The sequence below is a fragment of the Eucalyptus grandis genome, chromosome 7 (genome assembly GCF_016545825.1).
Source record: "Eucalyptus grandis isolate ANBG69807.140 chromosome 7, ASM1654582v1, whole genome shotgun sequence".
In the NCBI taxonomy this organism is placed as follows: domain Eukaryota; kingdom Viridiplantae; phylum Streptophyta; class Magnoliopsida; order Myrtales; family Myrtaceae; genus Eucalyptus; species Eucalyptus grandis.
The window spans coordinates 41691434-41763338 of NC_052618.1; the positions used below are offsets into that span (position 1 = coordinate 41691434).

General features: G+C 38.5%; 4 protein-coding genes and 1 non-coding gene across 8 annotated transcripts in view; 3 read left to right on the top strand and 2 right to left on the bottom strand.

Moving 5' to 3' along the window:
• Positions 1-13300: 13300 nt before the first annotated feature.
• LOC104455574 (protein TIFY 9) lies at positions 13301-16473 on the top strand. 2 transcript variants are annotated; one of them, XM_018876813.2, is made up of 6 exons: positions 13301-13566; positions 13659-13821; positions 14024-14114; positions 14242-14353; positions 14581-14638; positions 15857-16473. In XM_018876813.2, exons 1-6 carry the CDS (start codon positions 13452-13454, stop codon positions 15891-15893), a joined length of 576 nt encoding a protein of 191 aa, XP_018732358.2. In that variant the 5' UTR covers positions 13301-13451; the 3' UTR covers positions 15894-16473. The 2 variants fall into 2 exon arrangements, with proteins under 2 accessions (XP_018732358.2, XP_018732359.2); XM_018876814.2 differs by lacking the exon at positions 15857-16473 and having other exon boundaries at positions 14581-14642.
• A 7192-nt stretch (positions 16474-23665) lies between these two features.
• Positions 23666-23755, bottom strand: LOC120296522. Its single transcript, XR_005553471.1, has one exon. It is a non-coding gene; the product is annotated as a small nucleolar RNA SNORD36 (small nucleolar RNA).
• An 8050-nt stretch (positions 23756-31805) lies between these two features.
• Positions 31806-36442, top strand: LOC104453542 (putative pentatricopeptide repeat-containing protein At5g13230, mitochondrial). Of its 2 annotated transcripts, XM_010068127.3 has the most exons (3): positions 31806-34952; positions 35032-35098; positions 36073-36442. In XM_010068127.3, the coding sequence occupies exon 1, from the start codon at positions 31899-31901 to the stop codon at positions 34410-34412; it is 2514 nt and encodes an 837-aa protein (XP_010066429.2). In that variant the 5' UTR covers positions 31806-31898; the 3' UTR covers positions 34413-34952; positions 35032-35098; positions 36073-36442. The 2 variants fall into 2 exon arrangements, with proteins under 2 accessions (XP_010066429.2, XP_010066427.2); XM_010068125.3 differs by having other exon boundaries at positions 31806-35098.
• Positions 36443-57708: 21266 nt separating this feature from the next.
• Positions 57709-65012, top strand: LOC104453543 (protein LAX PANICLE 2). Of its 2 annotated transcripts, none has more exons than XM_010068129.3 (4): positions 57709-58962; positions 59083-59133; positions 59272-59344; positions 64438-65012. In XM_010068129.3, the coding sequence occupies exons 1-4, from the start codon at positions 58094-58096 to the stop codon at positions 64612-64614; spliced, it is 1170 nt and encodes a 389-aa protein (XP_010066431.1). In that variant the 5' UTR covers positions 57709-58093; the 3' UTR covers positions 64615-65012. The 2 variants fall into 2 exon arrangements, with proteins under 2 accessions (XP_010066431.1, XP_010066432.1); XM_010068130.3 differs by having other exon boundaries at positions 64441-65012.
• Positions 65013-69784: 4772 nt separating this feature from the next.
• LOC104453544 (ankyrin repeat and SAM domain-containing protein 6) overlaps positions 69785-71905 on the bottom strand; it is a 6307-nt gene continuing 4186 nt past the window's right edge. The window contains exon 3 of the mRNA XM_018859596.2: positions 69785-71623. The gene's annotated coding sequence lies outside the window, so the exon portion shown is untranslated. The remainder of the gene's footprint in view (positions 71624-71905) is intronic.

The window sequence follows — 71905 nt, forward strand, 5'->3', positions numbered from 1 at the left end:
TTATCACTCATCCGGGAAGAAAAGCTTGGGTAAGAATCAAGAGGCTTGATAATGGTAAAGGTAGAGACACATCAATACTTCAATATTAGCTACAATTGGGTAGGGAAGTATAATAGTTCTCCGCGCTTGGGATGAAGTAAGATGATTTCAAAACTACTATAGGGTAAGTTGAGCTCCGCTCAAGCTTATCAACCGGCTGAAGAAGGTTTTTGAATAATCATCAAGTCAATTTCGAAGAAGAATATTCTTCTAATGTTCTCTGCCAACATATAATTAAAAAAATATTACGTCGTCTTCCGGGATGAACCAAAAGCGGAACTTCCGTGCCAATTTCATAGGCGGCCACGTCGCCCAAAAAGGGTTGACCTAACTCCAATATATTAAAGGTTAAAGAAAAGAACGGTTCTAACTAACTCTTTGTATTGACTTTGTTTTAAAAAATGCAGAATTAAAAAAGAAAGCAAAATGAAATTTAGGGTCCGCTTATTTCACAAAAGATTTACATTTTGGAAAGTATATTTTCCTAAAAATGATTACTTATATCACTTGCAAAAATATATAAATAAAAAATATTTTTTCATCAATAGAAATTTTTTTATTAGCTAATTATTCCAAGCAATATAACCAATTATTATTAAGAAAAAAAGTCTGCAAAACAAACAGCCCCTCACTCGCAAAATTCAAAGTTGGCCACCTCACCAAGAACTACAAACAACCGTAATATGTCATTTCACCTTTTTTCTTCTTCCTTTTCCGTTTGTATAACGTAATGATCGGTGAAGAATCAAAGTCGGCTTTATCACAAGTGGAAAGGAAGAGATCAAGACGGGTTTGAGTCTATGTATAGGGGAAAAGTACCCAAAAAAAAAAGAGACCTAAACTTATCGCATTTATACTAATTCAATTCTAAACCTTTCAATTAAACCAATTTAGTCAAAAATATTTTTATATTTTGTCAATTTAGTAAATCTGGCCAATTTAGGCCAAAATAAACTATGTAAATTTCAATCATCTTACATAACACAATTAGTGCTAACGTAGGCAATTTTTTAAATACTTTTTTAGAATTTTTTATTAATTTATTTTCTTTTTCTTTTTTTTTTTTTCCTTCTCCGATGGGAAAAAGAAAAGGAAAGGAAAAAGAATAGAAAAAATAGATAGAAAGTTTAAATTTAAAGGAAAGTTATTAAAAATTATTTAAAAATATATATGTTAACGCCAACCATGTTGAATAAGATAATTGGCTTTCATGTCAGTAATTTTCGACCTCAATTAGTTTAATGGACTTAATTGTCAGAATTTGAAAAATTTATAACTTGATTAATCCAATTAAAAGTTTTAAGATTGAACCGGTACCAATATAATAAATTTATACATTTTTTTGTACTTCTTCCCGTGTGTATAGGAGGGTGTCTTCCCATAAAATCTATATTTCTTATTCATGATTTCAAGGGATGATTCATGGCCTGTGGGATAACATATCTTCAGCTGCTGTTTCACCATCGGACTCTTGTCATTGTTAGAACTGGTGTCTTCGCTTGAGCTCTTTCCCTCGATGTCTGTTTGATCTCGGCTTCACTGGTCTTTTTCCGTGTCTTGAACCGCGGGGCTCATTTCCTCCGGCTTCTTTTGGGTTTCTCTCGCGCGGGATTGCATTCGTTGCCCCAAGGCCCTCGTCCGGTCATCTTCTTTCGAGACTTCACCGCTTGAGCGAGGCTCTGACACCATTTTGTAAGGGCTACTCAGAGCATCGGAGTTAGACGAGAATTGAAGGGGGAATGAGAGGAGGTGCGAGGGAAGTGCATCGAGATGAGAATGAGAAAGTTTTCGCATTGATCTGCACGATTTACCATGATGGCCATTACATTTTCGCAACCCCAAGACAGAAATATCAAAGAGAATATGCTAATGGATTACAAATAAATGAGTATGGACGGGCCACTGTGATGGACGACCTCAGTTGAGTTCATCTTATATTAAGGTCTCGGCCCACGATGGACCATCTTGATCTAAGGTCATCCATGGCTTGAATGAGGCAGGCAACCTTAGATCGAGGTCGGGGACGCCTATAGCACAATCTAAACAAAGGTAGACGAGGGGGGAGAGAGAGATATATGCAAGCAGCAAGGCAATCAACGGCATACAACAAGCTAAGGGGAGATCAGCGAGGAGGAGGTAGCGGCTTGCGGTATTCAACGTCATTTTTTGAAAGAGGATGATTTATTTTGCAAAGGGATAATAACACAAATAAAACATGAATTTTGGTTCAATGTGCAATGTGGTCTCTGAATCTTTTATTTGTTCAATATAATTCATGGATTTTTTTGTACATGTTCAATTTAGTTATTAAACTATATAAAAATGTTCAATATTATCATTTCATTAATTCAAATTTAGGGATAACTTTAAATATTTTCATATAATGCATGGATTACATAATATATGTACCAAAAGTTTAGGAACCAAATTTAAAAAAATTGAAAATTCAAGAGCCATTTTGCACAATAGACTACAGTTCATTGACCATAGTCTGGAGATCACATTATACGTTAGGCTAAAGTATAAGGAGCAATTGTGTCATTTTCCATAAAGCCACAAAAGCAATGGATGTTAGGTGCAAAGTGGGGTCTAAACACAAATGAACAAAGTGAAAATACAAGTATGTATTTAGTATTTTTTTTCCTTGAAACAATTGTTGAGTTTCATTCATTGAACTAATAGGCATAAAGCAATTTGGGCTAAAAAAGAGAACGGCTTATTTTGGCTCAATGATGATGAGAATCATTTCCTTACCATCACATGTGATTCGCAAACTTTTCACAACATTAAGACGCTTAAATAGGTAATATCTTAAATAAGGATAGATTTTTATTCAACTTACTAGTCTCCATTACCTAATGATTACCATCATAAGGAAGAGGAGGGGAGCGTTGTACGACTGCCCTGTTGAACTCTATCCTAATAATTTTCCATCCATTACATAACATTCGTTTCGAGCTATAATTATTTGACCTAGACACATGAGCCCGTCAACATAGCCAAATGGACATTCTAGAAGTCAATAAGTCTTTACACGAGTAATAAATGCCCAAGACATGACATGGTGTTCATCACGGTCTTTTCAAGGTAAAATCATGAAAATTGAGATGACACTTCACGCGCACAACTTGAAAGAGTCATTCTATTTAAATGTGCTTCTTGGGTCTAGGAGAGAGAGGGGCAGATTATTTCAAAGCAATCAGGTCATGTGAATTACATCACCAATTTACCGAAAACGAAAACAAACATTTTAAAATTGGCCTGTAGTTCCCCGTGAACTAAGGGAGGAGTGCTCAATTAAACAAAAAGATTAGGCATCCGATTCCATTATCACTTGACTCACGCCTCACTTCCCTGAGTCGTAAAAGTCAGTCCTTGCTAAACACGTTTCTCTAGAACTAGGGGGAACTTCCTTCTCTTCTCTTCTCTTCTTCTCTGTCCCATCGCTCGTCGCCATCTTTTCACCTAAAACCTGCGAAATAAACGTGTCGAGAGCCGGGTCGTCTCGTTGGCTGCAGGAAGACGCGTCCTGCGTACTTGCTCCTTCCAGGAAAGACCGCAACGAGGGAAGGTCCTACGCGTCACGATTTTAGGTGCAGCTGCAAGCACAGCATCACCTAACTCGACGATGATGGCTGAAAGAAGACAAAGGGAAACGAGGAAGGCAAGAGAGCTCGTGACTGAAGGCGATAGAATTTGGCAAGATTTTTCTGTGTTCTTTCTTCAATAACTTCTAATGTACAGTGTTCTATAGATATAGTACCAGATGTACATAATAAATGTAAATAAAGTATTCTGTGAATCAATCTAAATCTCAATCTAATCCTTAATTGATTTGGTGTACAACCGTTATCCAATCGAATTCCGTGTCAAATATCACGAGCTATCACGAGCATATCTTCCAACCACGATTTTTCTCGGGATCCCGTGTCTGCGCTCCGTCGGAGACACGAGCCTCTCCTCCTTTGGTTTTGTCGTTCTTCTTTTTGAATGACTCAGGATGGTATCTTTATTTTGATTAGGGACAACTGAAACGAGATAACTCCGACCGGTGCTCTCCCCCCAGCTTTTGCTGATGCGGATGTATGCTTAATGTGAAAGTGTTGTTTGTCTCGCTGTAACTTTTTCAGAACCATCTGCTTTATCGTATCACACTTACTGAACCAACAACCGACAATTCTTTCTGTACATAGCAACCTGATTGGACACATTCTTTCTATGGAGACGATTACTCAAGGATATCAATTGATTTTTTAATCATGTGAAATTGGCTGATTTAGTCTTTTTCTATCCATCTTGACGGTTGCCGACCTGCAAGTCCATTGTTCATTGTGATAAGGTGTTGACGTGAATAATTTTTTGATTTTTATATTGATAAATTGTTAAAAAATTTATTATTTAATTGATCAAAATTAAAAGATTTAGAACTGAGTTAGTATTATGCAGTGGAGAGATTAGCATCCAAAGTGCGCACCGCACACCCTCTCTCTTTCCCTTATTAAGAAGGCTAACTTTTGTGACTCGGGCAGGTATTTGTCGAGATTCTTATAAAATTTTATTTCTTTATTTGTAATTTCAAATGACATCTTGGGCATTTTAGAATAGAGTTAATATCTGAAAAACCCGGTATACCTGTGACAAATTTACCAAAAATTATTTTTTTGATAATGAAAAATCTCAAACCGGTACATTTATGACAAATTTATCCCAACTGACCATAAAAACCCTAAACTTGTACATTTATGACACATTTACCCCAAACTAATTTATTCGACCGCAAAAAACCTAAAAATGGTAAATTTGTGACAAATAGACCCTCTACTAAATTGGATTAATACTACAAAAAAATCACAAAAGTTGTAAATTGTGATAAATATAGCATAAAATTCCAAATTGGTATACGATTAACATTACGTGTCATTTAACTTAATAATTTGACAGTAAAATTTAACGAAAACTGACGGAGGGTAAATTTATCACAAGTGTACCGGTTTTAAGTAAATTTGTCAAAAGTATATCAGTTTAAGGATTTTTGGTGGTAAAAAAAAATAGTTTTAGGTAAATTTATTACAAATGTATTAATTTAGGGTTTTTAAGGGTATTAACCCTTTAGAATAACATGTTGGATGATTTATTTCCACTTTTATAGTTTTCTTTGAAATAACTTCATTTGGAGTTTTTAGGGTTTAAAGTTCCAACATTGATTCTATTAACATTATAAAGCCAACTTTTTTACGTTGAATTCTGATGGTAATACTAAAGCTTATCTTTGTGTGCCTCGAGCATGTTGCAATTTCCTGTATGTTTGCAAATTGCGGTTCGCGTTATTTTCATTTCCACCGCATCAAGTGATAACGGTGTGGGTCAGTCCTGGCAACCCAAGGCTCGACACCAGCTAATCTGGGGACAACCGTCTCGTCAACGAGATTGGAAGGGATAGGCTATTTAATGGTAGTCTTGGGAGTATCTTGACAAGCTATAAAACGACGACGGAGTGCAATGATTATTATTCGATTGGAAGGCCGAACGTATTAACTACTCGATCGGAAGTTCTTGGCTTGAAGAGAACATTAGGTCAGGGTAACAAAGCGGATGCCGTGGGGAATAACGACAATGGCCAACCGTCCAGCTTACCTGCTCGGAGGTATACATAATTTATCGTCGTCCAACCTAATCCCCAGAAATTCAACTCGTACAAGGATAGGCTCAAAGCAAGAGAAATTTTCACGGTGACGGTGACGGTGACATGACGCGGAGATCGTCAGGACTATCGTATTTATGACGGCTTCGGGGCTTGAGAAAGCTATGGAGGTCAGGATTATAATGGAAGACGCGATGATCAGATGTGACAGAGATCACTGTGGAGATCGAAATTACATGCGACATGGACGATTCGCTGAATTCGGCTTTGAGGTGCAAGTTCCTCGTTTCGACGGATAATCGGCTAGGGATAAAATTAGATTTGCGGAGATAGATCGTGTTGTCTATCATGCAGACATCCCGGAACTCAAAATGGTAGAGTTTATAAAGTAAAGTACAAACTAAAGAGCGAAGCGGTTGTTATGGTGGTAAGAATTGAAGGAACAATGTTTTTAGAGAAGGCAAATGACGATGTTCTTGATGATAATAGAAAAAGAAGATTATTTTTTTCTTTTTGATATTCAGGATCCATCCTGACATACCTTACGGGTGCTTATGGTTGCCACCGGCCCAATCGGCACAACGAAGACTACCAAAAAGTTAGCACAAGTCCTCATCATTATGGCCTCCCACTTAAAATGCTTTAACAACACGGAGGTTTGAACCTACAACCTTGGCAATGAGGAGCAAAGCATTGCAATCTCGGTGACGAGGAGTAAGGCACTTACCAACGCAGTTGCTTGTTAGTGGGTAAATCGAAAAAAAAAAAAAGATTTTTGTTCTTGAATTCTCATTAAAAGTTTCGGAGGATTCTGAATTAGAATTTTTTATATCAAGATGATGTAAAATATTATTTCTGATAAACAATCATCGACCATGTGAAGATACAAGGTTGAATATTTTCAGGCTGGGGCGCATTCACTAAAATTAAGATGTATTTTATTTAGTTTATGATTTGACGTCTTTCAGAGTTATTTAGGGTCTGTACTTTGAATATAGGTTCATTTTTCATTGTCAAAACGGCTTTTTGACATTTTTGACATTGACTTTTGAGACAAATTTTGAAAGTTTACCTGTGCACTCCAAGCGTGCTGCGATTCACATTATCCTCGCTTTCACTATGTCATTTTGGCATGCCACATTCGGTGACAGGGCCATCTTATGGCGTGCCACATTCGGCAATGGTCATGTACGTAACAGTAATTATTGACTTCATTCTTAACAAGAATTAAGTCATTATTGTGAACTGACCATTGTGAAATAACGCGCAAGTTAACAGATCTTACTTCAAGTCTAACAGGAGAGGAAAAATTCATCAAAGAAATCATTGAGAAACAATAAAAAAACAATAAAGATTTGCATAGATCAATTTGTCTGCTGGATGCCTACTAAAACAATAAGAGCCAGTCACAAAGAGATCCACCATGGATCTAGATAATTGCAGAGTACAATTGTTCAATAGATTAAGTGTTTTCCAACCCTAGATCATATTCGAAACTTACTAGTGTTTTCTCATAATAGGTCGGTGTGACGCTTGAGCGCCGACGTTATAGTAGCTGCAAGCCACCGGCACTCTAGACTAAGTGCTTATTTGGTAACTATCCCAACAGTGCTTGATTCTGATTTTTCATTCTCGAAAGTAGTTTGGGAACAGAATTGCGTCTAGTAAAATTTTTGTTTCCGAGAACAAATTTCTATTTTTCTTCCTTAGAATTAGATTTAGAACAAAATCAAGAATAAAAAAAAAAGTTGATTTTTGTTCCAGGAACAAATCTAAGAATCAAAACCAACTATTTTTATTATTCTATTTTCTCTTCTTCTTCATCCCGCTGCCGCCGGTTGTCGGAACCAGTTCGACAAGCTCGCTGGAGGTAAGCCTAGCCATTGACGAGGCTGGGTGAGCTTTGCCCAACTGTCAGCGAGGCTCGGCCAACGAGGATCAGCCTCACCAAGGGTCGGCGATGCTTTAATGAGGTCGCTGGCCTCACCGAGGGCCGGTGACGCTCCGGTGAGGTTGTTAACCCTCGTTTGGTAGGTGGTTAGTCGCCGATCGGCGACCGGCCAAAAGAAGAAGAAGAAGAAGAGAATAAAGAATAAAAAAGAAAAAAAGAAAAAAAGAAAGAAAAAAAGAAAAGAAAAGAAAAAATTTAAAAATTAAAAAAATTTGATTTGGAACATAATCAATGAGACAATACCAAACGTAATTCTATTCCAGAATCAGAAATTTTGGACAGTTATCAAACGGCTTAAAATTTTTAGAAATTGTTCCCGGGAACAAAGTAAAAAAAATTATTTCAGATCAGAATCTGTTCTCAGAAACAAAATTATTATCAAAGATACTCTAAAAGCCCTGTTAGGCCAATCTCTTAGCTCCTCGCGCCATTGGCACGTCCTATCACATCTCCGACCCATCTCGATCACCCACCCATGCTTGATCTGAAAAATCACCTAAACTTCAACAAATTCAACACAAAACAACTTTTTAACATTGCATATTTCCAAAAAAAACGTAATAACTAACCCACTAACTCAATCACATAACGCGGTATACGGAAGCCAATCCCCCGTCCCCAAATCCAAATGCGCGGCGCCGTCGGTAACGGCGCGAATTCCTCGTACGTTGTGCCCTGCCGTCACGCATGAGAGCACGAGAAAGAGAGAGAGAGAGAGAGAGAGAGTACAGAAAAAAGAAACCCGGTCGGTCCGACTGACGGGGGGCCACTTTCTCGAATTCAAGCACGTGCTGAATAGCGTTTTGCTTCGATTCAACCACGTGCTGCGTTCATTCGAGGTTTCAACGTGCGCGTCACGCTACGGTACGCTACAGACCCCCTGGCTCGACACGACACGACAGCTGCGCCACTCCCCGCCCTTGCTTTGCTTTCTGACTTTCTGGCGGTCTTTTGAAGGCGGCCCGAACGGCAGCGTGAGAGGAATCGACACGATTTCCATGTTCCAGCAGAACAGACCTCGCGGGTCGCGCACAATGATGGCCTCCCCCGGATTGCCAACAACCCACGCGACGGAACAAACGCGGTTCTTTTCTTTATACGCGAATCGTCTTGGGGATTTGCTTTCGGTCCTCGTGTTGACAAATTCCTGATTTCGTTTTTGATGGTTTTCCTTTGTTCATGAGTGGATTCTTTTCGATAACCGGGGGCACGGGCAATTTTTGACTTGCCGGATGGCCAATGAGGACATCGTGGGAGTCCGACGGAAAGGTCTAGTTGGAGGCATAGCTTTTGGCGTTGAGAAAGTGTAGACACGATTGATGTGTGAAAATCGTGTTCCGTCATTCATGATCGTACCCTCGTTTCTGCAACTGTAAAATCCAACCAAGGTATGAAAGGACATATTAAAATGTCTAAATATCAAGTCACGTTTTGTTTAAATTTTTAAAACAATTAACAGTAATTTTGTAAAATCTCATGATACAACTCACGCATCTTCATTTTCCATTCTTTTGACTTAAATTGCCTAAATTCATTTATTTTTTTGTCTAGTCCTATCCTACATAAGTCGCGAAATTTTATTCCCTTACTCATGTGTCCTCAACCCAAGCTCCCGAAAGTGAAGAATCGAACTCCTTACTTCCCCTTCCCAACTTTGGAAGAATGGCCATTGGGCCAACCCACAAGGTTTAGTTAAATCATATGAAAGGGACAAAAATTGACTTGAAATTTTCATATATTTTTAAGCTTTGAGTGTTTAAATAAATATATAGGGATCTTGTTAATGAAAATGCTTGAAACACTCATTAATCATACATAATAAGAAAATATTCTAATACATTGATTACACATAATACGAGAAAGACAATGGATTGAAAATTGACAAGCATTCTTTAAATCGGACACTAGTTAACAAAAATAATATATTTATTTTAATAGTATAAAATTTTGAAAGGCAAATCCTAATGGGTGTGCTTGAGATATAAAGGTCAATTTGTAAATTAATGCAACAAGACTCTTGTTACACGGTATGAGTAAGAGTCACTCAATATGCTTGTATACAACCAGAGACATCACTAGTACAGTTTCGTTTAAGTAACGTTACTCAAGGCAATAATCATCACATCTCTGAAGAATAACCAATTTGGCAATTGTTCGAGCTGAGGTTTTTTTTTTGCTATGCACCATCTGATTTTTCTAATTAGATATCTGTATGATGCTAAAACCCCAATATATTAACACAACCTTAGTATAACACATACTACTTCTCCGACCAACCATCAATAAAATTCATTTTTGGAGATATGATGCTCGTGGGTGGACATATTGAAATGGGTTAGAGACCCATTTTTCAACCTATATTGGATAGGTTGAATTATTACATGATGAATTGTTTTCAATAAATGGGTTTAAATAATAAAACTCAAAATAAATGGGTCATAAATTAGCTATTCAGACTCTTTTTTCTTTTCTTTTGCCCTTACTTAATTTTGGTCTCGCCTTTATGCTCACATCTTAATTTGGATATGACTTTTTTTAAATTGAGTTAATATAGAAATGTTTTAGTGATATAAGTCGGATATAAATCACTCAATTTATATTGTATGAAAATTGATCAAAACGTGTTATGGACCTTTGTTGACTTGATATAAATCTGACTCAACTCTCTCGTACGACGGGTCTTATCCACAGGGCATCACCTAACTTGTTTTTTTCGAGCTTGAGTAAAACCCAAGAGAAGGATCGCCCTTCTCAAAAATCACGTGTCCTCATTCAAATCTGGTTTAACTGGCTCTACAATGCCCGCCAACAGATCCTCTACTCGCTAGGGTTTCTGTGGACCGAAAGCTGATGAAATTTCCGCGCGAGATATCATGGCATTGGCTTGATTTTATAAAAGAGCCAACCGATTAATCGCTTCTAGAGCGTACTGTCCCATTTTGGTACGTCACGTCTTTAGAACAACGTTTTAAACATTGTTTCCTCATCCAAGACAAGCAAGCGACTATTTCAAAAGAGAAATAATATAGAAAGAAAAGAGAGAAAAGATCTGGCCAGCGCCACGACCACACCCCACTTAAAAAGATTGGATGAGGACGTACTCAATTGTCAGGCCAACCTAGAAGAATGGTGGACGAGTCTTCTGTACTTAGATTTGAATTTTCAGGGCATTTGCAAATTTTATAAATTCACATATCATTTGAATTTAGTTTCGAATTGTGAAATTTCATCTATGTTTAGGTTCGTGTAAAGGAGTTCACAACGAGTTGATTTCTATTGGAGATCGATAGCTAGACATGGTTGAAGCATCAAGAGTTCATCTTTATATATCTTTTGAGTAATCCAATCGATTAGAGATCGATGGCTAGACATGGTTGAAGCGTCAAGAGTTCATCTTTATATATCTTTTGAGTAATCCTAAGTATGCTTGAAATTGGCCAAATTTGATCTTTTAGCTATCCAATAATCACTGGTTTCAAGATCGGACTCTCGAGGATTTGTAGAAATGTGGCATCGACCTCTTCGTACCTCGTTTCGATGTAGTTCATTTTGGAAGAATCCACTCAAAGCCCTTCTAAAGTATATCTGGCAAGGTAGAGATAAATTAAGGATGGTTCATGCTATAACCAATTTGAAAATACATAGAGCTTAGAGTATTTTTGTCCGCAGTTAAAAATGTTCCTTTTCCTAATAGTTAAAAAAATCAAATGCAAATTTTCACGTCAACGTTTATAATATTGAAAATTTTCTAGTGTTTCTTTCTGAATAAAAGTCAAATTTTGAGTGCACGAAATTTGGAAAGAAATGTTCAAAGAACGTAGACATTCTAGATAGATCCTCGGTCGGCAAAATTTGTAACGCCACGTTTAGTGGACCGAATGTGAGTTCATACACGACAGGTGGTCCTGTTTGGTGCTTGAGGATGTCTCTAGCCACGTACAAACATCGAGATATAATATCACATGTGGAGGTGACAAAAAAGTTTAAATAAATATTTCTGTTATTTCTAAAAAAAGAAAATTAAATGGACACCGCTAAGCATCGAAGGAAGAGAAAGAGAGAGAGAGAGAGAGAGACAGATTCATTCGAGAGCGTGAATGTCATTTTTGATATGAGTGGCGGTCGTAATCGCCATTAAATGGCGGTGGTCGGCTCTTCGGGACCGTCTCCACCCACCTCCACCTCCACCTCCGTGCGAATTCCCTTTTTATGTATCAGACACGTCCTCATATTCCGTCGACGGGCAAACCAGTCACGTGGCGGCCGGAATCTAAATAGCATCCCATTTCCGTCGTACTTAATCTGGCCATGCCATTTCGACCCACATGCGCGCCAAACCCACAGAGTCATCCAGATTCCAGACAATATTTATTATTTCCTATTCCAAACGTTATATCAAGAGCAATGCTAGACCTGCTGATGGCAAGTTGAGAAATCGTTTTATTAAGTGACCTATCTTGTCACGAGTCGCCCTTTTTACATAAGCAAGCCACAGTAAAGAACCGATGATGGCCTAACATGTAAATCTATAAATTAAAGGGCAAAAATCACAAAAAAATTCTTAATTTATGCATATTTAAACATTTTTTCGTGACGTCAAAATCCTAAACTTATACCCGTGTAACACATTTAACCTCTATCAAAGTTCTATCAATGAAATTATAAAAAAGATATGCCTATATGGACACCAAATAGTAAATAATGTTGACCTGACGCTTTACATAAGTTTTGAGCGAAAAATAATTTAATGGAACTCTGATGGAAAATAAATATATCATATAAGTATAAATTTATGGTGTTTTATGCCATAAGAAGAAAATTATATTAAATGTGTTACGGTATGCATGTTTTAGGATTTTTCGTGTTATAAAAAAAGCTTGTGGGTATAATTTTGGATCCTAAGTCAAATGAATATATTGTTTCCCTCGAACCAAAAATAAAAGAGAAAATGAAAGGGGAAGGAAGGAGAGCGAGGCGACGAGTCATGAGGCTGGATTGAAGACCTAACCTCTGTCAAAGTACACCACAAAACAAAAAATGTTGACCCGACACTTACAACATAGTTTTGATTAAAAAATAATCTAGCAGAATTTTGATAGATGATAAATGTCATATAAGTATAAATTTATGGTGTTTTATTGTACAAAAAAATATTTATATTGAATGTGTTGCGGTATGCATATTTAAAATTTTTGATATCACAAAAAAAAAAAAAAAAAGTTGCGACACTTGCCCAATCGGCGCAATGCTGGTTCGGGGTCTCTTCCCCTATAAATGGGAGGTTTGCTCGCCGGCTATCGGCTTACGAAGTTTCTTATGTTACCAAAAAAAAAAAGAGCTTACAGGCATAATTTAGGTTTTTTTTTTATTTATTAAATAACTTCTCCCCTTAATATTTTGCAAACAAGCCGAAGTCAAATGAATAGAATATTTCCGAACCAAAAAAAAAAAGGGAAAGGAAGGAAGGAGAGGGAAGCGACGAGTCACGAGGTTGGACTGAAGACCTAACCTCCACTGGCCTTCGGCCAATGCCCTATTCTTTTCCAGCTTTTGCGTAGTTACGTTGGACCTGCCTCCTCTTAAAGACACCCTCGTGGAAGACGTGCGCCCGTGTATTTACGATCTTGCCATCACCTCCCCTCCCTCTGCAGTATTCCTCATATGTAACTCGTGCCCTCCATTCCTTCTCCACCACCTCCTCTCTCTCTCTAGCTCTTTCTCTATAATTCTCGCTCAAGCTCGCGCCTTTTCACCGGCACTCCACCCCTCGCATCCTCACCTCGCGACCCATCTGAAAAAAAAAAAGAAAGGAGGAGAAAGATGGCAAGGAGCGCCGTCGAGCTCGACTTCCTCGGCGTGGCGGAGAAGGGGGTCGCCTCCCCCTCCGGCCCCCGCCCCCAGCGGCGAACTCTCGACCGTTTCTCCAGCTTCCGAGGTCGGTCTCCTCCGCCGCCGGCCGTCCTCTGGCTTCTCGCTTTTTCGACCGCGGTTGCCTTTCTCATCGTGCGGTCCGCGTTTCTCGTGCAGGCATCCAGAGCGCCATCTCGCGGATCAACCCGGAGCTCCTCAAGTCGGTGATCGCCGCCCCCGGCGCCGCCCACTCGAGGTCGCCGCCCTTCTCGGCGCCCGCGACGCCGAAGCCGGACCAGAATGCCGCTCCCGCCTTGCCTGTTTACGCCCCTCTTGTCAGGTCAGTGTCTCGAGATTTCACGGATAATTTTTTGCAGCTTTAAATTTGACATAAATTTGAAATATCGTTCGAATTTCGAAATTTCAAAGCAAGATATCATGTCTGTCCAACGCGATCTTGGCAAATTTAGGCTTTGTTTTCTTTTTGGGGATTCGGTGGTGGTTCCAGAACTTGAAATCTCGTGAAAAAAATTCGCTTGCAGGCCGAGCTCGGAGACCCACGGCGGAGAAGTTGCTCCACTGACGATCTTCTACGGCGGGACCGTCGTCGTCTTCGACCTCCCTCCCAACAAGGTTTGCTCGGCCCGTCCCCCGCGAGCTTTTCAACTTGAATTAAAATGCCGTTCCGTTTCGCCGCCCGCCGGCGACTCGGCTTTTTCTTCGTGGTTCTGATGGGTGGGGGCTCTTGTGTTTCGTTTAGGCGGAGAACATTCTGAAGCTTGCGGTCCAAGGAATGTCCAAAGCCACCGGACCCGAGAGCCCGGAGGCCGCGGCGGCTACCGGCGGCCAGGAACAGCTGCTCGGCATGGGAGGTAAGAATCAACCGGTCGGTCGATCGATCCGGGATGTATTCGCCTATTCGGTCCGCCCTTGTAAATGCATTACGTTGTTCATCAGTCCTATGCATAGTGTCAGTATCACTTGAACTATCAAATATTTTCCAATGAACAAACGAAAATTCTAGATCTATTTATTTGCGATATAATGGTGTTTCGTTTGTTTTAGATTAAATTAAATCTATTTTATTTTATTTTTGCAGATCTGCCGCTCACGAGGAGGAAATCGCTGGAGAGATTCTTTGAGAAACGGAAGGAGAGGTAACGCCCCCTACTCAACCTTCATTTTTTTTTTTGCTTTCTTAATTTATGATGCTTTTCTTTCACTTTTTGCTAGTTAATTTTCACGTGTTATAAAGAAAATATAAATATCATTTACATTGATTCGTTCAAAAAAGAAAAAATTAAGAAAACCTGGCAAATTTTGAAATTGTTTGTTTTTTCTATCCTTTCCATTTTGTCTTGTCCGGTGGAATCGGATGAACGGTCGAGATCGTCAACGTCCGGCATTTCGTCCTATTTTCCGACTCTGCTCTGCAGTTATATTATAAGGAAATTTTACAAATTTAAAAAAATTGAAAACAACTGGATCCACAAAAGTAATTTACCAGATGAGTTTTCAATTTCAATTTTCATCACGCGGGCGACGTTTGACAAACAACCTCTAAACATATAATAGAAGTATCTCGACTTTAATTCCCGGAGAGAAAAAAAATTAAGAGGATTCGGGCTATAAGTATCTCAGCTATAATTAAACCCGCCAATACTTTTTGGTCACTAATGCATCGAACTAGCAACGGAGGGATCAGGTGGTGAAACTATTAGGTACTTATAGATACGGGAAAGAAGATTTTAGAAGTCTTATGCGCCAAATAGCTTATGTGGGTCGAGATGGGTATTCTGGAAATATCTACGTGAGTTTTAGGACAGCAGCAAAGCGTAAATTTCCGCTTGCTAGCCAAAAAGTAATCGAGAAGCTTGAATTGGGTTTGGCTTAATCTTGCGATTCCATCGACAGTAACCGAGTACGTTTTTTGTCACGAGTCGATTTTCGTGGTGGGTCTCACTTACGGCAACGGGGAAAGTGAAAATCATGTGAACGGTCCTAAAAACAGGGGAAAGGGGGACACAAAGAAGAAGATAAAAAAGTACAGAGATTCCTGAAGGCAAAAAAGTAGAGGACGATGGTCGGTCCTCCCGAATTCGAACATCGAAACCCCGCCCATGAAAAACACGAGCCGATATTCGTACGGGACCGTCGTCGTCCGGCTTCTTTCTGAAGAAGAATTTTAAAAGGGTGCGCCTCGGTCCCCCATCCGTCCGCCTCCCGCGACTCGGTCGCAGAGCCAGTTGGGCTATTCCTTTCGTGTGCGCGCGACGTCGTTTTCTTTTGAAGAACCGCGGGCGGTCGTTGGGGTCATTAAAGAAATAATCAGCGGTCGACTAATCGAAAGACGCGCGTGTTTAATGTGGTGGCAGGTTGACTTTCGCATCGCCGTATTCCCGCGGCAAGTGAGGCGCGCCCGCTCGTCGCCTTCGCGGAAGGAGCGGGAGAAGGAGGCGACTCGGTCATCTCTCCGCCGCGCACGTGGAAAATGTGAAGGAAGGAAGGAAGGAAGGAAGGAAAGGAGGACAGGTCAAGGACGTATACGGCGTCGTAGCCTATTGGAGGAGGACGCTCTTATTTTATTTTTTAAGTTTCCTCCTTTGTTTTTGCTCTTCCCTTAGGGGAGGAGTTAGAACTGTTTAGTGTTGTGATGTCTAAGTGGAGGCCACTGATATAATTGCACGCCGGCCCTTTTTTTTAAAATTTTTTTCCTCTCATCTCTTTGTGGGATGGGGGGCGGTTGGGCTACGGCGTATGATTGTAGTTTGGCGGGTCTCTAGACTTGGGGGGCCGACGGCAACCCACTTGTTGATCGGAGGATGTCGGAAGTAGTTATAGTCCTCGTGCTTTGACTTCGATCTCATCTGTATGTGCCGCATGTGTATCATCTGTCTCTCTCTTTGATATTTTGTGAAGAATACTACCATTTGTTTGATTTGAGGGTCGAATGTATGAATATATGCTACCCAACTACCATGTATCATCTTCACGAATTTATCTGTTGAATCTCTCTCACATAAATTTCGTTCTGAAAATGATCATATTTGTTGAGATTTTGTTAATGATAGTAGGTCTTAATCATTTTTGAGACATTTTGATAATAGCATTGAAACCTTTCCCTTTTTATAGGAAATACTTATTTTTCGGATTGTATTGGATGATGATAAAGTATGATGATTGATGTGTACATTGGTTTTTATTTAGACAAAAGATGAATGACTATAGACAAAATTAAATAAAAAGGCGTGCTCACATGAAAAAGAGTCTTTTATGAGTATAAAATATTATGATAAACTAATTTTGTCGAGAGAGTGATTTCTTTGTCAGACTTTCTTTCTACCTTAGTTTGCTAAAGTGAACCAATTTATTACAATAAAAAATGATTTATAACGAAAAACCAATTAAGAGCCTAATTGACAAAATAATATATATTATATAAATGCGTGAATGGTATGAGTAGTGGGGGGCTATGACAAACAAAACATATGGAGATCCTCTTCTAGATACACCATACTAGTGGAATGCAGATTAAATTACATAAAGGTTATTTGGTATTAATGTTACCATTTGACAATAGTATCTTAGAATTCCAATTTCTCACCCTAAATTTGATACTAATATGACGATGACATTTAGAAAATATGGAATGAATCGCTTAAATTTGTAGTTAATCACGTACTACTTTCCAAGGCTGATTAGGTTAATCACGTTATGTGTATATTCGTATCCCTTTACACGAGGGCGCTCTTTTTTTTTCTTTTCCCTTTTTGTTTTTGCTCTTCCCTTCGAGAGAGGAGTTAATTTAGGGTCGTGATGTTTAAGCGGGGGCCACTAGCATGATTGCAAGCCATTCTTCTTCTTTTTTTGGGCATCCTATTTTTGGATATGGGGGGGTCGGGGCTATGGCGTATGATTATAGTTTGGTAGGTCTGAAGACGAGGGGCCGATGGCGACCAACATGTTAACCGGAGGATGTTGGAAGTAGTTGTAGTATTTAGTCTCGTCCTTTTGCTTTTATTATATCTGATTGTGTCGCGTGTACACCATCTCTCTGTTTCTCTCTTCGATGTTTTGCGAAGATGCTATCCATTTGTTTGATTTGAGGGTCGAATGTATAATATATGCTATACGATTACTATATATCATCTTCATGAATTTATCTGTTTAATTTGTATCTCTCTCTAACTTAAATTTTCATTCAAGAACTCTAAGCTGGTGGTATTTTTAAGATCGCTCTATATAATAATCATATTTGTTGAGATTAGATGATTATAGCTTTTAACCATTTCTGAGGCATTTTGATAATAGCATTGAAACGTTTCCCATTTATAGGAAATACTTATATTTTGTATTGTGTCAGATGATGACAAAATGTGACGATTCACGTGTACATCAACTTTTATTACGATAGAAAGATGAATGCCTATAGACAAAATTAAATAAAAAAGACACATAAAAAAAATCTTTTGAGTTGATAAAAAATTACAATAAACTAAGTTTTGTCAATAGAATAATTTCTTTGTCAGACTTTGCTTTTACCTTAAATTGCTAAAGTGAATTAATTTATTTTAAGAAAAAACAAGATATAATGCATGCGTGAGTAGTATTATTAGTGGCGCAATGACAAACAAAACATAAGTGGAGAAATATCAAAAAAATCTTAAACCTATTGTAATTGTGTCAATTTAATTATAAAATTTTGATATTTGTATCATTTCAGTCAATTCGGCCAATTTTGACTGGTCCGACATTAACGTTGTATTTTCTAAATAATATTTAAAAATTTTGTATAATGTTCTTTATTTTTATTTTTTTCTTTAATTTTTCCCTCTTCCCTTAACGCCGATAAGGGTCATCGACCACAAGGAAGCTTGGGACACCCTCGTTCGCCTTAGGTGAGGGTGGTGATTGCCTCACTTGCCTGGTTTGGGCAAGGGGCCGTGTGCGTACACTCCAACTAGTAAGGGCATTGCCGCCCTTGCCTAGAGTTGGCGAAGGTTAGCGGCGACCATCGCTAGTCTTGAGGAAGAGAGAAAAAATTAAGGAAAAGAAAAAAGAAAAAAATTATAAAAAATCAAAAAAATTAAAATATTATTTTAAAATGTCTCATCGGCACCGGTAGTATCACGTCAGGGTTGTTCGATCAAAATTAACCAAATGAACTAAATTTGCATAAATGCAAAAATTTTAAGAATGAATTAGTAAAAAAAAAAAGTTTAGATTTGAATTGACACAATAGCACTAGATTTAAGACTTTTTTGATAAATTTTCCCAACTATATAGGGAATCTCTTCTACATACATCACACTAATGGAATGCAGAATACCATCCGACAATAGTATCATGAATTCGAATTTCTCACCCTAAATTTGATATTCACATGGCGACTAGATATAGAAAAAGTGGAGTGAATCACTTAAATTTGCAGTTAATCACGTACTACTTTCCAAGGCTAATCAAATGAAGTTTAAAACTAAAGAAAAGAGTAAGATCACAAAAGATGCATTAATGAATTGATTTAGAAGTATAACGTAATCAAAGTATCAATTCCATGCTTAAAAGATAAGTTGATGACCAAGATGGTCCAAGTACCTAGCCCTAGCGAAATGATTTTTTTTAATTCCCTCACTTTTGTCCCGTGCCATCCGCGAGACCCGCTTTCCACGAAGGTTCTTTCGATGTCGTCGACGTTGACGCCACCGGGGATGGAAGCGTGATCTCGAGACTAGGCACTAGGCAGGGCCAGAGCCTACGAATAGGTCCAAAGCTTTGGTCGGGCTTGCCTCCAAAACGTCTAATTTTTGCCGGCTAACGTTGCAATTGGCAAGCCACGTGATTTTTGATCCGATCGAAGTAGCGTGAGGAAAGGACGTGCGCTTCGCAAAGAATCTTGGAAACGGCTAAAAAGTAGGAAACCCACTCCTCAAGCAAGGCAAACGATTCCCTCCTCTCCCACGAGTTCCCGTTTCCCAGTTCACGCGCTTCGCCAATGGCATAATTCCACGTGCGCGTCGAGCGTGATGTTTGAACTCGTCTCCGACTGAGTATTTCGGTCCGAGCTCAATTGGACTTGAACTCACTCGGTGGGGCGATCGACATCATCGACTTTACTCAACTTGATTGTAGATAATCGCGCAATGACTATATATTTAGGTGGATAGGATTAAGTGCTTGAATTTTGGCGTGGTACATCAGCTTGCAAACCCAAAGAAAGACCTTGAGGGGGCACTTCCCAAACATTTAGTCTCGGTGACATTTCTTGTCCTAGCTTTGCCAAATATTAGATGCATGAGATAGCTCTCTTGGTAAGCAGGTGATGGTTTACTTAAGTAATGAATTTACAACTGGCCCATTACTCTAGAGAGTCCAATAAAACTACGGATTGAGTTGCGAAGTCCAAATGAACAAAAACCTACAAAAAATCGAACTACTTATATCTACCTCAAAATCTTTGGGCTTAAGTCCTATTTGGTTCAGCATTTGGAAGGGATTTTGGGGCTCTAAAACACTTTGGTCAAATGTAAATGGCATTCAGTTCATTTTTCGAAGGATGTTGGAGTGATGTAATTAGCATCTTCAAAGTACTCTAAAAGCCTTTTAAGAGAATGGAGGGTTGAAAGTTCCTTGAAAATAGTACTTCCTTGATTTAATAAAAATATGTCACATGTACCCTCTTTCCCTATGCTAAACTTTCATTTAACAACTCTTCATCTAGTAGTATTTTTAATATCACTATAAACAATGATTTTATTTGTTGAGATTTTGTCATATATCAACCATTGCAAATCTTAACCATTTCCAAGACATTTTGATAATAGGATCGAATCTTTCCCATTGATGGGAAATACTTATTTTCCATACGGTATCAGACGATGACAAAGTATGATGAGTCATGTGTACATTATTTTTTATTACGAAGAAAGATGAATGACTATAGACGATATTTAATAAAAAGACACTCACATGAAAAATAATCTTTTATGAGTCAATTGCGATAAACTAATTCTATCAAGAGAGTAATTTCTTCATTAGACTTTCTTTATAACTTAATTTGCTAAAGTGAGCTAATTTATTACAATAAAAAAACAATTTACAATGAAAAACCAATTAGGAACCTAATTGACAAAATAATTTGTATATACGTGAATAATATTATTAGTGGGGGTTATGACAAACAAAACATATGGGGAGAATTACCAACAAAGTCTTAAATATATTGCAATTATGTTAATTCAGTAATAAACTTTTTACATTTGTGTCAATTCAGTCAATTTTTGCCAGTTTTTGCCAATTTTTGCCAATTAACGTTGATGTGGCGTCTTTCTTATATTTTTTTAATTTTTTCTCTCATCCTTTAGCATTGATGAGGGTCAATGGCCACAGGCTAGGATTGTGATTGCCTCGCTCACTTGGTATGGGTGAGGGCCACGTGCCCATGCCTTGGCCGATGAGGGCTTTTTGGCCCTCGGGAAGAGAGAAAAAATTAAAGAAGAAAAGAGAAAAAAGAAATAATTTATAAAAATAATTAAAAAATTCTTTTAAAATGTCACGTCAATGTCCATAGTGTCATGTCAACACTGTCTAGCAAAATTAGTTAAATGAATTGAATTTGCATAAATGCAAAAAGTTTAAGATTAAATTAGCCAAAAGTTAAGGGCTGAATCAATATAATTACAATAAGTTTATGACTTTTTTTGGTAATTTTCCCAAAGTATATGAGTAACCTCTTCTAGATACACTACACTAATGGAATTTAGAATACCATTTGACATCATAGAATTCCAATTTCTCACCCTAAATTTGATATTCATATGACGATTAGATTTAGAAAAAAAATGGAATGAGTCACTTAAATTTGCAGTTAATCATGTACTACTTTCCAAGGCTAATCAAATGAAGTTTAAAACTAAAGAAAAGAATGAGATCATAAAAGATGCATTAATGGATTTATTTGGAAGTATAACACAGTCAAAGTATCAATTCCACGCTTAAAAGTTGAAGAACAAAAATATAATTACAAAAATGAATAAAAACTAATAAAATAATAAATAACATAAGAAAAGTACTCCATGATTAATTAGATTGTTACAAAAGAAAATGAAATGTCTAAAATCCTATATTTGTTTCGGAAAAAAGGAAAGGGAATATCTTTGGAAAAAGTGAAAAATAACATGAAAAAAGGAAAAGAATAGTCGAAGCGCTAGAGCTATGAGTTGAACCCTTATCTTGGCAGTTCTTTTTTTTTTTTTTTTTTTTTTGCCGAAATTATCCTGGCAGTTCAAAAGATAACATTAGTATCACTATCTTTTTGGCCAGCCAATCAAAGATTGAAACGTGGCGTCCTACGGTGGACGCTTTCGGCTCAACATCCGCTCTGCCACAGTGATGTTTCAAAGGTATTTAGATACTCAAAATTTTAAAATTCATTATGAAAATATAATTGAATTCTAAAATTAATAAAAATACAATCAAATTTTATTAGTGTGATCGAGCCATTCATTACTTTCGTCGAACTTGGCTATTATAAAATGTTGACATGACTTTTTTTTTGTTTTTTTGTTTATCGTATGTGATGATGATGTGATTAAAATGACGTTATTTTAATAAAAAATTGATTTTCAATACGAATTGTACTTAAATTAAATTAAAAATAAAGTAAAATTAGAAAAAGAAGAAGAAGAAGTTAGAACTAGGTAGCCTGACCATCATTAGGAAGGGTTGGCGATGGTGGGGGAATGATAAATTCTCTCATCCAACACGTAATTTATAAGTGGGAAAGGGTGGGCAACATTCGAAACTTGGCTGATTGTGATAAGAAATAAGTACCTAGTCCTAGTGAAATGAATTTCTCAATTCCCGCGTGCATCTGCAAGGCCCACTTTCCATGAAGGTTCTTTCGATGTTGCCGACGTTGACGCCACCAGAGATGGATGCATGAATCAGGAGACGAGGTAGGGCCAGAGCCTACGAATAGGTCCAGAGCTTGGTTGGGCCTGCCTAAAAAACATTTGATTTTGCTGGCTAATGTTGCGGTTGGCAAATCACGCGTTTCTTGATCTGATCGAGGAAGCGCGAGGAAAGGAAAGGACTGAAACGACTAAAAGTGAACGACCCGTTTTTCCCAATTCACACGATTTGCCAATGGCATTATTCCGCGTGTATGTTGAGCGTGCTGTTTGAACGAACATTCAGATCCGAGCTCAATTGGACTTGAGCTCACTCCGTGAGGCGATTAACATTCTCGACTTTACTCGACTCGATTGTAGAGTGCAGCGCCATGGTCGTAGGTTTAGGTGGATTCGAAATCAATCTAATGGTGACTAAATTCAATGCTTGGACTTTGGACGGTTGCATCAGCTTGCAAACGCAAGAGAAGACCTCAAGGGGGCACTTCGTGAACATTACGTCTGTTCGACATCCCGTGTCTTCGGCTTTGCCAAATAATCAGCCCACATGACAGCTCTCTTGGTATGGTATGCACGTGAAGGTTTTAATGAAAGGGTTGCTCGTGCTTTTTAGATTTAAAATTGGCCCATTGGTTTAACGACGAGTCCAACACAATTGCAGATTATATTGCAAAAGCCCAAATCGAACAAAAACCTACGAGAAAATCAAACTGCTTACCCACCTCAAAACCATTTTCCTTCCTCATCCTGAACTGCATAGGCTATGCCATTCCAAAGGAGAAGACTCTGATATGGTATTTTAAAATTTAGAAATTCTGCAGCATTAGTCCCGAACTTTTTATCCAGTGTGCAATTAAGTCTAAAAGGAAAGTACAGTCGAGTCCTTGAACGTGTCCTGAAACCCCCTCAGTTTGCAAGTCCAGTTCCTTTAGAATTAACCAACAAACAAAACGATTCGGTATTTTCTTTTCAATTGTTTCCAGTTTAACTTCTAATATCTATGCACAGAACTTACGTGGTTTAATCGAATGAGAGAACAAGGCGAAGAGCTCCCTTTCCCTAGGGAGCTTCACAATTCTTTTCGACATTATCAAATTTGCCCCGTGTAACAACTGAGGTGTAAAACGAACACAAAAAATAAAAGATTCTTTCATGAGAAGGAAGAGAAGAAATTATGTATTTTTTTTTTTAATAAATTGCTCTCGTACTTTTCTTTTTCCCAGAGAGTACCGGAACGAAAACCGATTTTGGAAGACGGGAGAGAGTCAGGGAGCCAAAGCATCAGTTTTAAAAAGCTCGATTTTGGTGAAACTTCATGGAGAGATCCAATCAGTATTCAATCACATCGTTTCTCATCATCTGCTCGGCCCCCCAGCCAGACCCGCGATTCAAAGGAGAGGAAACGCCCCAAAAAACAATCGAAATCGAAGGCGATGCAGCGACAGGCGCGAACGAAACGGCAGAGAAGAAGCCAGCCGAGAAGAAGAAGAAGGAAAAGCAGCTGAAGGAAGCGTCGGCGGATGGAATGAAGACTGAGATGAGGCATGGAGAAATTGCGATGGTGGGCACGTTTATATAGAGTCTTCAAGAAGATGGTCTGCCTCAGAAACCCTAATTGCTCCCACCCAGAAACGCCGTCGCATACTTCGGGTCTCTGATCTCGAGTTCCAAACTGCGTCGTTTTCGGCCACGGCCTAAACATGCCCCAAGGGGACCTAATGTAGGGAAGTCCGAGCCCGAGCCCACAAAGGAAATTCGAATCCTAGATGAACCCAATTTGCATTTCCAGGATGAAAGAGCCCAAGCTCATGACTAGGTCTGTGTAAACTAAGGGTGTCAAAAACCGAACTGAACTAACAAACCAATAATAATGAGAGCTTATTTTTGAAAACGAAAAATATATGCAACAGAAAAAAAAAAACAAAGAAAAAAACGAAGCAACAACTGAAAATTGAAAGCAGAAAACCGAAAATCGAAAAACCTCATCGATTTTCGGTTCGGGTCTTGTTTAGTTATGTTCGGTTCGGTTTAAAAAAAAACCCAAACCGTTTACACCCCTAGTGTAAACCCATGCTATCAAAACAATGGGAAAAGGTTATGAGTTGAACTCATGCTGTTTCCACCTTCCAATGGCTTTATTGAGTCGACAAAGACAATCTCAAGAGGATTGATAAATCTAGATAACAAATGGAAATGATGAAGGTCGCTATTATTAAGAATGCAAAAGTCGTACATCGTCGTGAAAATACAAGATTGTTTGTATTAATAAAAACAATGATATTTTACTCTACCACCTCATGTTTCATCTCAGCTTTTCTATCTTTTCTACTAATGTGCTCAGGCTGATTTCTGTAAAGGATTTTCTTTTGTAATGATTATAAACCTTGTCCGTAGTCTTTGTTTATCAACATATCTTAACCAAAGAATTCCCCTTAAAAAAACAACAACTACAGACTTGAATATTATAATGATTTACTAGAAATTGAGTTCTAGAGGCCTTGTAAATAAATGTACTTTATTAATATTTTTAAAAAAGAATCTAATCATCACGTTCATTAAATTACTTGAATCTTAGATGATTCTTGTAGAAAAGCAACGCATATGTAAACTTCTCTGACTTGAGTATAAAAAAAAAAAAAACTTCATATTACTTTGGACCAATTAAATTTCAGATTGATAAAATTCCAATTGATAAAGAAAAAAAAAAAACTTTAGATTGATAAAAATCATTAGATTGATTGATCTGCATTTAAGTTATATATTTTCTCCTTTATCAATCTTACCATTAATGAGTTCCAAGTGATCTGGACCAATTAAATTTTAGAGTGTGCGGGAAGTTATTTATGGGGTGGAAATACCATAAACAAAAAAACAAACCCTTGTTAAATAATACTGGTAAAAAACGATCTCATGTCTACACAAGGAGAGTAGCATGATGGAGGATTTGTTCCAACTTTACTTTTTGGGCATTTGAGAAAAGATAGATTTGAGCAGGATTCATGCAAAGTTCGCGTAAGGGCATGAAGCGCATAATTTTCTCATGTACTTGAATGGATTTTGTTAGGATCTTATTTAAAAATATCTTGGGAAGAGTGCAAGCAATACGTTATACAGCTTTGTGTTGTTGGCGAGTGGCATGGAGAGGCCATTCTTCACACAATCGATGGGAGGCCGTCGAGGCAGGTCATCTAATTGGTCAATAGAAAATAGACTCATTTCAATCTCCATTTTGGAGTCACAAGGTTATATCAATCTACTCTTATGAGGCTGGCACGCTTCGAGGCAACCTGTCACCTTCTAGTAAGAAGTACAGTCTTGCTTCTTGTAGACATTGTACTCAATTGCTTAAAAGAGTTCGTGAAGAGAGTGTCTTCGTATGCCTAACATCAACGGGCTAACATTCTCCATAATTTTAGGGAAGACGTGCAAATTGACTAGCAAATTAGGTTTTCTAACCCAACAATGTGGGGATTATCATGTATTAGATACGCCACTAATAGGTTTACTTCCTTTGCTGTTATGGAATCAAACTGGATTATATTTTATTGGAAGAGTAATGATGTAATTTTCCAGGTTTGTCCCATTATTTAAAAAAAGAAGAAGAAGACAACAAAAAGACTCAACTGCAACAAGTAAAATGGAACTCCACTAGTTTGCCATCATCAATAGTTGGGAGAAAAGTGCCAAAAAAGTTATAAACATTTTGTCTTTTGTGTCGATTTAGTCTTAAACCTTTTTTTAGTGTCGATTTAGTTTTAAACTTTTTTATCTTGTGTCAATTCAGTTCTTTTCAACCAATTTTGACCGGATTTTGCTGACTGGACACCGGGCGGACGTGGCTTGATCGGCGCTGATGTAGACAACTTTTAATAATATTTTAATATTTTATTTTATTTTTTTTCTTTGATTCTTTTTCTTTTTTCTTCATTCTTCTTCCTCCAGCCGGTCACCGAGGTCTGGCGACCGGCCAGAGGCGACGGCCGGTGAGGTCGACCTTGACCTTGCCGGCCACCTCTCTAGTGGCTGCGAGGGTGGCCTCGCGCTAGGCGGCGAGGCTCACCCTCGCGGGCCATGGGTGAGCTCGACCCTCGCCGGATCCGGCGAGGGCGAGCCTCGCTGCCTAGGCCTCGAGGGCTAGTGAGGGCAAGCCCCACCAGCTCGGCGCAAGGCCAACTCTCCTCGCTCCGTTCCCCGATCCCAATCTTGCCCTAGAAATTTCCTCCCTCCACTCATCATTGTGGTCTCTAGGGTTTTATGGGAGCTCAGGGGTGTCCTCGGTCGCGTGGCTCCGGCCCTAGATTTTCGCTTGGTTTCCCCCATGGCGGTGATTTGTCGGGCGAGGCTTGACCCTCGCCCCGAGATCCGTGAGGCTAGCCTTGTGGCCATTGGCACCCTTGTGGCCAATGGGTTGACGAGGTCGACCTCGCTGGCTGTCGCCTTTGGCCGGTCGCCAAGGTCTGGCGACCGGCCAGAGGAAGAGGAGGGAAGAAAAAAAGAAAAAAGAAAAGAAATTCAAAGAAATTAAAATATTATTAAAAGTTATCACGTCGGTGTTGATCACGTTAGCGTCGGCTGGTCGGCAAAATCTAGTCAGCAAAATTGACAAAATTGACCAAAAAGACTGAATTAGCATAACATAAAAATGTTTATAAGTAAATCGGCACTAAAAATGTTTAAGACTAAATTGGCACAAAGACAAACAAATTTAGGACTTTTTTGCACTTTTCCCCAATAGTTGGCCTATAGTTTGAGGGAACATAATGTTTTGGTGATTGGTAATCAAGAATTTACTTACAAGCCTAAGAATCTCTTGATGAAGAAGAAACAACCAATTATTGTTCCCATCTACCACTATTAACTGGTGGCATGACATGATTTTTCATGCTATGCAAGGGCCTAATGTTCATGGGCCCAGTGTAGACCATGTACATGGTGGGGTTGGTCATCTCTCCTAGCAAATAAATTGCCTCTTCTCCATTCAAATCAACACTACTCGTACATGGATGGTTAGATTTCATTTTTAGTCCCGCCAATTCAATCGCCCCTTCTTTTATGGTTGGCCTCTCCCCGCCTTTTATTGTTTGCATCTCTTTGCAACATTGGCAACTTCCCTCACTAGCTCATGTTTTTTCATGTGCAATTAGTTCATCAACAATTTGAAACAGTCGATTGTTTTCAATCACAAAAGAAAATGCACTGCCAGGCTCCCCTCTTCTTCGGCATTCACGTGTTGATTTCGGTTACAGTCTTAGCGATAACTCATTAAGGTCTCGAGGCTAATATAACCATGCAGCTCCAAAATGAATATTAAAATAAATCTCTTTTATTTTTTATCAATCAGAATGACGTGCCTCAGTAGCCTTCCCTCGATTGCCTCCCGCATGGAGTGGGAAGGACAACTTCTCCACGCCACTCTCCAACAACACTAAGGGGCACAGCGTGGAGCTTGTGCTCTTCACAAGGGATTTTTATAATGAGATCCAAACAAAACCCATTTAAGTACAAGAGAATATAAGCCATTACACGACCCTTGCACGAACCTGCTCAGATATATCTTTTCTCAAATGCTTAGCTGAATAATATTGGAACTAATGCTCTATTGTGCTTCTCTCCTTAGATGTGGAGGCATGAGATAATTTTCAATCTCGATTTAACTAGTGTTTTGGACCTGGACAGGTTCTTAAACTGTCCCGTTTCTTGAAGTCAACCCCTAACATAAAAAGGGGTAATGATAAGCTGCTGGGGGCATTGTAATCAAATTTGGAAAACAACCCTCGGGCCGGATCCCCGCGATGAAGCCGCCTGGCATGCCAGTCAACACGATGTTTATTTTTTGTTTAGGCTATTTCCACCCCTCAAATAACTTTCTACGTTATGTACAATTTAGATGGTTCAAAGTAACCCTCACTTTGAACTCATTGATGGTAACATTGATGAAGGAGGAAAATTATACTTTAAGGCTGTGTTTGGTTGATTGGATTCTTAGCTAGGATATGATTGAATATGATAGGAAATTTGTGGATTTTACTATATCCTACTCATTATTTGGTGATTCATAGTAATATTCGTGAATACTCATGTCCATTGTTTGGTATGAACGACATATTAATGTATATGAACAAATAGAAATGATAAGAATGTCTCATGATTCATTGCTAAAGAAACCACAAATCCACAAACATATATAACCTCCATTAGTCAATTCATAATTATTGTACAATTTGCATCTTAAGTAGAAAAAGAACTTGATAACATTCTAGAGCCACATGTTCAGAAATGACAAGAATTGTAAACGGGCTACAACAACATGAATGCCAAATCTAGTAAAAGAGAGAAAACATGATTATTCATATCCATGATTTCGAAAAATAAAGTGCTTTGACTTTCTTGTCACTTTTGTGAAATTTCAACATGAATCAAATAGAGTTATGGAAAAGATGAGTTTCAACTCTAACTTTTGATGTGAACTACATAGTTACGGAGGACAAGAAATTCTGACTCTTTAGTCGTTTTTGTGGAGCTTTAATGTGAACAAAGAATTATGGAGGAGTCGTGAAGCTTTAATATGGAAAAAAATAACAGAGAAAAAGAGATAGAGTAAATTAGAAAGATCCGTTTCAAGTTGGAGTTTATTCATTAAAAATCGAGATTATTCTACTTCATTTTTATTTAATTTTTTTAAAATTATTTTTCCTCGTTTTTTTAATCCCACCTCATTCCTTAATATAAAATTTGTTAAAGATAAACTGTACTAATATACTTAAAATATTTAATAAATAGAAATGAAATTCAGATATATAAATAAAAAAATGAAATTTGAAATTTGTCCATTATTTTTTTGTTAGTTTGAATTTTTTTCTTATATTAGAATCCAAATATTATTTCATATTTTATATTTCATATTTTTAGAAGTTTGTAATTCGAAAAATGTTGATAAATCAATCGATATCTTATCAATCTCTCCTAAACTACTGTTTTTTTTTTTTTTTTCCCCGTTATATTCAAATTGGAGAAGTTTGCATATTTGTTACCTTTTAAAGAGAATCAGTTAAGATTCAAATATTTTAATAAATTTAACGAGTATATGCTTATTTCTAAAATATTAATAAAGTATATTTATGTACACTGCCTCTATAATTCAAATTCTAATAACTCATTGTAATATGCAGTTCGTTTGTTCTAATATTTTAAGGGGAATTCTTTGGTTAAGATATGTTAATTAGCGAAGAGTACCGATAAAGTTCATACTCATTACAAAAAGAAACGTTTTATAGAAATTAGCTTGAGCACCTTAGGGCCTGCATGTTTGTGTTTCTTTTTGTTGTTCATGAACATATTTTCTGTTTTTTTGTTCCCGGGAACAAAAAAATAACAACTTAACGTTTGTTTGCGTTTTTGTTCAAAATCTGTTTTTTGTTCCAGAACAAAATTAGAACAGAAATAAGAAACAAAAAAGTTGTTTTTTTGTTCCAGAAACACTTTTGAAGAATAGAAAGAATAAAAAGTTATTTTTTTCTTTGGCTGGTCGCCGGCCTCGGCCATGGCCGGCAACCAGCCGTCAAGGGCCGGCGACCTCGCCGAAGGGTTCCGGCCCCCGGCGAGCTCGCCTAGCCATTGGCGAGGCTTGGGCTCGCCCAGCCAAGGCGAGGTTGAGCCTCGCCCAATCACGGCGAGGCTCGCCCGCCCGAGGCCGGCGAGCCTCACTGTGGCCTAGGTTGCACCGACACGGACACGCAACACGCGACACGACACACAACACGCCGACACGTTATTTCTCAAAAGTAGAGAATTTCGACACGTTTCGACACGTTCGGACACGTTATATATTAAATAAATATTTTAATATATAAATGCATAAATAACTAAATAATAAAAATAAAAAGAGCCTAGAATTAATCTATACTAAAAACATTAATCATACATTTGTTAATATCATTCATCATTTTAATTTGACAAATTCAACTACATTTCATTGTAATAATCTATAAAACTTGGAGGAAAAAAACAAGTAATCCACGTTTCATTATTACATTTAAAATTTAACAATAAGAAAAAAAATCAACATTCCATCATCAAATATAACAAAAAGTCATTCATTCACATTATCTACTTTTTCTGAAAAAAAAAAAAAACTCTCCAGCTCATCAAGTGAAAAATTTGCAATTTCAACAACCTAACATCTTCAAATGAGTATTAGAAATTTGTTTTAGCTTTTATTATTATTTTATATATATTTATATTTAAACCCCAAAAGTTTTGGAAATTTGTAAAAATAACCCTGTGCGTGTCGAAGTCACGTGTCGGAATTTCTGACTCACGTGTCGAAGCGCGTCGAAGGCAATTGACCACGTGTCGAATTTTCCGACACGCGTTGATCGCGTGTCGGAGCTTGTCGAAGCGTGTCGGAGCATGTCGGACACGTGTCGGAGTGTCGGACACGACACAAAGGGTCCCGAAGAGTGTCCGTGCAACTTAGGCCGTGGCTGGGTGAGGACGCCGGCCCTCGTCGGCCGGTTGCCGGCCATGGCCGAGGCCGGCGACCGGCCAAAAGAAGAAAAAAAAAAAAAAGAAAGAAAGAAAAAATAAAAATACTAAAAATTAAAAAGAAAAAATACATATTTCTACAAACGTGTTTCTATTCATTTTTTATTCTCGAATAAGTTTACTAAACGTGCCTTTACGGTAAAAAATTGTTCATTGTAACAGAAAAAACTATTTCTGTTTCTGAAACACTTTTTGAGCAAAAACACAAACAAACGCTCCTTAGTGAGTAGAAGAGGGAAAATGAACTCTGTATAAAAATGAAAGGAAATTAATATAAGGTGGTAGATTATAAAATCATTTTTTTTATCAATAAGAGAAAATATTATATTTTCATGACGATGTGTGGCTTTTGTATTTTCAATAAATCGCAACTTTCATCCTTCCCATTTGTTATTTTGGCTAATTAGTTCTTTTGAGGTTGCCCTTGTCAACTCAATCAATTAGGGAAGTATTATAACCATTCAGAGGGTGAGCAAGTGCACTGTAACATGCTCAACTTTGTAATAATACGATTACTAGCGATATACCCGTCCATCGCATAGACGTGATTTTTTACATTTGTACAAAATCGGGACATGTATCTTAGTATAATCTGCTTAATTGTATCCCATTTTGTATGATCTCTTTGGAATAGATGGGAGATTTTTAGTTCATAGTATATGTTTTATAAAAATGTAGAGACCCAATAATAGTTAAAAATTCTAATCGTCGTGGTTATATGGCATGCAGAAATTTTGTATGCAATCGATGTTATTGAAATATGGCAAGAAGTACAAGTGGCACTCATTAAGGACACGAATAGAAGAGACTATGTAATAATGTCCGTGAATCGACAAATAGATCGTGTCATATGATATAAAGTCGAAGGTCGAAATACGTGCGGAAAAGAGGCGACGTGAAGCAAAACATCAAACACCTGGCATGCGGGACTGGGTTCTTTCCCTGAGCAGAGGAACGCGGTCGCATGATCAGATTCTCGAGCAGGAGAGCGTTGCGATGCGCGAGCGTTGCGACACCCTGCGACGGTCGTGGACGCAGTAGCTTCCTTCAACCGTCGTCACGCGGGTTCTCGGCCCAACCCGCCCGTCTGCCCGACCAATGTCGAGACGGCTCGGAGCTTCTTCCACCACCTCCGGGCTTCGACTCGCATTCCTACGCCAGCATGCTCCAAGCCTGCATCCACAGCGGCGACCCCATCTCGGCCAGGCCTCTCCACTGCGACGTCGTCAAGAGGGGCGCTTGCCTGGACTTGTTTGCTTCCAACATCCTTCTCAATGCGTACGTGAAGTCCGAGCTCCTGGGGGATGCGCGCACGCTGTTCGACGGATTGCCCGAGAGGAATACCATATCATTCGTGACGTTGATCCAGGGCTTAGCGCAGGGCCTCCGGTTTGGCGAGGCTGTCGAGCTTTGCGGTAGGTTGCACAGGGAGGGGCACGAGCTGAACCCGTTTGCTTTTACTACTTTCTTGAAGTTGCTTGTGAGCGTGGAGAGGGCAGACATGGCTGGGGCTGTTCATGCCTGCATATGTAAGTTGGGCCATGATACGAACGCTTTTGTTGGGACGGCTTTGATAGATGCTTACTCTGTGGGTGGATCTGTTTCCTGCGCCAAGGATGTTTTTGGTGGGATTGTTTTCAAGGACATGGTTTCCTGGACTGGGATAATTTCCTGCTGTGCTGAGAATGGATGCTTCGAAGAGGCCATGGGGCTCTTCTCTCAAATGAGAATTGTTGGGTTTAAGCCAAATAACTATACCTTTGTCAGTGTTTTGAAGGCTTGTCTTGGTATGGGGACTATACACTTGGGGAGAAGCGTTCATGGATGCACGCTGAAAACGCATTATGAGCTGGATGTACATGTGGGTGTGGGATTGCTGGAATTGTATAGTGGCTTGGCTGACATGGAGGGTGCTCGGAGGGTCTTTGAAGAGATCCCTAAAAAAGATGTGGTTCCTTGGAGCTTTATGATTGGGCGGTATGCTCAGATTAGTGAAAGCAGAAAAGCGGTGGAGCTTTTCTGTCAGATGAGGCGAGCTTTTGTCCTCCCCAATCAGTTTACATTTGCAAGTTTGTTGCAAGCATGTGCCACTATGGAGTCCTTACAATTGGGCGAGCAAGTGCACTGTAATGTCCTCAAGGTTGGTCTTGACTCGGATGTGTTTGTCTCAAATGCTCTAATGGATGTCTATTCTAAGAGTGGAAGGATTGACATTTCGGTTAAAATATTTGAGGAATCACAAGCTACAAATGATGTGACTTATAACACTCTGATTGTGGGCTTTGCACAAATAGGTGAAGGGCAGAAGGCATTGAATTTGTTCTCAAATATGCTCGATCATCAACTGACGGCAACTGAAGTGACATATTCTAGTGCTCTTCGTGCTTGTGCTGGCTTAGCATCTCTGGAACCAGGAAACCAGATCCATTCTCTGACCATCAAAACTACTTATGACAAGAACACTGTAGTTGGTAATTCTTTGATAGATATGTATGCCAAATGCGGGGCCATCAAAGAAGCTCGACTAGTGTTTGATCGGATGCACGCACGAGATGAAGTTTCGTGGAATAGTATGATCTCAGCATATTCTATGCATGGTCTTGGTGGAGAGGCTCTGAACATATTTGAGATGATGAATGCCAGCAAATCTCGACCAAATAAGTTAACTTTTGTTGGCGTCTTATCAGCATGTAGCAATTCTGGACTAATGGATCAAGGTCAACGGTATTTTCATTCTATGGTGCATGACTATGGCATTGAACCTTGTGTAGAGCATTACACATGTATGGTTTGGCTTTGGGGAAGACTAGGCTATCTCGATAAGGCTATGAAACTGATTCAGGAGATGCCATTTGAACCTAGTGTCATGGTGTGGCGGGCTTTGCTTGGTGCTTGTGTTATCCATCATAATGTTGAGCTGGGAAAACTTTCAGCAGAGCGTGTGCTTGAGATGGAACCTCGTGATGAAGCAGCCTATGTTCTGTTGTCCAACATTTATGCAAATGAAAGGAGGTGGGAGAATGTTGCTGCTGTGAGGAAAAAAATGAAGCGACGAGGCATAAAAAAGGAACCAGGGTTAAGTTGGTTTGAATATCAGGGAACAGGCCATTACTTCACTGTTGGGGACACTTCACATCCTGATATGAAGCTGATCAGTGGGATGTTGGAGTGGTTGAACATGAAAGCCAGGAAGGAAGGGTTTGTTCCTAATTGTAGTGCTATATTACTTGCTGTTGAAGATGAAGAAAAGGAGCGCTTGCTGTGGTTACACAGTGAAAGATTAGCTTTAGCATTTGCACTTATCAAAATGCCCTATGGAAACCCTATACGTATTATGAAAAACCTTCGAATATGCGTGGACTGCCATGCTGCAATAAAGCTGATATCAAAGGTTGTGCCACGAGAAATCATCATCAGAGATATCAACCGCTTCCATCATTTTCACAATGGGGCATGTTCTTGTGCTGATTATTGGTGATTGGGAATTTGAACTTTGGCATAGGATCTATAGTGAAATTAACACAGAGACTAATGGATCTTGCAATTCAAGTCATGCGAGAAGAAGAAATAATCAGAGAAATCAACGAGAACCGATAAGGACACTAGAGATCTATGTGGTTCGGTCCGAGTGTCGGATGTGAAACCACAGGTCCTATTTGGATTTGGAATTCTTACTTGGATCAGGTTTCTTTTATGGGCTTAAATTTGAGACAAAGTTGAACAGGACCATCACCTATCTCTTGTCCAGACCCTAGGATTCTGGAGGAGTAATTTTAGGACTTCTTAAGAATTATGAGCTGTTTCACCATGAGTTGACAATGAAATTTCAACATCAGTTGAATACAACAATCTGGTACCTTGAATTTCAATTTGCATTTCATGAGCAAGAAAAGAGAAAAAAAGGCAGAGCCCAATTTTGTCCAAAGACTGAGGGTTGATTTCTACAGCTGTCTCACTTATTGAAGAAATTTATTTTTTAGACACCATGTCAAATCCCAGCGCATGACATCAACTGCTGGTAGGTTCATCATTAAATGTATTATTGAAGGGAATTATGTGCCAATGTCGTGACTAATTCAGTCATTCCCACCATTCAGTGTGGAGTGCAGAATGCTGGGGCTGGTCTGAATGCTAGACAGCATATGAATGGGTGCAATATTGCAGGTACTTTCTAGCATATTTGTCTACCTACTTAGATATAGTCGGTTATCTTAAATAAAATTATTTGCTAAGTAGCATGACCGTTGTAGATAATAATGGATGTGTTTTAAGTAAAGCAGTTCATGAGCCTTTAGCGGGGTTGGGGCTATTGTGGCTTATTCATGGTTTCTCCTTGCCCAACCTTGCTCAAGGGAAATGCATTTCCATAAATGTCCTGCAAGAATTGCAATTATTAATTTGTCTTTGCACTGCCTTGCCTTTCTTTTTGTTTTCCTTGTGTTAGCTCATTATATTAAATGAGTCTATATACCACTGATGACAATCTCATTTTAGGCCCTTTCAGCTCAGATGATACAAAGGCCAGAGTAATTTCTGCAATACTTAAATACACAGAATCAGCAAGAGTAAAGTATTTGATTGGTCTATCATAGTTCAAGCAATACCGAACCTTCCTTTATCATTCACAAAGAAAGGCACCTTTGAACGGACAAAACATCATCTTATATGTTAATGCATATTAGTTGGACAGGAGATCATTCTTGTCTAGCAGATGTTGCATTTAATCCAAGTGTGAGAAGCATTTGAAACATGAGTATGATTTACAATGACAATGGTCTTTGTAGTTTGAAAACATACACATAGGTATAAGTACTCATGTATATATCTCTGATTTTGTGAAAGACATTATAGATATGTAGAATCTTTATCTACTCTATGCAAGCTCAAGTACATAATCTTCTATTTACTGGTATACAATTACATAAGGGTAAACTATGCAATAGATGATGATAGGCGTTGTTATGTAGGTGCGTCATCTAATGATACTAGCCTTGTGATTGTGACTTCAGCATTTTGATATCCTTTCAAATTTCATCACCCTCTGATTTTAATTAAACCTGATTGTGACTCCACACCCCCCCACTGCTGCTGTCCCATCTCTCTCTCTCTCTCTCTCTCTTTCATGTGCACACTGTTAGAGGTGGATATGAGGTTGCACCTTCAGACTCGGATGTTGCTAGGCTTAGGCAACCTCCACCGTGCAAGCAATTGGCGCCGTGGTCACGAATCACCTGCACGAAGGTTGCAAGGAGAGGGAGGGGGGACAAAGCTGCTCCAGGACGTCCATGGGGAGCTGTTGTGAGCAAGGAGATGTGCAATGAGGCAGAGACAGAGGGGAGTGACACCACTGAGCGTAAACAATCTTATGTTTTGGTCACCCACCTGTGTTTAAGAACATTGTTATTTGGTCAATGAGGTTAGCAGCATATTTCATGATCGGGGTTTTCTATCTTAACCAAGCCTCCTCATCATATGAAAAAGAAGAAGAAGGGCTCCTACCTTGACTGACTTTTGCTCCTTTAGTGTGAGCAAATGGAAAGTTAATGATGTTTATCTTCATGAAAGGACATTTGCGGGATAGGAATCAATTCATTCTTCATTGGCTTTGTATATTTGGCATGCAATTGAGACATAAATGGCAATATTATGCTTTTTTGTTCAAGAAAGGTTGTTCCCGTGAATAGTCATTCTCCAAGGCCAAAACAACAATTAACTGTTTCCAAATGAAAATTCATTTTCCTTGAGTTACATTATATCTTCTAATTCATTTCTAGTGGCTGGAACTTTTTTTTGGCCTTTCTCCTCAAAATGTTCACACTCATTTTCCAAGGTGTGCCAATATCTCCAATGACCAGTACAGCTTCATGAAAGCAATATTTCAGCAGAAGAGCATGGCATTTGACTTGTTACCCGTTGGTAGGATTATGCTTTAATGACAACTGACTTACTAGCAATGTCTTCTAGAGTTTTGACAGCACCTTGACCTTGTCCGCTCTTCCCAATCAACTCAACATGGATTTCTCCTACTGATAATATACATTTAGCTTTATTGTCCTGGGACGGCACATCTATTCACTTTTTCTACATGTCCCTCATTACCGGTAATGAGTGTATTGGCCAGAATCAAACAATCTAATGGATGCTTCTGCTTTTATGCAAACTCATATATTACAGTATCAGAGTTGATTCTTCAGGTCTGGTTTTTCGAAAGCTCAGTTTTCTTATCATGTTTATTTTCCTAGAAATTATTGATTTGTCATGATTCATAATGTAATTGGTATTCATTATTTCAGGTTGCTAGCCATCACTCAGTCAAACATTCTCATTTTGATGGAGTTTTATATGTACAGAATCCGGCTCCTGTGAATCTGGAAGGTCACTTTATTCTTGAGCATCATCTGATCACATGATGAGTCAGGTAATTCCAAAGTTTCCGCATCTAGCAGCTCAACTTTATCTGAGCTTGTTCACACTTTCACGCATGAGATATTGGTGGTTCTCCAGAATCACGAGAGGTATGCAAACTATTATGGGGATGATAAGATGCATCTGTGGTCAATGTTGCTTCTAAGAGATTACTCAAGTCATATAAAGTCTGGATAATTGATGTTCTTGTATGTTTTCCAACGAATTAGATGAAAATCATTCCAGCAACCATTCAGCTGAAATGGCATTGATTCTCAGCTACACCAGGGGCAACTTTCATCTATTGTGACATGATTATAGTGATTTTTGGCTTACTGTATTACTAACTCTACGACACTTCATCCTAATTTTGTAAACCGTCTTGTGCTTTCTTCTTTTATGCACGTCATAACCAAGTGCAATGCATTGTAAAGACACGATGCAGCATCGTATCATATAAAATATCAATGCAGCGCAGTGGTTGGCCGAAATTGTGAAAATTCTTGTTCAAATTGGATTATGTAAACTCTGGATGTTCGCAGGAGGCTCTTCTTCATATTACAGGCTTTGATATTTCAAAGGGCACGGGCATCTGTCTCTTATTGGGCCTCACGCTTCACGGTCCATGGCTCCAAACTCTCCTGGCCTCTCATTTGATTTTTTTTCTCTTTGGGTGAGCAAGGCTATTAGATTAAACGAGCGACGAGCGACCGATGCTCCGTTGTAACTCAACACGGTACGAACACGGGCATCGTTTATGCATCACATGGACGCCTAAGTCTCAAAGCTTTCATTGCACTCAAGCATGCATTCCATCAAGCTTTAGATACGAGGACGGTGTTTCAAGCCCAAGTCTTTCATCGCCGGACAGTTTCACGGACAGGAAGCACATTGAGTCAGTATTTTCAAGGCCGCAGCAGACTGGCCCAATCGCTCCAATGGATTGATCAACATCGAAAATCACCAACATGACCGTGTCTTCCATTCTTTTTCTTTTTTGGCATTTTTGGATATTATTAGAGATACCGAGGCTCGATTGGTACACAAAACTTACTCAAATTGGACTTGATCGGCTGACTTTGCAAACCACTCTCGCATATCGATTTCGGTATCTCCTTTCCGGTCGTATGCCCGCGTTCTGAGTTCTGGACCACCGCTACCAATATTTTACTTCTCGTCGCTGCATTGTTTTTGCAGAAAATGGAACGAAGTGTAGGTTTAGTGCTCAAACTATTATGTTTCCACGACGTCGATAGCCTATCAAATTGGCCATCGAACCGTCTAGCCAGTCACCTGATGATCCGTACAGCTTCCTAGTTTTCAAAGCAATTGATGGCAGGACGGTGGTTATTGCGCCCGTTGTCGCCATCGCTACTGCCGCGTGAACCTGTCTATCTTTTGACAATCACGCCCACCTATCATTCGTTTAGCCACGGACCAAGGAGATGCTATGAGAATCAACGTGACAAATGTCTCTAACTCGAACGTGGGCCGGCCTTTCTCAAAGGTCTACTTACGGCATATCATATCGATATCGCAGACCAATTTCCATAAACTCGCATAATCTAATACATTTGTTATATTTACAACAGGACTTTAAATTATTGAGAGTCGAAACGGACAGACATGTCCTGGGATCCTTTCTCCCTCTGTCTCTCTAAAATGCTCACACATGGCCGACTCCCTGACCTCAAAGTTGACCCACCACACACCCCAAGATGCATGCCATGAAAAACTATAAAATAACAAAAAAAAGTAGAGGAGAAAAATAGAGGAGAAGAGAAAAGATGGGGGCCAATTTGGAAATTTCATTTTTGCTTTTTCTCGAGCTGCTTGCTGCTGTTGCTTGGAAAGACTCGGGTTCGCCTTTTCTCACATCACATGACAAATCAAACGTCGACGTGACTCAACCATGACAAAACCCCTCTTCCTCTCTCTCTCTCTCTCTTTCTTTCGACCTTCCCCATGATGTTCTTTCTTCCTCTTCTTTCTTAATATCTTCGCACTTAAAAAGGAAAAGCCAAAGAGCTCTCATTCCAATCCACGACGTCCATGAACTATCATTCCAGGGTTTGACAAAACGGCCAAAAAAAAAAAAAAAAAAAAAACCCGGGGGACCCGCTCTCCATTGATCATCTATGACCTATACATATATTATATATGCATATTGTATATTATATATTTAAAGAAGCATCACAAGGGAAACAAAATTTGATCTTGGTTAGGATTATGATGACGTGATTAGAATATGATTTTACATTACGTGCTAATTGACTCTTAAATTGTAACGTGTGGCGTGTGGGGTACACCAATCAAGAAGGTGGATTGGCAAGTGAGTTGAAAAGCATGCGGTGATTATGGGGCGGTAACGAAGGACGAGACGAAAGTCACGGGAATCAATTAACGCAGTACTACTAATCGAGTTAAGTTTTGCAAGGTGCATCACATTTTAAAGGTGTGTTTTCCAATCTTCTTCGCGTGTTTGGACGATTAGAGAATGAATCGGTCAACGGAAGATGTTTTTCCTCGATCAAAATTCACGCCTATTAAGACTTTGAAAAATGAATTCCTATTCCATTAAAAATATACATCAAATGCAACACTAGTAACCACCTCCTTCCCTCCCTTCCTCTACTTACATCTCGTTTATATAGTATTTTTTTTTTGTTGGTTTCGTAGGAATCGAAACTTACTCCTAAAACTAATTTATCATCACTCCGACCCTCTATGTTGGAAGGGTGCCCGCTGGAGTAAACCCTAATAGTTGTTTATATAGTATAGGAGTCCGGTTTTGACTCGATTTATTTCGCTTGTGTGGTCTCCCATTCATCGAATTCCTTGTGCCGTTCCTACCTATACGTATCCCTGCGTCACGACGTAGATGTTCATCGTATGTACGAGTACATATGCTTCGCTCTCTACGAATGCGGGTAGAGAGAGAGAGAGAATACGTGTGAGTAAGATAGACGAAGGGGAGAAAGGGTGTGGAGCCCACAAGGAGAGCCCCCCATGAACTCCGGCTTTGCACGCGCAGTCAGGGAGGTGGGCTCCACAAACCGAACAGCACCACGCACGTCCCATGCAAACATAATAAAACTTTTTTTTTTTTTTAAAGAGAATCTTTTTTTAATTTCATTTTTTTAATGAAAAAAGTGGAAACTGATTAATTAAGAGAAAGAGAGAGAAAGAGAGCAAAAAACAAAGAAAGGTGTGGAATTTTATGGCCCCGGGTCTCTCGGGAACGATGAGGGCCTGGAAATGAGACAGTCATCATCTGCATGCGGGACTGATCTCTCTCTCTCTCTCTCTCTCTAACCCGAACGCATGTTGAAATGTTCATACTCAATCCGGCAGGGACGACAACACGGCACGAAATTAGTAAAACTTAGGTAGGGGCTAATCTTGTTCGTGCGTCATATCCGCCGGATGTGAAATTGACCAGTATAATACGTCTGAATTAACGGGCTTGTAATTCTTCTAGGCACAATTAGCTAAACGAAAATTAAATGTTTAGTATAGTCCTTGCATTCAATATAGTCCATGAATTATCTAGTCTATGGACCAAATTAAATATATATAAAAAAGTTATGAATTACATGGAATAAAGGACTACATTGAATAAATTAAAAGTTTAAGAGAACATTACACGTTGAATTCAAATTTAAAAATCATTTGTGTCATTTTTCCTTAAGTAATTGATTTGTCTAGCTTAAGTCACATCAACAAATTATTCACCAAAATCTAATCCATCCACCTCTCTCCTTCCCCCTATCCCATTATTCTCCATCGTCACACTTGGAAGCTATTGCATCGACCATCATCATTGGTAGCACAAATACCTTCTACCATTAGCCTGTTTGCGTCCGTCCCCATCAATGTATCTTTAGCAAACCATTGTAATGACCAGGTCCAATAAGGATGGAGAGTGATCATTTAGGTTAGAGAGTTTAGATAAGGAACAACTCCTGAGAAGCTTTTAGGATGGTGAAATGAGCATGATTAAACCGAATTATATACTGAATAAGGAAAAAGTGTTCTTGGGATATATTTATGTAAAAATTTGCCTTTTAATGTAACGGCACCACTTAGTTCCGGAACTCCAAGTTAAGCGTACTCAAGTGGAAACATCACTAAGACAAGTAACCTTTTGAAAAATTATGTCATTAAAAGCATGTAGAACCATGTCGTTTAAGCCTTTTCCTTACCCAAATTGATGATTTAGGGCTAAATTAGATTTCAATAAAAAAACCCTAGACCCTATTTTCATTTTAAAATAAAAAAAATGTAGGTCATTGAGAACTTGCTTTTGAATTTTGCAATGAAGAATAGAAACAAAAGAAGCAACTCACAATCGTCTCGACAAATCACTCAAATTTTCCCAATTGCAAGACTCCTCACCTGTAGCAAGAGAGAATGAGATGGAGTGAATAATGTAACTACTAAACCGCCATTAATTCATCTTCTTATGTCGTTGTTTAGGGTTGGCCTGCTATGTCATTTGGTCGTTTTTCCACTCTAAATCTGAATCTCTTTAAAGCCACATTGGACATGCCATTATTATAATAAATTGGGTAGCATTCGTTCTCGGAGAAATGTCATTGGAGCAACTCAAGATAACATTTTTTCAAAGTTACGACACTTACATGATCAATTGAAAAAAATATGATATTAAAATGAAACCGTTTAAAAATCACGGCACTGATGGTGCCGGTTTTTCGAAATTAAGCTAATAAGCTATGCTATTGACTATTAAGACAAAAGACAAGTAAGCAAGCACTTTTCAGGATGGGAACAATGCATCGGGGAGCGCAACCCTAAAATTTAATCATACATTTTGGAACTTGACGTGCCTAAGTTAATTAGGCAAACGAAAGTTACCGAAGATAACTGTTGTTGTCTCGGTAAGGTAAAGCAGTAGTAAGACAACTTAACAAATAGGATGTACCACCAAATGATGATGCTCACTAACAATATTTTTAGCTGTTGTGCGCTCGATTTCGGGGATGACGCACTGAAACCAAGATTAGACATGTGCTTAAGATTAGATTAAAAAAAGGAGTTTTGTTAACCGATGTCTCGGACTGTTGCTCAATAATTCATTTAAAATAATTCAATACTTAAGATATTAATTATATTATATATTATGAGAACAATCAGTGCATTGAAAATTGTAAGATTTCTTTAATCTGTCATGATGGTCCCATAAAATCTTATATAGCATCGTTCTAAGTCCTAAGTTCAAATTTTTTCAGACATTATTTGCCTCCCCAATTAAAATATGTTCATGCTCAGTATTATGCAAAAAGAGCATACTAAACAACTTAAACTTCCCAAAATATCTCTCGCTTATCAAGTGTCCATTCAAAAGAATATTCATAGTTTTGTCTCGGGGGCTCTGAAGAGAGGGTATGAGTAGGTTATGATTGATTGAAATCATGGTTGCATTGTAGATGATGCATATATAATGCCAGATTAGGTGGTATCGTTTACGGAAACCTAGCAATAGGAGGTCCGTGATCATGATTTTAGACTACATTTATACATTGTACCACTTTATTAATTATTCTCTACGTACACTCTTTTCGAGTTGCAGCACTAGGTTGATTTTATCACAAAATCGCACCTAAATCCGTATTTAGAGATATATGCGTTGCTTTCTTTATTTTAGCGATCTGTACACTTTTTAGTTTAAAAGATATAACATATAACTATTAAGCTATTAAAGTATAAGTCTTATTTTATTATTATCTCTGAAGTTTGACACTTCCCCATAATTAGTATATAATGCAAAGTGCCCTTCGGCGGTAGAAACTAATTATGATCACGCATGCATACGTTCAGGGGAAAATAGGGATCCTATGTGGAAAAGTGGTAGGTTTTGAAATGATCAATTCCAAAAGAAAGTTAGTTTTGATCCACAATTCTCGTACTTTTCGAACTGTTTGTTATGCAGTCAAATCCCTTAGGTTTTTCTGATCGAATCAAAACATTAGCATAGAACTGTTTGTTATACAGTTAATGAGACTTTGACATGGGGCCTATGACCCCTAGCTAGGGATCATGTCGGAGAAGGTCTTGGCTCTCTTCTTGTGGTGTAGGTACATAGTCTCGCCTGATCTTGTTTATTCCGTGTTGCCAATAAAATACATGACATCACCTATGACATCATCTATATAATTGATGTTGCCAACAAGTGACAAGAGGCAGGAGAATTACCAAAAAAGTTCTAAACTTATTGTAATTGTACTAATTCGGTCATAATTTTTTTAAACAATTTAGTCCTAAACCTTTTATAATTGTGCCAATTTAGTTCATTTGGCCAAAATTGGCCGGTCGGCGCTATGTGGATGTCAGCCGTTCGGCAAAAGCTGACGTGGCAATTATTCATTTATTTATATATATATTTTTTCGAATTTTTAAATATTTTTTGAATTTGTTATTTCTTTCTTTTTTCCACCTTCTCATTCCTCTAGGCAAGGGCTGGCGAGGTCAGCCTTGTCGGCTGGTGGCAAGGCTTGTCCCTGTCGGCCACCGACAAAGGCGAGCCTTGCCCGGTGCGACGAGGAGGCCGCCGTCGCCAAATTAGGCAAGGTTGAGCCTCACTGTCCCTAGGCAAGGAGCCTCGCCAACCATTGGTGAGGTAGACCCTTGCTTTGGATTTGGTGAGGCCAAGCCACGCTAGATATGGCGGGGCCTTGCCGACCCTCGCCTTTGGCCGGTCTTTGGAAGGAGAAGGTGGAAAAAGAAAAAGAAATAAAGAAATAAAAAATTCAAAAAATATTTTGAAAAATAAAAAAATATTAAAAAATTGCTATGTTAGCTTTTGCTGGATGGCAGGCATCCACGTCAGTGCTAACCGGCTAATTTTGGCCAGATGGACTAAACTGGCATAATTGTAAAAGATTTATGACTAAATTAGCTAAAAAAAAGTTTAGGACTGAATTGACACAATTATAATAGATTTAGGACTTTTTTGGTAATGCTCCCAACAAGAGGTTCAATCGCCAATTCAAGTAAATTAGAAGATTTAATTCTGAAAGTAAAAGTTCAGCTATCCGATTACGCGCTTCGCCTAAAACTCGGAGACTACACCAGAGAGGACTTGACCCTTGAATGAAGGAGAAAGTCAAAACCCTTGCAGCCGTCCCAGCGAAGGAAATCGTAAGGAAAAAAGATAATGAGGTTGTTGTGCAGGACGAAGGCGAATTGGAATCAGCAAGAAATTACGAAAAGAAGGGGAATATATTAGGGCTGAATGACATGCAAAAATGCCCTCTCTCTCTCTCTCGCTTTCTCTCTCCCCAACGCTTTACGTGAGTCGAGACTATGATCTTCGAGTGACACCGTGTCTCCTGAACTTTTTAACATTGGATCAAGAAATAAAAAAATCAAAATCGTCCAGGTTGAGATATATTAAGAATGAAAGATTAGAAGGGCACAATATTTACTTTGTTCTTAAAATGAATAGCAGAGCAAAGGAAAAATCATAGCGGAGTAGAATCGCCATTCATCATCATTACCAATTTTCTATTCTATTTTGCCTCCTATCCTAGCGAGTCTTGAGCAATCATGAAGGCGTTTGAAACGATTGCTTAAGAAAATCTTATTATCATCATTCACTTAATATATTTACTTCTTTAAAAAAATTTCTCGTTGTTATATGTTTTCAAGAACTCTACGCGTTCATAAAGTATAGATAGTGAATAAAATGAGACACTCATTAATAATTTTTCTTTGTCTCATAATTATGGTTAATTATCCTATATAAGAAGTAACTGATCAATATGATGTCGATGAGGTAAGTTTGTTAATCCTCAAATCATTTAACTTCTAGCAATTTGCTAATTTATTTATATTAAATTCCAGATAATTGGGAGAATCTTGTTCAACTCGCCTACTTAAATAAGCAGGGAAAATTGTCCAAAAAGTACTAAATCTATTATATTTTTAGCAATTTAGTTATAAATTTTTCAATTTTGCCAATTCAGTCATAAACATTTTCACTTATTGCCAATTGAGTCCATCCGGTCAATTTTGGATGTAAATTACTAAAGTGCATTGCTAGCACAGACATGGTACTTTTTAAATAATATTTTGAATTTTAAAATTGTTTCTACTTCTTCTTCTTCAACCCTCGCTAGCCATTGGAGAGGGCCACCGACCCTCACTAGCTTTGGGTAAGGGCATCATTCCCCTCGCTAGTTGTTTGGCGAGGGCCGCAATGCCCTTGCTAGTGAAAGCAAGGGTGCATGAACCCTCGCCCAAAAACAGCAAGGGCCATGATGCCCTTGTCAATTTTGGCTAGGTGAGGGTTGGTTGGCTCTCACCTATGGCTAGCCAGGGTCGCCAGCCACTAGTCCAAAAACCCAAAAAGAAAAGTGAAAAAAGAAGGAGAAAAAATCATAAAAATTCAAAATATTATTAAAAGGTGCAACGTTAGCGCCGGCCGTCTATGTTAGTAATTTTTTATTTATTTATCAAAATTGATCGGATGGACTTAATTGACAAGAGATGAAAAATGTTTAGGATTGACTTGACAAAATTAAACATTTTATGATTAAATTAGCAAAAATACAATATGTTCGGGATTTTTCCAACAGTTTTCCCTAAATAAGCATCGATACCACATTTTGGTATTTGTATGACTTCCATATACGATGTAGATACATAATGAAAATAAGAGAGATTTTAAGAAATATTCAAGGAAATTAAATTCTAAGTGACAATAAAGAAATGTTGACAAAATGAAAGGATATAAATTACAGATTGATGAGATATGTGTAAAAATCATGTTTTAATATGGTAGAATTTACTTGCGTCTCGGAAATTTAAATTAAAACAATTAAAATAAAAAATAAAGTAATGCTAAAATTAAAAAAATGTTAATGTAAGATACCTTAAATAATGGTAGAGAATCTATTAAAAGGGAATAAGATCAATCAGAAAATATTAATACAAGGTAAAAAATCAAAGTCCACTTGGATTAGTTCCCCACTCTAACTGCTCTTCCTCCCATAGCTAGAAAAAACCTGTTCTTTTATCCTCTCTCTCTCTCTCTCTCTCTCCACTTTTATATAGATTTTGTCTATAAGTTACGGGTCTTGTTTTATGTACTCCTGTTTGCCCATACATCACTGTCTGTCCTCTCATCCCTGCAAGGAAAAAAAATAATCACCAATAACATTTGGATATCTATTGACCCATTAAATCATGGGCTTTTCAAGAGGTATCTTTTACAAGTAGAAAAAAAAATAACGAAAATTTACTTATGGATTGAGATCTTTTAAACTTATATGATACATTTACAATGGAAGTTTTCTCTCTAGAGAAATTGACATGTCGGCATCAAGAAATATGGACGGATCGTGTCTATTTTCTCCTTCTTCTTTTGTCCTTCCCTTTTCTCTTATCTTCCTTTACATTTTTGCCCTTCCCCTCCCACACAAGCACAAGCACAATCATAGCTTGGTAACCCCTGCACAAAGTCACCACCAACATCGGTGCCCCATCGTTGTCGCGAAGCCGCGCGGCCCCACCGTGTGTGGTGTCGCCGTTAGGATCACCACAACCACCCCATGCGCGACCCTTCTCGCCCTCCATATCTCATCCTTGTCACACGCCCTCTTTCTTTGCTTAGGCATTGCTGCGGCGAAGGCCGTGGTCTTTGATTCACAAGGGATTAACACAGTGATCGCTGTTGAGCAAAGCTAGCCCCTATTTGTCGCAGAGGCGGAGAGGGTGAGATGGTGTAGTCAACGGTGGCGAGGACACAAAGGGGTGATGGGCAACGATCGAGTGAGCAACAGGGTGGCCCTTTGGTCTTCTCGGAGTCGCTACACACCATGTAGTTATACCTAAAGTTTAAGTAACAGCTAAAAAGGAAAAAATCGATGTGCATGCTAAAAATTGTTTTAGTATGTTAGTATTTAGGTGAAATCGTAAATCCTTTGGTACCACCACTAGGTGAAAAAGGTGGAGAATATTTCCTTGGACGTGAGGATTACTTGCGTTGCATTCAAAGGGGGGCATGCAACGCAATACGCAATAAAAAGCCAATTCCAAGCAAAAGTGGGACTCTCGTAAAGGTGTTTCTCTGACCCAAAAAAGAAAAAAGAAAGAAATAAAGAAAGATCTTTCTCTTTTTATTCTTATTTTTATCCTACACACTTTGGGTAGAATTTAGTTTACACAGATTCTCTTGTGCAAGTCCAATCTAGATAATCGACTTTGTTTTTCGAATGTTTTCTACAACATATGTATGCATACATTTAGGTCAGATTGTGTACAAAAGAAAGATCAATTTTTTTTTTTGAATTTTTTTTGAATTTTTTTTTATCCTCTTTAACTTTGGGAAGGCCACCCCCACAACCCACTTACGTGGAAGACATGACAAAACTATTAAAATGAGCCTACAGAAGGCATGTCCCTCCCGGAAATCCTTCTTTTATTCCCACTATCGAATTCAAAAATCACGCAGAGAACGTACCCAGCCATTTCTATCATAGTCATGTCTCCATCACAAGATTGCAAAAGCAAGAATGTCTATGAGAGAGAGAGAGAGAGAGAGAGAGAGAGAGAGAGAGAGAGATTACAAAAGCAAGAATGTTTATGAGAGAGAGAGAGAGAGAGAGGTGCTTTGGGTACCTTATCATCCAAGGTATATCAAAGCAAAGAGTGGTGTGAAAGCAAAATGGTTTTGTGTCTCTTTCTCTTGTTTACACAAGAGGTTGGTCTAGTTCTATTCTGTCACTTTTAGGCGAAGACAATCAAGGGTGTCCATTACAACTTTGAATGCTGCCAAAGGAGCTTCTGTTGCTTGAATTGTCAAAGATATTGGCCTTGGTCTTGCTATACCAAAAAAAAAAAAAAAAAAAAAAAAGGAAGAAGAAGAAATAGTTGAATGCTTGTTCCATCAACTAGAAATACAGAATATTAAATACAAAGGGTGCATTCGATTGACATCGTCTGAATTTGAAGTGGTTAATTAATGTTTTACAACGCTTCCTGAAATGATTGACCCATCAAGAAGCAAATAATTGCATTTTCAGACTCAGCAAGATCACCCAAATAGAAAGCCGCTCAACGGGGGCTGCTGGCGATAGTGAAAAAGCGCATCCACACCGGTCGGACAGGCAACGGTGAGCAGCGATTCCATTGTCCAGTTGGAACATACCTTGTAGTCAGCGATTTTGAAATTTTGATATCTACTTGGAACTTATCATGTTTAGTTGTGCCGGTTCCATAGGTTTTTTTTTGCACAACCCCAGTTTACATGCAATTGATGACATTTAAATGTGCGATCTTCGGTTCTTGAGTTGGACATCCCTAACATTCTACCCAATTACTTTAAATATAGAATTATAACGACTATTACTTTACCAGCAAATCCTACTTAATTTAAAATATTTGAACATCGGAAGGTGCTCAAGATGGCTAACAAGAGCCCATTTGTTCACAAATGGAGTTTGTAATTGTCATGGGTGTCGCATGAGCGTCAGCTACTACATACCGCCATTGTTATTAAAGGATGGGTGGTGATGCCATTTGTGTGTGTGTCACCCTTTTAAAATTTTTCAATCAATTTGTTGATGTGACGTCAAGTATTTGATTGTATTTTTTTGAACAAGTTTAAGATGTGATTATACCGTTTGAAAAATCGGTTCCACTTCCATTATAAATTTAGGGATTTCCGTGTTGGGGAATGCAACATATACACAAAGATACGTCATTAAAGATTTGATTACTACGTGATAACTTTTTTTTATTGGAATTTTTTATGGAATCGATTATTCAACTCACGGATGTCACTTATTTCACACTCAATTAAAGCTTATCACATAGTTCTATACATTCTAATGACGCTTGTACCGCGTCAGGCGCTTTTCTCTAGTGAATTCGCGAAAAGAAATCGGTACAAAAGAAAAGAAATCACATAAAAACATGAAAGGGCTCAGAGAATGATAGCATGTTTGACTAAGTTGGGTTGACGGGCTTTTTTAGAGGGGGGCAAAAAGAAGTAAAATGAAAACAGGAAGCAAAGTACACACATGCACTCCAACCCCAAGAATCAAAGATGAAACCCTGACAAATTTACAGCAGCGGCAAGGGAGTCGCCATGCACTCTTCCCTCGATTTCAACACTTTAAACAAAAGCAAAAGCGAGACCAAGACGAATGCCCCACTTTGTTTACAATCCCCACAAATTCACATGCATGGACTGACACTGGCACTCATTATACCCACATGCACATGCAAAAAATGATAACCCTCTAACCCTCTCTCTCTCTCTCTCTCTCAAGCAATGTCGTTCTGATGGAGCATTGATGATGATCATGATGATGGTGTTGATGATGAATCGATGACGAGATGAAGACAATTTCCTCCTCCCCTTTCTTTCCCATCCTCATCACCATTGCTTCGACCTGAGCTCCAACTATCTAGTGGACGAAAGGCAGTTAGCGAAAAAGAGGTCACTCTTTTTGGTCTCACGGGAATATGCAACAACATCAAAAAAGTTATATTGCTATGATACATATTGGTCCCCCTTTCCCTCTCTTTCTCTCTTTCTCTAGAGAGGATCCCATGCATGATATTTACGTATACAGCAAAGCATGCTTTTCACATCTATCCATCCTCATTTTGTGGGGAAGCTCTCGAGTGATGGTTGAACTTGTGGCATTTACTACTCGATCACAGACCTCAGAATAAATGAATCTTTCGGGTCCACACACCCACAAGTGCACGCACAGATCGACGTTTCCCATTGATGAATGCACAAGGTTTTGAAGCGTCCTTGACATGCTTTACTTGGCATGTGATGTCCAATTTATATATATATATATATATATATATATATATATATATATATGTATGTATGTTGTATGTTATATAGTATATGTATATGTATTCCTTAGAGTTAACATGGTTGGTTGGACATAAGGGATTTCCAACTTAGAAATTAGAGATCGCACGTGCAAGTCTTACAAACTCACCAGCCGCGTGCCAATTGCTCTTGCAAAAGCAACTTGCACAAGCTGAACTTTCAATTTAATTGGTTAATGGGACTTAGAGGGTGCTTTATAAGTCTTCAAGTAACCTGAACTCACTATCTATTGCTTGTATTCATCGTTGTCTATATTGCGATCTAAGGTTGCCAACCATAGGAGACCCTAAGGCCCTGTTTGGCAAAAAGTATTTCTGTTCTCCGGAACAAAATTTTTTGTTCTTTTGTTCTGGAGAACAAAAAAAAAAAAAAAAAAACGTGTTTGGTAAAACTTTTGTTCCCTAGGAATGCATTTAGAACAGAAACAAGAAATAAAAAAAAGTTGCTTCTTGTTCCCGGGAACAATTTTGAGAAACACTTATTTTTTCTTTCCTTCTTCTTCCTTTTGGCTGATCGCCAACCTCGGCCATGGCCGGTGACCTTGTTGGAGCATTGCTGGCCCTCGGCGAGGCCGAGCTCGCCCAGTCACCGGTGAGGCTCGACCTTGCCTAGGCGGCGCGAGGTCGGCCTCGCCGGGGCCGCGACACTCTAGCGAGGTCGCCAACCCTCGTTGGTCGGTCGCCGGCCATGGCCAAGGCCGGTGACTAGCCAAAAGGAAGAAAGAAGGAAAAAAAAAAAAGAAAAAAAAAAGGAAAAATATAATAACAATATTGAAAAATTAAAAAAATAAATAAATTTATACAAGTTTATCAAACACATTTCTATTCTTGAAATATAATTTTTTTTGCGGTTACCAAACGCGTTTTTATGCTCATAAATTATTCTCGGGAACAGAAATAGAAAAAACTATTTTTGTTCAAAAATTATTCTCTAGAACAGAAATGTTACCAAACGTGACCTAAGTTGCCAAAGGTTGGGTCATCACTTTCATCACTTGCTCATGACATTTGCGGTCATGATTTCATCTGTCTTTGCAGCGGGAGAGGGGTAAATTTGTCTAAACCTAAGGGTATTTGGCCATCTTGACTTCATAAGATCCACATCCTATGTAGTATTTATATGCCTGTATGTATAAATTAGTGAAAGAACGAAATATTTTTAAAGCGTGTAGTAAGATATGGGAAAAAGTACATAAAAAGTGTAGAAAAAAAGAAGTCATAAACCTATTATATTGATACCAATTTGGTTCTATACTTTTTAGTTATTTTCATATTAGTAGCAATTGAGTTCATCTAGTCAATTCAGGTCGGAGATCGTTAACGTGAACGCCAGCCGTCTTATGTGGCATAATTGACGCCGCTGTGGATAAATTTTATAAATTTTAAATATTTTTTCTGAACTATTTTATTATTTTATATTCTTTCTTTTCATTTTTATACACTTTGGGCTTGCAAGAGCCTTCATGTCCTTGCCCAAACCAAGTGACAATCTGGGCGAGGGCTTGATGCCCTTGCTTGTAGCTAGTAAGGGTGTAGAGGCCCTTGCCTTGCCCATAGGTCGTGTGTGGCTTGCGACCTTACTAGCCCACAGTTGGATAAAAAAAAGAAAGGAAAGAAAATAAAACGAAAAAAAAGTAATAAAATCCATGAACATTTAAAAATTGTTCACATTAGTGCCAGTTGTGCAACGTTTGATGGTCAGTGTCCATGTCAATTATTTTAAGCCTAAATTAGCTAGATAAACTGAATTATTACCAATGTCAAATGATTTATGATTAACTTAATATTAGTGCAATAGATTTATGACTTGTGAGATATGTGTCGAATTGTAGAAAAGGCAGAGAGAGAGAGAGAGAGAGAGAGAGAGAGAGAGTTGCTAATTTAGTGGGCAAGAAGAAAAATCAAACTTGGCAATCTCAATAAGCAAAATAATTCATCATTTAATCTAATAGATTGATTGTATCGTCCTATATTTCTAGGCAATATAGACAAAATTAAACGGGGAAAGTAAATCTAACTTGAAAGAAATAAGTCAAGATAAATATCATAAATCCTAGATAATTCCAAATTATCAAATTAAATAAGGAACCAAGTTAGTAAGGTGATTGGAGCATTTTACCTATTGGGTCATTTAGGGTTTGTTTGTTAACTTGCTAAATAATGATTGATTCTATTCTTTTGTTCCTGAGAACAAAAAAAGAATAGCAATCCGTTTGGTAAATTTTTTGTTTCTGGGAACAAACTTGTTCTCATGAATTTTGGAACAAGATCAAGAAATAAAAAAAAAAGTTGCTTCTTTGTTCTCGAGAACAATTATAGAATTAAGCCCAATCTATTTTTCTTTTTTCTCTTTTCTTTTCTTCTTTTCTCCTTCTCTCTTCTTCTTCCTCCTAGTCAGTCACCGGTCACTACTGGCCACCGCCATCGTCACCGATAGTTGCCAACGGTTGGCTAGGCAAGGTCTAATGAGCTCGTCGGAGGCTCGCCAAGCACTGCAGGCTTGCCTGGCCACCACAAGCCTCGGCCTCGCAAATCTAGGCTAGTCTCACTTGGCCACCAGCGAGGCTCGACCTTGCTCAAGCCTTGTGAGGTCAGCCTCACCCTGGCCTGGAGAGGCCCAGCCTCATGTCGGTGGCCTAGTGAGGCTCACCTGGCCACTGGCTCGCTTGGCCATTGGCGAGGTTGAGGCTTTGACAAGCTTGCCGGACCTCGCTCACCTAGTGTCGATGATCGGCCACAAAGAAGGAGGAAGAAGAAGAGAAAAGGAAAAATGAAAAAGTGAAAGATAAAAAAAAAATCTAATAAAAGTATTAAAAAATTAAAAGATACAAAAATTTTAAGAGTCTTACCAAATGCATTTCTATTTCAAAAATAAAAATTTTGAATAGTTACCAAACGCCCTCTGCTCAAAAATTGTTCTGAGAATAGAACAAAAAAGAATAATTACTGAGCGAAAATTGTTTCCAAAAATAGAATTGTTATCAAGCACACTTTTAGTAAAAGCTTGATCTTTATAGAGAGAGATCTCAAGAAAGAGCACAATCGAACTCATTAACATATTTAGTTGGAACAATGTTCATTCAAAAGCTTAACATAATGAGCAGGGGTCTCAATCTTACATTGCATCCTTGATATTGAATTTCTTTCACCAAACCTTTTTTCACTGGCACCTCAACACTATGCATAAAATTAGTATAAGCTCAGTCAGTAAGCAACATTTTTTCTCTCAAGAGAGCTAGAAAACGTAACAAAAATTAAATAATATCTATCCCGACATCCTCTTGATCCAATTATTATCCGCCTAATTAATTAGAATCGCTGTAATTAAGGAGGGAGAAGAGAGGAAAGCCAGTCACACATGTACCCTCTGCAAGAATCTTGAGGTTGAAATTTGGGTAGAAAAGTATCAGCATCAAAGTCCCCTTCTTTGCCATGCTTTATTTGCAAGCTTAAGTCATTCCATGCCCATGCACTGCCTTCATGGGCCACTCCCTCTCATTTTCAAACTCCTGCTCCTTTATCAGAAGAGCCATCATCCCATTTGTCACTTTCTTTTCTCCTTTTCCGCCCACTTTCCTGTTTTTTTTTTTTTTCCTCATCCACTATCAAGATTAGATAACAAAAGTGAAATATAATGCACTATGAGCTGAGAAGAAAATTGAACAATTCTCAGTAAAGGAAAGGAAAAAAACAAAAATCTTAAGCTACTTGAAAGATGGTGCAACATCACTAAAAACTACGAGAAATATATAAGAAACCCTAACCCCCATCTCAGCCAGGAACACATCTTATATTATAAAAGAAATACAGGCCGTTGGACTTAGATTGCATGAAGCAAACAAAAAATCACAAAGCACGACAAGTGAAGTCTCCCTAAAGACTTGCTCTGTTGTTAAGCGTATTCATCCACGTTGTTCAAGGTTTGAATTTGAATTACCATGGCTTGCATCCTCTTGAGTCACTCCTAGTAGCATTGATAAAAGTGCCTTCAACATGTTACTCATAATGTGTGCGATGAGAGAATTACAACACTCAAACGCTCATCGATATGAAAAAGAAAGAAAGATTTATTCATTTTATTTGATCCAACTATATCTACACTAACGTTAATTTATGTAACAAATATATAGAATGAAGCGGTAAGCTAAATGCAAAGCTTTAAATAAATGGATCATATTCAAAACGAAATAAAACTCTAACCCCTTTCATTTAGTGTATTAAGTTTATTCTTTTAAGTCGGCCCTCCCTAATAAAGATAATATATCTTAGTCTATACTCAGTGGCACATCATGGTCTAAACCTGTCTTGGACAAACTTTCAGATTTCGGTTGGAGAGTTCAGTGATTGACCTCTCCTTGAAAAGTCGCCTTGACGAGAGAGAGCGCATGTCTGGGATGGGCTGGAAAGAGGGTCAGCTTTTCAGGAAGTCATCAGTTTGTGGAATATCATTAATTCCCTCGACATTGCCAAATTTCTAACTGAAAAAACGAATATTGTGTACACGACAGCGGAGATAGGCCAATGGAGACAATCGAAATATATGATATTCATAATAATTATTAAATGTAAACATCGTCGCCTCTTGAAGTTGGTGGAACACCAGCTGCAGAATGAACATATACGCAAAGATACTCGACATAATATCTTCCAAATCATTTCATTTACTCATAATTATAGTCATTTTGATTGTATTTATAATTGGAAAAATTTAGAGCACAAATTGAGGTCCATAACTTCGTTCTCTTCTCTCTATTAATTTTTTTTTTTTTTTATAATTCATTTTCTATAGTTCAGAGGCATATGCGATGGGTGCAATGAAACAACCTATTGCCTTTTGGATAAGTTAATTTAGACCTTTTTGGCATTTGCAAGTAGTTCAAATGCAGAGTAGTTTACACGCAATTGCTGATATTTGAACATGTGACCTACGGCTTTTGAATTGAAATTCTCTCATGCAAGACCAACTACCTCAGCCTTAGAAGGCTAATTTTTCTATAATTTTCTGGAGAAAGAATGAGAGGAGGGAGATTGAAGGGGCATCATATACATTTCAATATATATGTACAGTTATATATTCATGTGTTTACATATGTAAATATAAATATTAGACGATGCAGAGTCCGTATAGTTGTTGCAGGGAGGGTGGGAGGCACATGCTGTGGAAGCGAATGTGCAAAGAAGTCCCACGTCGCAGTGTTTCGGTTCTCGTAATTATGGGGAAACACCATCATGCATGCCAAATTTGTTTATAACCACCCAATTAAAATAACCTACATTGTTGTAAGTGCTTCCTTCAGTTCATTAATTAATTTATTAGTTAACCGTGTTAATGCCAGGCAAGTGTGTCATCTTGCAGAGGTCAGACATAAGGGCCCCATCTTTTCCCAATGAATAGTATTAGTTGCACAAAAAGTTTATATATATATATATATGAGTCTTGTTAATTAGTGCTTGCGACCCAAATTAAGACCATTAAAATAGACAATAACCTCTATAAATACATTTTGAAATTTATAAGGGAATAAGTCTCAAAAAAGTAATGTGCATCGAATAGATATATTAACCTTTCAGTAGATGAGTTAATCCTTAGGGATGCTTTTTGAAGTTTTCCTTTATGAAATAGGTAGTCATGTTAGCAAGTGCCTCTCGAACGACTATTAAGCAGGCTCAATTTAAATTTTGCTTAATTGATTGTTTGTCTGCGCATCTAGGCATTTATTAACAAAATCCTTACAAAACTAAAGGTATGTTTGGAATGACTTTTATTATTATTTTTTTCTTTTTATGATAAAAATCTTGCAATTCACATCCTTTTTCTTTTCTTTTCTTAAATCCGAACGCTAAAAATTTCACATAATGAAAATAACGACACAAATTTATATACGATGTTCTCATTATTCTAGTATCTTTTTTTTTTTTTTCTCTTTTAGCTAAATTGAAGCCTAAATTTTACGTTAAATAATAATTTTTATTAGATTTAGTTATGATTTTTTTTTTTTTGGTAAAGCTCATTTATAACTTGTCATAGCATTACTCTCTTTAATAGAGAGCAGCCAAAAAATTTAATGGCCAAGATGCAAAGAGAAAGGCATGCCCATTTTCAAATGCTAAAAAAAATCCCCCTGTCAGTTGACTGTAATTCCTAAGGTTAACGCCCGTACTTTATTCCCAATTTCGTGTCATAAATAAAAGCAACTTTTCCTCTTTATCCAGACATCGGAACAAGAGTACCAAAACATAAACACCCATTAGCAACCATGACACGAGTGGAAAATGAGGAGAAGTCTAGAGGCAAGTTAGAAATCATGTCAAACTTTATTAAAATATCGAATTTATACGGATGAAACTGTTTTTCCTTCTTAAAATATCCATTTCCTCTTGATGGTGCGATGTTGACTCGAATAGGAAGATCTTGAATGAAGTCTTGACGGCTCAAAAGCTTTTGTGTTCTTGATGCTCATAGTTGAAGATCTCGATCCTTGGAAAGTTTCGAGTTCAGCAGATGGAGATTGATCGGGCCTGGAGCTTTCACCATGTACAGAGATTCAACTCAAGTCGGTGAAGATTGCTTGGGCCTTGGAGATATAGAGATCCGACAGAGCAATTATATTTGTGTTGTGCAGCTTGGAGCTTAATCCTGAAAGACATTATCGATCGGTAATGTTCTCTCTATATATAAGACTTGAAGTAAAGAGCACCCCCGTTGATAGGACCCAATAAGGGGTTTCGGTACAAGGAAATTGCATTCCTTGAATAACGAAAAGAAATGGGTTCTTTTCTGTTGAGTACAACCAAAAAAAAAGAAAAAAAAGTGGGAATGGACGAAAAGCAACACAGCAATTTTATAGGAGTTCCAGATCCGCGGTCAAAATTTTTCTGTAGAGCCATAGCCATTGCTCTATTTTGAGGGAGCCCATTAGCATCTCACCACCAATTGCAATTCAAACTACTAAATTAACATCATGGGAGAACCAAGATTTCCATAGATATAAGAATCACTTTAAGTGGTGGTATTTAAGCGAGACTTCAAATTGTCGGCGAGTAAGTCTTGAAGAGGCCTATGCATCAAAGAAAGAGCTTGGCATAGAACATACGCAATGCAGAAGAGAAAAGGAATGTGTCCCCCTAGCTTCTTGAACTTGAAAGGCGCATACATGGAGATGTCATAAGGCGTGTTTTTTGGGTAAAATAGCACGAGCTCTACTTCTCAAAAAAGGATTGTCGTTTAGGGCTAAAAGGGACCTTTTCGTGATATTCCAAAAGGCAAGAACCTCAAAAGGTAATTTTGATTCTTGGGATTTAGCCCTACACAAGCCATTAGCTGGAGCCTCCCCAGATATAGTTTTTTCCCCAATTTAATACAGGTGGAACATTTTATTTCCGTCTGAATAAAGTCAAGAACTTTATATTACTAGCTTTCGACCATCCTTTCGAACATATAAATGACAACGTACTTGTTAATTAATATTCCATTTAACTCACTGACCACCATTCTCTCTCTCTCTCTCTCTCTCTCTCTCTCTCTCTCTCCCCTCTCCACAAACTTCCAAACCAAGAGAGAATTGATGGAAAGGGAGATTCATCGCAAGTTTTATTCTCTTTGTTGTCCTTTGATAAGTCCACGATGAAACAGCAAACAATCGCCCTTATCTGCTCCATCAGCCCTATTCTTGATCCTTCCTCTGATTTCGACAGTCCCAAGAAGACATGCTTTTGGTGAACCACAAACACATCCCTCCTCACCGTTTCCCAAAGTGCAGATTCAAGAATCCTCGGCCCCATGGCTGACCTTGAGATCAAGAACAGCGAGACGAAGTTCGCCCGTCACGGAACAGGCTCACTTTCCACCGGGTCCCTCTCGGCTTCTCCAATATGACCATGGTTCCTGCTCAAAGCCTCTCTGATAAACATCACCACCGTCATCGTCAAATTTGCAGCAGTTTCTTTGGTTATGCTGATAGTTGCGACACAATCGGTAGCAATTACACAGCTGGTTGTGGGGTTATGAGCCGAGCCGAAGCCGGGTCACATGATTATTCCGGCGAAATTACCTGCATAGGAGGATCTGATCTGGTGATTGGCCCGATAACAATGGCCGAGGACGAATCAAGAATCACGAGCAGTCTCAATGAAGCAGCAGCCTCCAGCTCAAAGGACGCGGCTCGTCATGACGAGCACAAGGACGATGAGGGTTGGCTACAGTTGGGTATAGGCGGCGGTCACGTCTCGACCACGATTGCCACACACGGCGAGAACTATGACCGGACAGATTTGAGAGTCAAAAGAGGCGCGGGACCCGTCGAGCTCGATCTGCTATCCAGCGGAAGTTTGCAACGAACGGGTCCATTGCCATTAGCCCCGGTCCTCACTGTCCCAAAGGCCGAACTCAATCCATCTCCCAGAACACCGCCTACGAATTTCGCGAGCGCCACGACTAGTTTTAGTGCGTCCTCATTTAGCTATTTTCACTACCCGGTTGGCGGAAGTAGCTCTACTAATTTCCCTCATCACCAAGAGATTAACTGGGCATTTAGGCCTCCATATTCGTACCCACAGAGCCTCACAGCTTCTCCGTCGTCTTCCTCTTTATCTTTGACACCTCTCAGACCGTACTTCCCGCGACCATTTCAGCTACAAATGGGAGGAGACGTGGCGGGGCCAAGCTCGGACATCAGGATCATCGATCCCCCAAGAAGACCCCATTCTGGGATTTGGTTTATGCTTCAAGCATCCCTAAACCAGTAAGTATTTCATATTCATAGAATTTTTTTGTAGTCCCAGTCGAGTCTTGATCTACCCACAGTTTCCACCCAACGATGATTCTATTTGTAATATAGTTTTCATTTTTTTCTCAAATGCAGGGCAAAAGAACCGTTCTTGCCTCAAATACCTAAGAGCTACCTGAGAATCAAGTAAACACTAAAACTGTCTTGGCTCTTCAATTGTTCTTGAAATTCATCTAGCTGTTCTTGTTCGCCTCGTAGTTTTTCCTGCATTATTGTGGAGTTTTAATCATTGGCTAATTTGTTTTACTTTTCTCGAACATTAAGAGACGGAAGGATGACCGTAAGATTAATAACGAAGTATTTGGTCAACAAGCTGAGACTCGCTAGCGAATCAGAGGTATGTCAAACTAAAACCATCACGTTCTTGCGCTTATGACTTTGCTCTTCTTAGAAATGCTGCTGTTCAATGAAGCAATTCTAAAAAAATGCTGTTTACTACATCGGCTATTTTCTTGCGTTGAAATGCTCCTTTTTCCTTCTTCTTTTGTTTAGTGGAAACATGTATACCAGGGGTGTGTTTTAATTTTGCCATTACGTGAATACTTGCTAATATTTGTCAAAAATAACCTAAATTAGAGAAAGTGGTTGGTGTTTGAGACTTGATAAACATAGAATAACTAAGTTAATCTTCTCTGGTCCAAATAATTTCTCTCTTGATCTGTTACCACCATATTTAGGTGGGATGTACATGTCCAAGAGTGTAGTCGTCTTCTCGTTTTGTTCTTATTAGCTTTCGAAGTCATTCATCGATGGGTCATGTTGAGAAGAGGAGATCAGACTCAACTATTTTTGGACTAATTAAGAGATGAGATGGGTCTACGGAATGGTCGTGAGAGTGCTGATTAGTGAAAGGATTAACGTGCGTAGGGTTTCCGAAGAGGAATGTTCGATAGCTCAGAAAAGCACCTACCACCAAAAAATGTGAAATGGGAAGAAACGTAGCTCTCATTCTGTGAGCGAATGCCTCACTATATTAACCCACATACACTTCTGAAAGTAATGTTTCAATCATTCGACATGCCTTGCATTAGAAACAGGAGAAAGCACAACCCAACTCCCTTCCATCGGCAAAAAGAAACTGATTTTAAGAAAATATATATAAAATAAGAAAAACAAGCCACCACTTCATTTAATCGTATATATGGCATATAATAACATGTGTTGCTGTATGTGGTTCCTTGATAATATTATAGGGTTTCTCTCTCTTTTTCCCCCTCTTCTCCTTTTTCTAAAAATTTCCTTCCCCACTTCTGGGTCAAGACAAAGCACTATTGAGTTCTAGGGTTCTTGTCTTCATCATTATCGATCAATCATCACCACCATTTAATGGATGTGTATGAAATCTTGGTACCATCTGTTGTTGCTTGATCCTTGGGAGGTATCGAGGTTGCACCGACGTCTCGTATATATATTTCTCGTTGCTTTGAACGAGATTATCTGCGAGGACGTTGTTGGTTTTTGTGGTAAAATGAGAGCGGGTCACTAGTGTAATGAAGGGAATCCGATGATGGGTTTTCCCAAGAAATTTTAAGGGACAATCATTACTTAAAACGTAGTTCTTGAAAGCCAATAATGCTTGCGCGAGATGGAAAACCAATCATTCAAGGATTGAGTAGATAGGCGTGTCTCTATTTGTGCGTTACAATGCGTCTCGTGCAAACTAAATCAGGTAATACATTCCAAATTATTGTACATATCTCTTCTAAAGGTGCTTCTCGATGATGGGATCTATGATCAAAATGTGTGCAATAATATATAATGATTATTGGATACATTCCGATATAATGCCTGGTTCTTTTAAAGTGCTTCTAGATACATAATGCCCCGACCATCAAAATTAGCATGCTTCAGGTGAAATTGTTTATTTATTCAAGGATGTAGAGCTTGAGCCTTAGGTTTGGATACCATACACAAGTGTTTTTCGGACTTCCCAAAAGTAGTTCAATTGAAATATTCTGATAAATCTAGGTTTTAATTTTATTTAATAGAGGTTTCATGAGGAAGATAACCTTAAATTTGAAGATTTCATTCGATTAGGCTGAAAAATGGAGTCTCAGGTTACAGCCAGTGCACCGTCCTCTGAGATTCATCACTAAAGGAGATTGTTGGAAGTCTCATATATCTACTAAGATATAAATCAGAGAAATATATTTTAACTATGTTGGTCATAGTTACTCTTACAGATTCTGAGTTATACAAAACACCTGAAAATTTTTCCTCTACAAGACAAGAAAAATAAGAAAATAAGAAATTTTTCCACACAAAGGGTCTAATTACGTAACATTCTCATGTCCCCCTATAAGCAAGCCAGATGTGCTTGGACTACTGTTGAGGAGAAGACAAGAGACCCATCAACAAGTTAGGGGTCACAAAATCCGCAAAAGCCAATTCAGTTTGCTTCGCTTCCGGGCTAAATCTGAAATTTGTGTGTCTTTGTTTGTACACGAATCTATGTACTTGAATCACTTGCCTTTGAACATGTCAAATTATTATTCACGCACATAAACCAGAAACCGAACACTTCAACTTCTTCTGGAGGAAAAAAGAATGAAGTATTAATGTTTTAAATCATATATAAAGGACATATTTTTTCCTCTCTCCTTTGCCATTTTTCACCCACCAAAATCATGTACATGAAAAAATATCGATTGCTTTGTTGTTGGGTCTTATGTCAACTACTAACATTCCCTCGGGCATTATAAAAAGCCACCCGTTTATGTTGTGGTTGAAGTCAACCCTGGTACCGTGATTCGAATGCATATAATCTTCTCTCTCTCTCTCTCTCTCTCTCTCTCTCTCTCTCGTGGGTCTTTGTCTTTTGTTGCATTACATGCCCATGAACTACGGACAAGACACTTAGCTAAGTTTCTGGTTTTATTTATTAATCACGTCCGGATGGAAAACAACTATATGTGCAACCGCCAAGAATAAGAACCATATAAACCCTCGTCTCTCTCTCTCTCTCTCTCTCTCTCTCTCTCTCTCTCTATCTCTTTCTCTCCACCTAACACCCATACACGTAATCTTCAAATAACTGTCACCTATCACATAGAATAAAAACAAACATTTGTTTTAGTGCTCTCAACATTCTCTTTGGTTGTTCTGTCTGAAGCTCGCATGTAATTAAGTTGTCCGGGTCAAACATATGTGCCAATTATTTCTCATTTTCTTAGTACAATCTTGGCACAATTGCCAGCGTGACTACACGCAATATATATCCAATCATCTATAATGCGTGTCATGTTGTTACTTAAATTGAGTTATATACTAATGTAGACATGTTGCCGACTTATTATATACATACATAGAGGAACCAACTAGTAGCCGGCCAAAATATTGACACTTCAACTATCAACTTTCACCCATGGCATGCAAAACTATAGCATTGGTCGGTCATTGGTGTACTAATATAACAGAGGCTGAGTTTATGGAATCTTTCAACAAACCAATAATGTTTGTTCGAAAAGTTAGAGCGACAATAATTTTGCCTAGTCATAATTTAAAGATTACATGGAGTTTTATGATTTATTTTATTTTATTTTTGGTTTGAGGTTCAATCCGGTAGGTTTGCAAAATTAATCCTATCTAGCAAAAGAAGAAATTCATCGTACATAGGTTAGGAATGGCAGGTCGGTTCTTGTTATAGATTTCTACCATAGACTTCAACTTTGTGTTCAGACCATGGTCGGCATTATTCCGGGGTATATCTTAGTGATGATTGGGCAGGATATGGTCGCAGCACTTAGAGTACGTTTACGTGCGCATGAATGAAAGTCTAGGGGAATCATCAATACAACGAAAAGAAAAGGGTTGATGTGATTGATTGGTGGGAAGGCAAGGAACGTTTGCCTAATAAGTTTTCTTTTTCTCCTTCTCTTTGATTTAACCTTTTTCTTTTCCCTCTCCCTCTGAAAGAGCATTGACTTTAACATATAGAAAACATCATCGACTTGGGACAATCGATTCTGGCCCTAGTTGACACTCATAACATCAAAAAGAAAATCGAAAGTAGGAGAATTAGCACGTCCAAATCCCATCGTAGGGCCTCAAAGATCACACGTGGACCCTGTCATCCTCAACTCTTCTCCTTTTCTTTATTCTTTATTCTCCTTTCTTTACTTCTTAAATGAAAACTTCCCGAATTCCTTTTAATGTCGTCATGCTTTCGCTTCTTTGACGTCAGCTTACACATACCTCATGTGGGTCCCTTTGTAACCCCAGTTTTTCTTCTTTGCCCCCTTTTTCCCGTTCGGTGCTTAGAACAAATCCCCATCAAGAGCCCCATAAGTGGTGCGCTTCGATGGGATTACAAGAGGACCCATCGAGGGGCAAGATGGGGATGAAGCAAAGGGAAAAGGATGAGAATTCCTTTTCTCCTTTTAAAGAATTGACGTCGGAGGAAAGCAATGCATGAGGGATGATTCAACAGCAGAATCATTCCAACATGCTGAGAAAGATACAAAAACTAAAGCTAGGAAAGACAAATGGACCTCTGCACTACAATATAATAAGACCTTTGGACGGAATGCATGCACAGATATAAAATCTAGAAAAAGGTAGGCTTGATATTCATAATTAAAGAGTCATTATTACTCCCCGGGTTACGACTCTAACTAAAGTATAATGTCCATTATTTAATGCGAAAAACCATAAGATGGCGTGTTCCGTATAAGTGCTAGGGTTATTGAAGAAGAAAAGAAACAGATGAGAAAGCAACGTGAAGAAGACGTGCATGAGATGAGGTGGATAGAATATGTTTGTGCGCGTATGTAGATGTCTACATGCAAGTAGGTAAAGGGATTTTTGATTATCGGGGCTAATTCGTCGCCGTGCAATCTGGGTCCTTTTTCTTTTAAAAGATTCTACTGATAATAATGCGAGAAGATTAAGGAAATCTTGGTATTTTGTTTATGTCATAGTGGAAGTCTAGGGGATCATGATTTAATGTTTTTTTTTTTTTTTGGCTTAGGAGCAAAGTCTTGGGTGGGTCCGGTGCGAATGATTAAACTCGGGCAGGTTTTGATCGTGGGGTGGCCGGGCAGCCCCAGTCCGGTCGGTTTCAGCGGCTGACCGCTGCCCCTCTATTTTTCTTTGCAAGTCTAACTTTCTTAGGCGGGGAGGGAGAGAGAGAGAGAGAGAGAGAGAGAGAGAGAGAGAGGTGTAGTAGGGTTAAAGTAGACGTTACAAGGATGTGTTTGAATTGAGATATAACCCATGAAAGCGTATGATGATGAATCCCATTGCTCATTTTTGGATCGATGATTGATTCGTTCGTTGATATTTACGGAAATCTTTTAGTGATTATCTTCAATCACATAGGATTTCGCCCACTTTCCTTTCACCAAACCCCCGATTCACATGAAACTCTCCAAAATCCTAACACCACCTTACCTTATTCGTTTCATTTTGCTGTGTTTTGAACGAATGAAGCAGGTCGTGATAACATGTAAAGGGCAACATCTGCCGCCAGGTTTGACGTTGCAGCACGTGAGGGACCAGATTTGGAGCACCGGCCAGCGGAGGGATCAGGCGGTGACCTTGCTTCCCGAGTCCTCCACCACGGAGCATCTCATGGTGCTTCACTACGGCAGAAGCAGCGACGGTTGATTAATCGCCATGACCAAATTAATTAACTTGGAAAAAGAGGAACGTGATTAGTGTCATAATCCGTGTTGATTAACCCGATTGATCGCTCTCTCGCACGTGCCGCACGCTCGAGTTATTTTGTTTAAATTATCGTGGTCAGCGCCCAGCTCATCATTCTTTCTTTCTTTCCCCCCCTTTTGTTTTTTTCGTTTTTCTGGCCACTCTCTTTTTAAATTAATTTTTCTAATTGGTGGAGAAAGGAACTCTAAAGTTACTGTACTTGGAAATAATTTTTTTGAGTTTAGTAGAATTAATCTGCATGGGACCCAACTTGTGGAAAGGGTTCATATATACTATCTGATGCTATTATTGCTTGTGTTCATCATAACTTTATTTATTTATTTATTTATTTTCCTCCCTTTCTTTGCTTTTTCTCAAAGTCAGATTTGGGGGAGGGGGGCACTTCCGTGGTATTGAATGAGGACGAGCATTTTGCTGATTGTTTATTGATCGAATCGTCGTCATCTTCAAACCAAGAGTATTGAATTTGAGATCTAAGTGACGACTACTTCCATAGTCTCCCCACGTATCAAAGAATCACTGATACATTGAGATTACAACTATTAAAAAGTACTGTATTGCGAGTCTTTTGGCTTCAGATTGTAATCAAATTCAGGGATTTGATGCTTTTGTAACATTCGATATGTTATTGTACAAAGAGAGACAATTTGGTAAAGTGATTATAAAGTTTAATTTGAAAGATCTTTTACAAGAAAAGACAAAAAAGTTATTTTTAGCGAGTGCTCTCTTCTTAAAATATGTTTCGAGCTTAGGCATGTTATATAGAGCTCATCCCACATCGATGAAGTTTGCATTGGACTTGGTGTACGGCTTTGAATATGCGGTTTAGCGGGAGAGAGATGTTCACCACGAAGAACATCGAGGCCGGGACTATGATGTTGGTCACCAGAGTGATCACGATAGAGAGAGGGATCATGAGGGGAGAGGATTCAAGTTCAGGTGAGAACAAGCACCTGATCGTGCAAGAGAATTATGTAGATAGTGTCGCATGGTGTGTTCCAAAATGCTAAGGAACCCGTCACTGGATTAGTACTACTTTTAGGGGAAGATGGAGGGTCTCAAGGTTTTGAATCTAAGCATTTCCAGGGCAGAGGTAAGTAAGAGCACTCAGCTCTGACAACGGCGGCAACGGAGTTTCTCTCCCCCTTTGTTGCTAGTTTTGATGGTCACGACTGAAGGACGGCCTTCATTACTTTCCTTATCTTCATCAACACTAATGTTGCTAGCTCAGATCACCTGGAGGGGGTGAATAGGTGATACTATAAATTTTGACTTAAATTAAGTGGAATAGAATGAATCAATATCATCGTCTACAAGAAGTCTAGATTATAGAATAAGGTTCGGAATCTGTAATGCTGTAAAATGAACTTGAAGAACAACTTGTAAGTATGCAATAGACTTCTTGACCAACGTGTGAAGTTTTCATGGATCCTTACTCTCTTTTCCAACTCTTCTTCTTCTCTGCTTGTTTGCAAATTACCCAAAAAAAAAAACACTTATTGGGACAAAATTCCTAATTTGGCCTAATTTTGTTTACAAATCAAAATTAGATATTATATTTGGGGCAAAGATGTAAACGACGCCGTTTAGGGCTATTATTGCTGATTGGGCATGTTGGTGAGCCACGTTGGTCAAGAAAATTGATAAAATAGTACTATGTCAAATTTCCAATAACACAAATCGAAGTTAATAGTTAAGTGATCATATATATATTAAAATGGCACTTAATTGATTTGACCTAAATTTTCGAAACCAAAGTAAGTGCCATATCTAGTGTCCTCATGGCTCAATTTTTGGAATTTACATATTTAAAATTACTTTATTAGAGGAATTTATACTTGCCCTTCTATGGGCATAAGCCAAAATTGATAAAGCAAGCTAACAGGGATTTGTTGAATTGACAAGCATTTGGTGTAATTTAGCTAATGTAGACTCTTAATATTGCATTTAACATCGTGAAAAGAAAATCACCTCAAAACCGATCCATGCCTTATTGACTATGTACAAGAAACTCTCTGTGATCAACAAGGTTTACTTGATGCAATCTCTACTTCACTTAAAATTGCTGAACATACTGACGAATTCAATGTGATCATCAAACAATTAAGTTTAATCGAGATTAATTTTGTCAATGCAATGCATGCTTTGATTCTATTATTATCATTACTTAATAATTTGGAGTGCTTCTCATAATACATTTAATAGTGCTTCGAGTAAAGGAAATTGGTGTTCGATGAGGTTCACAATCTGATTCTAAGTTGAGACATCCATAGGATAGAATATAGTGAACGTGCACCAAGTGTTATTAGATGAAGGTGGAGGAATAACTAGTACTCATGTTAGTAGCAATAGTACAAATTAGAATAGAATTTGTCAATCTATGATTGATAGTGTTGTCTGTTGCAATAATGATAGGAGGGAGCATCATAAAAGCGGTTTCCTAATGCCAACAAACATGAAGGGTAAGGAAATTAGAGATGAGTTTAAAGATGATAATGTTTAAATAGTTGATAGGATTTCAAATAGTGCTATTTTTTTTTTCGTGTGTCTATGACCAAGGAATTGTTGCTTGACCGATGGTTCTTCGATTCTAGTTATTTTCTTCACGTTATATCAAATAAGAATTGGTTCAATACTTACAAATGCACGAATAGCCAAAAAAAAAAAAAAAAAAAAAACCTACAATTTACCACTATTCGTGCATGGAGACAACTTTGAGTACAATATAATGTATGCTAATGGGGTGATTGGTTCTAGGCTAGTTGGTTCTAGGTTTGGAACCTACTTCGTCATGTCAGTTTCCCATTTTTTAAACCAGGAACCAACCCTGTAGATCCTTAAATAAGCTTAGAACCAAACTGGCTGATTCTAGGCTGGTTCTCGATTGTAGAGGTTAGCATTGGTCTTGGTCAATCTAATAACTAGATTGAGATGTCAGTTTTGGGTGAATCCCGCAAGAATCGTGTCATGTCTCAACCCTTGGATGCACAGCATCGCTTCATCATTTCGGTCATTTAATTGTGTCATTCCAGAAAACGTCATTGACCCATTCATTTTATTTTTTGATTATATGCAAGCGGAAATAGAAATAAAACCACTCAAACAATCATAAACAGGGATAGCATAAAATACATATAAAACATAACACACTTTTCACATATACATTACACTAGCCATTACACTCTATTTTTTACATCAAAAGACTTGGCCACACACACTCATCCACGGAACAGATTCATTCATCTTCATCCAAAAGGGGTCGGGTTGGCTTAGCTCTTCTACTACTATGAGGGCGACCTCAAAAAAATGATGCACCCAACATGGTCCTAATATCTTATTGGCTCTAGATACCATGGCTCAAGTTCAAGGTCCTAATCCGAGTCAATCTTCGGATTAATGACAGCACCATCAGGGATGTCCAGGTCCATCGGGTCAATTGAGGTTCTTAGATCCTACACTCAAAGGTCCACCAAAGCCTCGGAGAGGGCCATTTGGATCCTCCCCAACCTAAACATACCAAGCCATGAATTGGTGGAGTACTAGGTTTGTTAACCCCTCATCTACCCATATGGTGGTGATGTAGCGCTCGTAATAGGTATCCATCCTCACTATCAAATACGTGGTTTCCTTGGAACTTTGGTCTACTAGGACCCCAAAACGTACATGATAGAAGGGCTCTGACATGCTTAGGGCCTGAAATTTAACTTTTGGCAAAGCGATTATAGCTTGAATCAAAGGTCAAGCCAAGATAGAAATTTGTTAAAATATGTCTCAAATTCAAGCTCATTACGCAAAAACCCAACCCAAACTAAAGTATGTGGGAGCTTGATCCACTTTGTACGATGTCCAAATTGGATTTAGGCGAGACCCAATAAAATTCCTTATTGGAATGAGAGTCTTGGTGAAGTTGACTTAGTTGTCATTTCATAACTTAAGTTTATGAGTAAATGTGAGTCTAGTAGAAGTATTGATGGGTTTAGACTTGAGCTCCCTTCAAGTGATCTCCTCGATAAGGGTATCAAGTTTCCACTGAGCATCTCAACGCTACCGAGATACTTATTAAGCAATACTTGAATAAGAATATTTATATTTTTAAACAATGATATACTCATAATACAAGAAAAACAGCGTGTTGATAACTCTAAATTTCTTTAGTTGCTTACTTAATAGATATTTTTGGCACTTGTTAACAAACCTTAAGAAAAAAATATAAATAATGAGGAGAGAAGAAGGAATATGACCATAGATAGTAAACTATTTTTTAAACAAAGACAGAATGGAGGGAACGGTGTATAAAACTCATGCACCCATGGATTCTGATTCAGTTTATCACATCAAGATAAGACAGATGCAACGATCGTTCCTTTTTCTATATATGCATGCGACAATACCTTGTCGGGCTCAAATGTAGAAAGTGTTTTCGCTGGGCACTCATCCTTAGATTATTTTTCTTCACAATTCATCGTTAATTAGGAAAATCTTGTGCGTTCATGCTAAGTTTGTGGGGTTAATTCCATCAATGGTCGCTTAATTCCAAGAATATATTAACAACAATAAAGAAGCATAGAAAGAACAGATTTCATAAGGTAAGTCCTAATAATAAGAACGAGCCTTAAAAAGGGAAAAAAGAAAAAACCGGATATTTCTAAGTTCCTTAATCTAAGGAGCAACCGGATGAGCACGCGAGCATAGAGGTCTAAAGTGCAACGAGAACACTCTAATTAATCTGTAGAAATCAAACAGATAGTTGATTCAGAAACAGTGACCCACATCTACATACAGACTAAAACAGGAGGTGATCCTTCAAAACAGCCCCTCCATAGGCAGACAACAACGAGTTATGCTAGCAAGCTTTGGTATAAACGCTACATCAAACATGCAACTTCCGATTAGACCTGAAGGTTTACTTTCAGAGGAGGTAATTCATACATTATCCCACAAACAGCTGCTTTAATGGCAGAAAGCACATCAATTTCCTTTTAATTTTCATCCAGCGCACAGACATAACTGAAGCCCTGCCAAATAAACTACTGCCGAATTAACCCAGCATGCTCCATAGCCCCTGACCTGTGGAGTTTCAATTGACGGACTTTCTTGAGTTGCAAAAGAGAACTAGCCAGAAAAGTACCAAGCGGGCAAATGACAATAAAGGTCTAAAATCTCCCAGAACAAGCGTCTCTAATGGCAGTTTATTCAAAATTCAAGTAAATCATCTCCATTGTAACAGAAAATAATTTGAAGATAAACAATGTCCACAAGTATTTGTGTCTACCTCAACATCATCCAATGAATAAACAATTACTCAAAGAAAAGTCACATCTTGGCTAAAAGGTATGATAAACTCATACACTATGTTTTCTCCATTCCCATCCCAAAGTACATGCTTGAAAATGTAGAACGCCAAACAGGAAGAGCTCTGCTTGAATATTTAGGATCAAAGCGACCGACAAAGCATCAACCAGAAGACTGAGGATGTGGTGCAATTAGCTTTTTTATTACCTGTTACAGCGTCTGGGAGAAGCTGGGAAGACGTGCTCAAGGCAGGAGGAGCAACATCATCAACAAGCTCACTTGACCGTTTCAAGAGGCAGGCTAAACTTATAGAAGAGTGTGAAAAGAAACGAATTTGGGAGGCTGTAAAAGAAAGGAAAATCTTCTGTAAATTCCTCATATAGTTATGACCAAGCAGGCAGAGAGAGAGAGAGAGAGAGAGATGCTGCTCAAAGGCCTTCATATTGATGAACGCTGTCCACTGGCATTGTCCAACTGGGGTGAAAAAAAAAAGGAAAAATATGACTTCGATTGGGGAACCAGCAGTGGCTAACATTTTGACCTATTATAACTTAAAAGAAAGGAAAGGAACTTGCAAGAAGATGCGTAAGATTCAGGCACTAGATACTGTAACTACTGAACATTCAATGGGTGCAGCGTCGCTACTCTTAACATATTCCAGGACTCTGTCAAATTCCTGAGGTTTGGAATGGAATGACAGCAGTTGAAAACAAGAAGTATATTCCAAATCTCGTTTATATCATCTACACTTCTGATACTCAGTGGCTAGAGAACTAAAAGAGCTTTAGAGGTAATGAAGTGCGAGGTCTTTCCTTAAAGTAGCATGAGTCAAGGTTCAGCTTTAGCAGTAGTGTTCTTTGACAGATAGAAATGCTGAACTAGACATGGCTTTTAAATGATTCTCATAAATGGGTTGACATTTATTAGATCCTTACTAAGGAAAGATGCGACCCAGGCATAATTTCTTCTTAACTCGCTCAGGAGCCACTCTATATATACCAGTGGGGCAACGATAAGTTAAGGACATGAGCTCTCTCACTGCTGAACAATTGATCAGTGTTACTTCAGCTTCACTATTGCAAATGCAACGACACAATCATACTCACTAAGAAACTCAGTTTCATGCACAAGGCGAGATATTCCTATCTGAGTTCGAATTGCCCAAATTTAAAACATGATAAGCAACCTGACCAAGCAGATCCCATTTGACTGCACTCCAATTGACTATATCTTCCCTTTGCCATTTGCAGTAAACTGATGCAGCATTTCAGAAAATCAAGCAAACTTTTTTACTGAAAGTTTAAGTTTCCAAGCCAATGCCTTACCATGAGATAAATGAACATGATGGCCCTCTCTGGCGGAAGCTTACCAAGAAAAAAACGTTTAATTAGACATACAGATGCTCAAAAGAGCACCAGTTCTTTTCACAACAGGATAAGTTTGAATTGCCCAAACCTAAAACCATGATAACCAACCTGACCAAGCAGATCCCATTTGACTGAACTCCAATCAACTATACCTTCCCTTTGCCATTTCCAGTAAACTGATGCAGCATTTCAGAAATTCAAGCAAACTTGTTTCCTGAAAGGTTAAGCTCCAAGCCAATGCCTTACCGTGAGATAAATGAACATGATGCTTCGCTTTGGTGGAAACTTACCTAGAAAAAAGCACCAGTTCTGTTCACAACAGGATAAGTTCATTGCCCGATTCTAAACATTATGTAGTGAGTAAAAGCTTCCACAACATCATCCATTTCTGAGCCCTCAAAGAGGTGTACAAGAGCACCTCTATGTTGCCAAAAGTATAAGTTCATTGCTCAGTTCCAAAAAGAAAGTAGTGAGCCAAAGTTTGAACATCCATTTCTCATCTGTTTTCAGTCTCTTGGGAAACTAAGCAAATTAAATAGTTTTGCTCAGAATAACATATCTATTTGAGGCTG

What these genes read in the sequence shown, in the direction of transcription:
- LOC104455574 (XM_018876813.2), top strand. Translation starts at nt 13,452, where the DNA reads ATGGCAAGGAGCGCCGTCGAGCTCGACTTCCTCGGCGTGGCGGAGAAG. An exon ending in CCGTTTCTCCAGCTTCCGAG is followed by an intron (nt 13,567 to 13,658) that starts GTCGGTCTCCTC and finishes TTTCTCGTGCAG; the next exon opens with GCATCCAGAGCGCCATCTCG. An exon ending in ACAGCTGCTCGGCATGGGAG is followed by an intron (nt 14,354 to 14,580) that starts GTAAGAATCAAC and finishes TTATTTTTGCAG; the next exon opens with ATCTGCCGCTCACGAGGAGG.
- LOC104453542 (XM_010068125.3), top strand. Translation starts at nt 31,899, where the DNA reads ATGATCAGATTCTCGAGCAGGAGAGCGTTGCGATGCGCGAGCGTTGCG.
- LOC104453543 (XM_010068129.3), top strand. Translation starts at nt 58,094, where the DNA reads ATGACCATGGTTCCTGCTCAAAGCCTCTCTGATAAACATCACCACCGT. An exon ending in CTTCAAGCATCCCTAAACCA is followed by an intron (nt 58,963 to 59,082) that starts GTAAGTATTTCA and finishes TCTCAAATGCAG; the next exon opens with GGCAAAAGAACCGTTCTTGC. An exon ending in AAGAGCTACCTGAGAATCAA is followed by an intron (nt 59,134 to 59,271) that starts GTAAACACTAAA and finishes TCGAACATTAAG; the next exon opens with AGACGGAAGGATGACCGTAA.